Source organism: Macrotis lagotis, chromosome 2, assembly GCF_037893015.1.
Source record: "Macrotis lagotis isolate mMagLag1 chromosome 2, bilby.v1.9.chrom.fasta, whole genome shotgun sequence".
NCBI classification, from domain to species: Eukaryota; Metazoa; Chordata; class Mammalia; order Peramelemorphia; family Peramelidae; genus Macrotis; species Macrotis lagotis.
Genome location: NC_133659.1, coordinates 161,702,756 through 161,774,844, shown reverse-complemented (window position 1 = coordinate 161,774,844; position 72,089 = coordinate 161,702,756). Strand labels below are relative to the sequence as shown.

General features: G+C 37.2%; 1 protein-coding gene across 1 annotated transcript; it reads right to left on the bottom strand.

Moving 5' to 3' along the window:
• Window positions 1-41,486: 41,486 nt before the first annotated feature.
• Window positions 41,487-63,471, bottom strand: LOC141511255 (SLAM family member 9-like). Its single transcript, XM_074220492.1, has 4 exons — window positions 63,384-63,471; window positions 45,347-45,685; window positions 43,242-43,571; window positions 41,487-42,667 (listed from the first exon to the last, which is right to left on the bottom strand). The coding sequence occupies exons 1-4, from the start codon at window positions 63,436-63,438 to the stop codon at window positions 42,399-42,401; spliced, it is 993 nt and encodes a 330-aa protein (XP_074076593.1). The 5' UTR covers window positions 63,439-63,471; the 3' UTR covers window positions 41,487-42,398.
• Window positions 63,472-72,089: the final 8,618 nt, after the last annotated feature.

The following is a 72,089-nucleotide window of genomic DNA, read 5'->3' as shown; positions in this document are numbered from 1 at the left end:
TGGCTAAATAATAGCTAAGCTCACAATCTTTCCACGAGTATCTAGCCAATTGGTGCAAAGTATTTTCAAGCCCTAAGAGCAGATAACTCATTTTACCCTATCAGAGAGCTAATTTTGTATCTTTCCATATATGTAGTCAATCTGCACAGTACTGTATAATTTGTGTTACCACCTGATCTTGGGGAAGTGGAAAATTTGCAATTCTTGCTGAAGTGGCTTTGGGAAAAAGGAAGACTCATTGAAACCATGAGGGAGGCTTCACTCAGTTATAGTTCTATTCAGTTTGATGTGGGATGAGTACTCAACTCAATTAAGCCAAGTAGCTTTCTTCAGAAACATTTAGAGAAATAAAGAAATAGTGCGAGAGAGAGAGAGAGAGAGAGAGAGAGAGAGAGAGAAGAGAGAGAAAGGCACAGCTCTAATCTTTAGGGGATTTCCATACAAGGACAAAATGAGTACACAGAGACTCAAACTTTTCAGTCTGGTTTATGTCAGTCTTTCACCTTGAATCACAGATATAGAGCTAAAAGGTATCTTAGAGGTGATGTAGTCCAACTCCCTCATTTAATGAATGAAGGAAACTGAGGTTTAGAGATTTTCATTCACTTGCTCAGCATCACACAGGAAAGAAGTGGCAGGTTAGTTTTCAAAGCTAAGTTTACTTATTACAAGATTAATTATCCTTCCACTGGGACACTATGATCCTAATGTTATATAGTTGAAGAATTATTGGCAACTTTGGAAGGAAAGGTTTCAGTCAAGTAATGAGATCAGAAGCAGATTGAAAATGCATTGGTAAGTGAGGAAAATAGAAGCAATCCTTTCCTCAAAGTTTGGCTGTGAAAGGGAGAAGAAATATAAGATGACAGTTTCAGAGGTGGCAGAATAAGGTATACATTTCTTATTTTGTTTGGGAATTTTTTAAAAGAACTTGGGACACATCCTTATATATGTAGGTGGTGGGGAAGAAGCTAGTAAATTAGATGAAATTAAGGGTGAATGAGAGAGAGAGAATCAATGAGTACAATCTTCCAAAAGAAATGAGAGGGAATGGGCTCTGAAGCACATAAGGAGAGGCAGGCTTTGAAAAGAGAAGAATCAATTTTTCATCAGAGACCAGAGTAAAGAGAGACTAGAGGATGATTAAATAGGGTTCTGAAATGTAACATAAAGTAGAGAGAGATTTGGGATAACAAGTCCTTTTCTCAGTGAAGTTAGAGGTCAAATATCTACTGAGAAAGAGAGAAAAGGAAATGGTTAAAAAAAGATTTTAAGAACAAAGGAAAATTTTTGAATAGCTATTGCAGAGAGTGTCATGCTAGAGATTCAATAAAAGAAAAACAATAAAATTGCCATGAACATTGAGAACCAAATTGAGATTAGACAATAAAAATTCATAGTAAAACTATTCAGTTCATTTATTTGATTTTTTAGTGCTTTATAGTGATGTATTTTTTACATCACTTGTTACTTGTTGATAGCTGCCACAAACCATTAGGAATAAAAGTAATGCTTTTAACAAAGAAACACAATTAGATGAAATTAACCAACACATTGACCATATAGAATAGTATATGCCTCTTACCATAAGTTTCATTCTTTAAAAAGGTTCATTGAGTTTGGCTAATAAAAGACAGTTAAGATTATTGACTTAAGCCCATACAGCCATCATCCATGAAAGGGAGCCCCAAAAACTGAGTTCAAAGAGAGTCTTTTTTTCTTAGGGGTATATATATATACATATATATATATACATATACATACATACATATATATATATTATATAGTATCATAGTTAGAGGGCAGGGTCTTTAGTAGGTGGGATAAGAAGGAGTTGTGTTTTGAGTAATTTGTTCACCAAGACTGAAAGGATTGTTATCAATAATTTCATTAACTTCAGAAAAAGCCCCTCCTTTCTCCAGACTTTGGTTTTATTGATTATACTAAATGATCTTCAGGAAGCATGGGGGTAAGTCTCATCTCTATAGCAAACTTCATCTTATTCAATTGATAAATTACCAGAAAATTTTCTTTAGATGACCAATGACTTTTCCACCTTCCTTTCCTAGAGATACATAAATATGTTAATAGATGTATTTTATTAGGGCCACCATTCATTGTTCAAAATTTCCCTCCTGTTGGTCAAAGTGGCACTGTGCCACCTGATGACCTAAAAAAAAGGTATAAGAAGAGAAGAGTAGATCAAAATTTATTCTTCCTCAGAGGGCAAAAAATTCCCTCAAATATTTCTCATTAGACCAACATTCTAGGTCTGTCAACTGGAGGGAAATGTCTGCAGATAGAATTATTCTATTTGCCAAGGCAAACCCTAATTGAGTCCCTGTTTAGATAATAGCAGAGATAATAGTGAATATTCCAGTAGCAGAAAAAAAAGGAAAGATTTGATCAAACTGCCAGTTTTTGAAGGGAGGGCATTAATATATCAACCCATTGATGATATAAAATCTGTTCTTTCAACTGAGTGGCATGAGCCTGAAATGTGTCAATATTGTCCTGCATTTGTTGGTACTTATTGATAGAAAAACAGCATTCCTCTTTGAGAAAGATGAAGGCCCCTCCTTCAGCAGCAAGTAGTTTATCCAATGCCCATCAGTTTTGCTAGACCAATCCAGCCAGAGAGTTAATTTCATCCCTATTGATTTCTCACTGCTGTTGCTTTTTAGTCATTTATGCCAATCAACTGCTAGTTTAGGGTTTTATAAACCTTATCCAAGATAACAAGACCTGCTAGTTCCATTCCTGTGGCAGCCAAAATGTACACAGTCCTAACCACTGAGAAGGGAGGGTCTGATAAAGGGACATGTTACACAGGAAAAGCATTCTTAGAGATGAATGTAGGGTGGGAGAAAATTTGAAAGAACCCAGAATTTAGGTCTGGATTCTTGTTGAGAAAAGACACTCCCTACTCAGATCCCTAGAGGAGGGGCTTTTTCTGAAGATCCCTTTTTGAAAAAGAATCATCCCCATAGAAAGATTTAGGGAGAAATTTTTGAATATTTTATTAGAAATGGGATCATAGTCTTGTTCTGTCCAGTGGGGACCCCCCCCCAATATACTTCCCAATAAATGACTTGGTTCCCTGTCTTTTTGGGTCAGAATCTTAGGCAGGTACCCATGGAGAAGGTAGTGTTAATAAGGAAATATTCACTGACATGGGAGGTACAACCAGTCCCAGCAGGTCAGTCAGTTTCTGGGCAAGGTATCTTTTTGAAATATCCTTCAAATATTAGAAATTTGATATTACATGGTATTTTCAGGTAATATTAATTCCAATTGATCCCATATGTTGGGAAGCCCTGCACCTTCCCCTTTTGTTCATCAAAAGTTGCAACCTTTTTCCAATTAATTCTCTAATTAAATTCCCAGTTAATATTCAAATATTAAATAACAATAGACCCATTAAAGTTTCATATAAATAATTATTTCTCTACAAATACTGTTGTGGTCATAGGTGTCTTCATGCTTCCTTTCACTGATGCAGTCAACTCTTTTTTTCTTTTTAGGTTTTTGCAAGGCAAATGGGGTTAAGTGGCTTGCTCAAGGCCACACGGCTAGGTAATTATTAAGTGTTTGAGTGTTTGAGACCGGATTTGAATGCAGGTACTCCTGACTCCAGGGCCAGTGCTTTATCTACTGTGCCACCTAGCCACCCCTGCAGTCAACTCTTTATAATCATCATTTAATTTGTTAATTACTTCATTACTTCATGACCTTTATAAGCATTAGATGATATTGTGCTATCCATCAATCCTTCTGGATAACCACTTTCATAATGATTATGACTTCTTGAGTCAAAATGGTCTTCCTGGTTTATAAGTCTCTTATCTACTAAAACCATATTTGTGAATGAAATGTTAATGGATTTAAGTTCCATTGTTTTCTCTTTAGTATCTACTACAGAATGTTGTTGCATATATGATTTGGTTAAGCAATTTTACAATTTTATAATTGAAATTATTCCCTGATTTGTGCTAAGAAGTGTTATGTATGACTTTTCAGTTTTCCAGTGGAATCTATATGTTTGACTAACACATCAACTCCAACCACTTAGGATTTGGATATTTCTGCAGCCAGTTCCAACCAATGTGGTCAAAAATGTGTGCTTACAACCAGATCTTCATGGTGCCAGCAACCAGCATGATGTTCAAACAGCACTAATAGGTACTATATTTATATACTTTTTTCAAACAAAGAAAGTCAGGGTATTGGAGAGAAAGGCTGGAACTGGCTGGTCCCAAGAAGGAATAGGGAAGAGAACCCCATTCCCAAGGAAAGTGGGAGTTGCAGGAAACAGGGAATGGAAGATGCAGGAAAGAGAATTCCTGATGGCAGAGCTGTTGTCTTTTGATACACAAATCAGAAGACATTTTTAGTGATAAGAAATCCTAAGAGTTCCAGGCTTGAGCATGAACAGTGAGCTAAATCTCCAAAAAACATAAAACAGGATGTGCCCAAGAGCCCCATAACCAACCATCAGGGGAGTCTCTGAAAATAAGTGTCTCTTGAAGGTCTATAAACCATCAAAAGGTCCAGGGTCTGTTTCAAGGCTGCTATTAGCTTAACTGACTTCAGAATTGCTGATTTTCTGCACATTCAGCTGTGTTTACTCTTGGTCACCACAAAGGTTTGTTGATATGTCAAGCTATCCTGTATCTTAGTTAATACAGTCAGTCATTATACAGCTCTTTTTGGTTATCTTCCTGGATAACTGAGGAGCTCAAGCAAGTCCTGGTAGGTACTATATTCATTTACAAATTGACTTGTACAACCTAAAAACTTCCTTATATTCATTTAAAGCAGTAATCATGAGGAGATTAGATTAGTCCCATCTCATTTCTTCTCTAAGTACTTTGTGTCACAGAATTATGAGGAGATGAGATTAGGGAAGTATGTCCTTGGCATCTTTGCAGGCTAATGACCCCTACACAAAGTTGTAAACAAGGTTTTAAAATTCAGTTATTCAGCACAAATATTTCAGTCTGTACATATGAGTCTAGAACTTGTCTCATAAAGTGACATATTTAACATGATTGTAAATGTAGCAGATTACTTGCTCTCTTGAGAAGGAAGGAGGGAAGGGGAGAAGGAAAATAACTTAGAACTCAAAATCATACAGAAAGAAATTTGGAAAATATGTAATTTCAAAAAATACTATTAAGAAAAAAAGAACAAGTCATTAAAGTAAACTGATTATTTTATATTATTATATCATTATATATTATATTATATATCATATAATAATATATATTATTATATATTAATATATAATTACATTACTTGAGTCATTAAAGCCTTTGTCATTTAGGCTATGAATAAAAATCAAATAATACTAAGAATTTTGTTGTTCTTGTTTAGCTGCATGAGTTATGTCTGATTCTTCCTGATCCCTTTTTGGGAAGTTTTCTTGATAGAGGTACTGGAGTGGTTTGTCATTTCCTTCCCCTTACAAATGAGGCAAACAGAATTAAGTGATTCTCCTAGGTCACATAGTCAGATATGAACTCACATACCCACTAAACTGGACAGGTCAGGCCAACTAAAACTTAATAGATGAACTGAAGGGTAGGGGGCATTGGGGGAGGCTCGGAGAAGTAAGTTAGGAATGAGATTTCTAGGGAAAAGGGGAAGAGTTTCAGGGAGAAGAAGGAAGAGGAAAAGCCCATAGAGAAGATAGAGGGATGTCCCTGCCACCTTATGGATGTGTGGGTGGGATGTGAAACAGGGTTAGGCTTAGGTGAGACAGTACTCATCATTTAGTACAGAATCTCACTGACTGAATAGGTTTGTATGAAATTTTTGTCTATAAATGCAAGGAGCTCCAGTGCAGGAGGTGTAAGTGATTAAGCTAAGTCCTGATCAGGCATGCAGGTGGGTGAGACCAGTTGGAACCAAATGGTCATCACAGGAAGACATGTGCTGCTATCAGGACCCCCAATAGTAAAATCAGAATGACAAGGTAGTTGACCAAATCCATGGGTTCATGTTAATCTCTATACTCACTGTCTCTAAAACAAGAAATGGAGATCATTCAGTATCAATCTGTCACTGAGATGTGGGATAGAGACCTGGAAAGGTAATATCTTAATGAAGTAAGGGGGAGTGGGGAGGAGAAAGGAATAGGAAAAGGACTTGCAGAAAATGGACTCCTTTTAGAAGTTTTGGATTATTTGAATAAACAAGAATTAGGAAAGAAGGAGGGGAGGAGTAGGGAAAGAAGGATAATCAAGAGAGAAAAGATTCTAGATGGTGTGAACAAAGAGCAGAGATACAGAAATAACCAGATAGGGGCAGCTAGGTGTCGCAGTGGATAAAGCACCGGCCTTGGAGTCAGGAGTACCTGGGTTCAAATCTGGTCTCAGACACTTAATAATGACCTAGCTGTGTGGCCTTGGGCAAGTCACTTAACCCCATTTGCCTTGCAAAAACCTAAAAACAAAACAAAATAGAAATAACCAGATAAACTGCCAATAAAGATGGCAATAGGCAGTATCTGGAGTTTCAATAGGCACTATCTGGAGTTTTTCTCTTCTGGAGTGCCAGTATTTCCTAAACTCCTTCAATTTCTCTCAATTACCTCCCCCCAAAGCCTTCCTTCTTTCCTAGTGTACACCAGTCCCCTTCCCCTAGTCACCTCCTTACTGCCTACATCATACCTCCTCACCTAGATGACCTTCAAGTCCCTTTCAGCTCCAGATTTAGGATTTTAGATTTAGGAACAGGATAGAACGTAGAATACTGGAAGGGTAGGCAACTTGTTAAGGGTCATACAGACAATACAGCCAACTAAGTCAATAGAAATTCAGGAAGATGAGTTCAAATCCAATTTTAGACACTTTCTAGATGTTTGTCCTAGGCAAACTTAACATCTATCTACCTATTTTCTCATTGTAAAATGGTGATCATGGGAGCCCCTATCTCACAGGGTTGTTGGGAGGGTCAATTGAGATACTATTTGTATTTATCATGGTTCCTGGCATATAGCAGGTGTTCAATAAATGCTTGTTTCAGGGTTAAATTGACAGAACAGCACAAGTTAGACTGCTTTAATATTATAGTAATGGAAAGCACATTGATTTCAAAGACCAGATCATAGGGTCATTCATTTATACCAGTGAGAATGATAGAAGCGGTCTAGTCCAATGCCCTCATTTTGCAGATGAGGAACTAGAGACCTAAAGATTTTATAACTCATAAGCTTTGGGGTCACCGTACTCAAGTACTGTGTTTCTAAGTGAAATACTTTTTTTAGTCGCTCCCATTTTATTTCCTAAGATTGTGCCTATCCAGAAGAAGATGGAACCTCTTCACATCCTGTTCAGGCTGAATTCCTTACCTGTAAATATCTGTGCCATTAATAGTCAAGAGGAGAGGAACAAATGATACTTTAGTTACCAAGAATGGAAACAAAGAAATTTAGGTTTGGAGGAGGCCTGGGGGCCTCAAGAGAAGGCTAATTACCAACTCATCCCAGTTTTCTCCTTCCCTAAACTTTGCTATTTCTGTCAAAGATACCAACATCCTGCCTAGTAATCAGTACTGCAACTTCTGAGCTATTTTTAGTTCTTCCTCTTTCAATCTGCTCCATCTTGTAATAGTTTTATTCACCTTAGATGTCCTGATTTTAATATACATATGGGTGTATATTTTAAAACATACATATATTTTAAACACTTATACCCATACACATTTACTGATGTTATATTGAATAATATAAACAGATATAGCTCTCTCTCTCTCTCTCTCTCTCTCTCTCTCTCTCTCTCTCTCTCTCATTTCCCTGATTATAACATGGAAAATCAAAGTCAGGCTTTATGTAATGGAAAAAAATTCTAACCATTTAGGGCTAATCACCTGTAGAAGGGGCCATCTTAGGAGGAGGAGTGGGCTCCTTCTCGTTGTAGACCTTTAAGCAGAGGCTATAATACTGGTCAGGTGTATCATGGCAGGATTTCTTTTTCAGATTTGGGTTGGATTCTACTTCTAAGATTACTTCCATAATTCAACCTTCAGGTTCTTTCTTCTCCTTCATCCTCACTAGGCGCCACCCCCCCCCCCCTTTAGTAAATCAGCTTCCAAGCCTGCAGAACCAAGACACGGGGGCTAAACCTGCGTAAGAGGTTCATGGAGCTGGGTTCTCATGAGAAGAGTAAGGTGTCTCTCAACTTCCCCATCCTCAACCCACCATGGCCTCCATTCTTTTTTTTTTTCCCCAGCGCTGTCCTTGCAATATCTAAGTTTTTCCTCTCCCTCCCATCCCTACCTATCCCACATATATTACTAACTCCAGATCAGAAGCCCAGAGCATGGGCAGCAACAGGCAGGTGAAATCATTAAACTATGAGGTGACTCAGAACACCTAGCAGCATCCAAGAAGAGAAAACCCATCTCTGACCCATTAAATCAGACATTTCCTCTAGAACTTCTTTGGCTCTGTGGATGAATCTGGGGATGGACTGGGAGGGACTCTCTCAGGTGAATATATTAAGGGAGCAAGATGGAAAATACTACAACTTCCTGATCTTACTCATGTGTCACCACCATCTGTATCTAATTACAGGACCCAGCTATACTATAATCAATGACATTTATCTACAGGATCAGTTAGTAATTAAAACCTCTAATCCTCTATTACCTCCATCAGTGCTTGGCTGTGTCCCTCTGTGGCCTTTTCCATATGAAGTGAAAATTTCTGTTAGGAGTCACCAGCAGTCTCACTTTGGGTTCTTGGATTCTCAGGCTTAGAGCTCCTTACCAGAACTGGAAAGGATCCTTAGAGGCCGTAATGACTAAGTCCCCCATTTGGTAGAAGAAACTGAAATGCATGGAGATTAAATGAGTTGCTCAAAGACAAACATAGTATTAATCAGGGGCAATTTAATCTAAGTTCTCTGATTAACTAAACTCTTTCTGAGTTCAAATTCTGCCTCAGACATTTCCTAGTTATATGATCCTGAGCAAGTCATTTAATGCTGTTTGCCTCAGTTTTCTCATCTCTAAAGTGAGCTGTTAAAGGAAAGGGCAAACCACTCCAGTGTCTCAACCAAGAAAAACCCAAGTCATGAAGAGTTAGACGCAATTTTTCTTAGAGACCCAGAAATATAATTCATTTGATTATGTATATATTGTTATAAATGACCCAGAGTTATAAAAACTTAGTCTGGAGTGACTAAATAGCTTTTATTAACTTTCCTGCAAGAAAGGGAAATCTCCTCTATTGGGGGAAAAGCCTCAAATTGTGACAATGTCATCTCATATACAGTTTGAGAGGCTTTCTCTTCCCCTCCTAGTCAGCCATTGGACTGAATATCAGGGGTACAATCTAATTGATAAGCCCACCCCATACCACTCTTTAATACGTTTTCTCTGCCCTGGTCATACAACACTTATTATACTGATGAGCCTCAATCATCACAGGAGAAGTATATAGTAATATGTATGGACCTCATTAAGCAAGTGCACTTGCAGAGGTCAGAGGCCCTAGGCCAACCTAGGACTAGTTGGAGCAGGTCTCAGTCTAAACCCAGGTCTGGCATCTTTAGGTCAGGTTGGAAGACTTCTTCCAGTTTGATGACTGGTGGAATCAATTCCTTTACCTCCCCCCTTTGTCTTACTCTCACATTCGTTCACATAGGTTTTATGTCTTACAGCCTAATCAATAGCCATAGTTAGACTACTCAGTCTTTGTAATGTATATTTTTTTAACTGTCTTCTTTTACATCCCGTGGAAACCAAATACCCTATAATTCCTCACATATATGTATGTATATAAAATATAATAATTACTATAAGTTTTTAATAGCTATTTTCTGGTCAATGGATGAAGTGTTTTAGCTATTGTGAGGAATGGAGGTATCCTCCTTATATTGAAAGGAAGACTTGTCCTGTTTTCCTTAATTCAGAGAAGTATGTGTCCTCTTTAAATTTTGAAAGGAAGACTTGTCCTGCTCTTTTTAATCCCTCTATGATTTGAAAGGAAAAATGTTGTCTTGCCTTCCTTAAATCAAGAAAGAATTGGATCCACCTTTAGACTTCAAAAACAAGTATTCACTCTGTCCTCCTGGTACTTAAATTCAAAATATTGCCTCCCTCAAGGAAAATAACATTGCAGAAGGATGGTTCTCTACAATCATTCTGAAATGGTCTCCATTTCCTAATGGTAGTGGATAAATCCCAGAGAAATAAAACTTCACGTCTATTCTATTTTCTATTATTATTGATGTTATTTTAGTGCTATGTTTTAAGAATCTTAATTTTAGGTTAACTACATATATATATGTAATATGTATAAATATTCATACATAAGTATAAAGGGCTGCTAATTAGCATAATGGATAGACCACAGGCCTTGAAGTCAGGAGGATGGGAGTTTAAATTCAGCCTCATTCACTTGACATTAACTAGCTTTGTGACCCTGGGTAAGATACTTAACCCTGATTGCCTTGCATTCAGGACCATTTCCAGTTGTCTTGTTCCTTATCTGGCCAATGGATTTGTATCTCCACTAGAGGAGAAAGTGAGACTGATTACTTAGTACAGCACCCCTCACTAAAATCCAATTCATGTGCTTGTCATAGCAAGACCTCACCTGATGTCATGATCTTCTTGGTCTTCATGAATGAAGGACAAGGGCCAAGATGACAGAGAGAAGACAGACACACTGCTAAAGGTCTCTGGATCTTTCCTCATTTAGAATATGAAACTAACCTCTTAACAGAAATCTGATCTACAACACCTTGAAAGAAAAGCCAGAACACCCACCTCAGGATCTGTCTTCTGTGATCCTGGGTGAGTCTGGGTGTGGAGGGCAGACTCTGCCAGGATCACAGATCAGTAAAAGCCTGGAGCCTGGATCAGCCTCAGTGGGGCAGGAGCCTTGAGGGCCTGAGAACTGGACTGGCTTGATCAGTGGCAGGGCTAGAACCTGGTCAGCCATGGGGGCACTGGCCAACCAGGGAGCAGAAGCATTGGTTGTGGCTTGACCATCTGGAGCTTGCCTGCAGGGCTGGAGGGAGAGTAGTAGATATCAATCCCTGGGCTCCTCTGGTCTGGAAGAACTCAGAGTCTGTACCATTTGAGTTGAAGCCTCTTCCTAGGACAAATACAATCACAGCCCATCTTCTCCCCAGGCTAAGGCAGAGCAGCAGAACCACCTCCATTGTGAATAGAGAGAGTGATTACCTTACTGCAGGGTAGAGCCCCCACCCCCCCTTAATGAAAGATAAAAGTATTTAACAGCTTCAATAACTCCTCTGCAGGCCAAGGGAGAGGGCCTCAATCAAGGTCACAGACACTCCAAAGAAAGCAACCAGCACCCCCTATTGACTGGTTGGAGATATTACACTCAGTGAGCAAAACCTCTAGTACCACCTACTGGCCATATGGAGATATTACACCCAGTGAGTAAAGCCTTTAGGGTTTCCAACACCAAACCTCTGTGAACCAGCCCCTCCCCAACACAAGGTCTTAAGTTTAATGAAAAATGCCAGTGCAAAGGAGGGTCCATAGAAAAATTCTTGAAAGGAAAAGATACTAACTCAGAGAGACCTAGAACCTCTGAGGAGAATATGACAGCACAGAAAGACTTCCTGGAAGAAATAGGGAAGGAGTTTAAAAATCAACTGGAAAATTTGGGAGAGGAAAATTAACACATTGCAATAAGAAAACAATTCTTTCAAAACCTCAATTGGTCAAATGGAAAATTACAAAAAATAGAATTGACCAATTGGAAAAGGAGTTGCAAAAGGTAAATGAAGAAAATTCTTCTCTAAAAAAAAAAAGAATGGAGTTTGTGGAAACTAATGACTTCATGAAACAGCAAGAGTCTGTTAAGCAAAACCAAAAATAGAAAAAAATAGAAGAAAATGTAAAATACCTCATCAGCAAAACCACTGATCTTGAGAATAGATTGAGGAGGGACAGCCTGAGAATTATAGGCCTTCCTGAAAACATTGAAGAGAGGAAAAAAGCCTGGACTTAATATTCCAGGATTTACTGATGGAAAATTGCCCTGATATCATGGAACCAGAGGGCAAAATAGTTATTGAAAGAATACATTGATCCCCTCTGGAAAGATATCCTAAAATGAAAACACCAAGGAATGTTGTGGCCAAAATCCAGAACTATCAGATAAAAGAGAAAACCCTACAAGCAGCCAGAAAGAAACAATTTAAATACCAAGGAACCACAGTAAGGATTGCACATGACCTGGCTGCATCAACATTAAGGGATCGAAGGGCCTGGAATGAGATATTCCAAAGAGCAAGGGAACTTGTAATGCAGCTAAGAATCCACTATCCAACAAAACTGAGCCTTCTCTTCCAGGGGAAAAGATGGCCATTTAACGAAATGGGAGACTTCCAACATTCTTCCAACATCAGGAGACTTTCCTGATGAAAAGACCAGAGCTAAGTAGAAAATCTGGACATCAAACAGGAGGTTCAAGAGACATATGAAAAGGTTAAAAAGAGGGGGTAAAGAGGCAAAAAAACCCCTACTATCCAATAAGATGAAACTGGCTATATCCCGGCATGGGAAAAAGATTCTTATAACTCTTGAGAATTGTAACTCTATCAGAGAGAATATACTTAGCCAGAAATGATGGACACTCATGACTTATCCATGAGACTACTATCCAATGGGAAGAAACTGGCTATATCCTTTTTTTGGGAGAAAGACTCTAATAACTCTCAAGAATTGTAACTCTATTAGAGAGAATATACTTAGCCAGAAGTAATGGATATTCATGATTTTCTGTGACTCATTATCCTTTCCTAAGGTCATGAACCCTAACCTCCATAGAAACTCCAAACAATGCACAATCTCACCTTGGTGAACCTCCAAACAAAACACATCCTCCATGGAGGCCTCAGTCCCTATAGAAACTATACCACTTTGCTTCCTACAGCCAATACCCTATAAAAAACTTGCTCTCTCCACTACCCACTGCTGGAGTCTATTTGGATCCAGTCAGCTGTACCTTCCTTCAGTAAACAGCTTTGCATTTACTTCCATTTATCATACCATCTTCTTTTTTTACAGAGGGTTCACCTTTTGACCTCCTCACCCTAGAGCTTTTACTTATACCAAGACTTAGCCTTTTCAAAGGCTTATTGGTCTTTTCCCCACTCCCACCTGGCACCTTTCTCAATTAACTGAGGTACAAGTCACAGACAAGAGGGGAATAAATGTTCTCCAATCCTTTTAAACTCCCATGAGCTTATGTATCTCTTTTACCTTGGTGGGGAGGGATCAGACTTGTATTTTCTCTATGACTGCCATTGATATGATCCTTATCTTACCTGACCACACAACCCTGATGAATTTTACAGAGTTTTGACCATATTCACTACCCATTCCCTCCCCCAAAGATATTCTATCAAGGTTTACATGTGTCCTACAAGAGAGAAATAATCTTTTGGTTAACATTGCATCATCAATGTAATAGGCCCATGGGATAGATGTCTTCAGAAAGCTGAAATAAATTCATATCTGAGATCACCAAGCTGTGACAGTTGACTCTGTAAATAGTCCTGAGGCAGGACCAAAAGGTCCATAGTTGAACCTCTCAGGGAAAAACAAACTCAACCTGGGCTTACTAAAAAAGGATATACTAAAAAAAGCATTAGTGGCCAACCAATGACTAAATACATACATATGTGTATCTGGGTGGCTTGGCAGGTAATCCAAGATGTCTGTAATGTTTGGTACAACAGTATGAATAGAGGGTACTGATTTCTAAAGTACTTACAATGTCCTAGGTGGTGGGATATAAAGACATAAAATGAAATCATTCCTACTCTCTGTAGGCTTACATTCTATCAGACAATACCAATTAGGAGACTTTTGCCTAGGACAAGGGGAGAGGTAATGTTGGATTAATCTGAGAAAGGGAATGTATGAATGGAGAGGTATATTGGAAGTAGAACTAACAGATTGTAGTCCCTCCCTAGATATACGTGTGAGGAAAAGGGAAGAGCTCAGGATGATCCCAAGATCACAGTCAAATTCATTTTATTCAACAAATATGGGGAAGTTTAAAGGAGGAATGTGCTTAGGAGGAAATATGATGAGCTTTATTTTGGGGATAAGTTTGAGCTGCCAATCAGAAATCCAATTGCTGTCCATTAGGCAGTTGTTTGGGGTGGCTAGAGTTCAAGGTAAATATTCCTCTGGATGGTTTGATGTAGCAGTTGTCTCTCTAGGGATGAGGAGTCAATTCAAGGGAGTCAAGTTTGCCTATGGAACATTTAGAGAGACAATAAGACAGTGCTTTAGAGAGAGAGAGAGAAAGGTACAGTTCATATCTTTAGGGAATATCTACACAAGGACAGAAGAATATAAGGAGACCAAAACTTTTCGGTTAGGTTTATGCCAGTCCTTCACCTTGAATCACAGACATAGAGCTAAAACTTATCTTAGAGTTAGTCTAACCCACTTGTTTAACAGATTAAAAAAAACCTGAGACCCAGAAAAATTCACTAACTTGCCCAGTATGGAGTGACTGGCAAGTTAGCTTTCAAATCTAGTTTTGCTGATTACAAATCCAGTTAGCCTTCCACTGGATCACGATAATTCTACTATTGTATAGTAACAAGTTTTGGGATCAGAAGTCAGATTGAATGAGTTCTAAAAATGAGGAAGTGAAAGCAATGAGTATAGGCCATACTTTATCAAAGTTTGATTGTGAAAGGGAAAAGAGATATAGAATGATAGCTTCAAGGGGTGGCAGAATCTAGTAAAGATTTCTTATTTTGCTATGGTTTTTTATTCTTAAAGAACTTGGGACATATCACTATATATATAGATGGTAGCAAAGAAACAAATGAAATAGATAAAATTAAGGGTGATTGTCATTGAAGACAATCTTCCAAAAGAAATGAATGGAATGAGCTCTGAAGTACATGGGGAGAGAATAGCTTTAGCAAAGAGAAAAGCCAACTTCTCTTCAGAGACTGGAGGAAAAAGAAAACAGGGGATGATGAAGTAGGGATCTGAGGGACAAGAAGACTATTTTCTCAGTGAAGTAAGAGGTCAAATTTCTCCTGAGAAAGAGAAGGGGGCGGCTAGGTGGAGCAGTGGATAGAGCACTGGCCTTGAAGTCAGGAGTACCTGGGTTCAAATATGGCCTCAGACACTTAACCCCATTTGCCTTGCAAAAACCTAAAAAAAAAGAAAGAGAGGAAAGGTGATGTTAAGGAGGCTTAAAGACAAAGGAATAGCTACCACATAAAGTGTCATGCTAGAGAGTCAATAAAAGAAAAACAACAAGATTGCCATCAGGAGGGAGAGCCAAGTTGAGATTAGAAAACAAAGATCTGTAGTGATAACAGTCAGTTCATGTACTTGTTTTTTTTCAATGCTGTATATGAATGTACTTTTTGCCTCACTGATATTTGTCCATAGCCACACTAACCATCAGAAAAAGAACTGATATTTTAACAAAGAAGTACAATTAGATGAAATTAACCCACACACTGAATATGCCTCCTACCATATGTCTCATCTACATCTGTAGTCCAGGGCCTTTTCATTTCCATGATTTCCTTTCCATGATTGTGGTCATTTTCCCCTTTGTTCTTTGGTCCTCCTTACTTCTCTGTTAATCAGTTCATACAAATCTCCCTATGTTTTGCTGAATCCTTCATAGTTATTGTTTCCTTCAGCATAATTATATTCCATTACATTCAAATGCACGCATTTCTTCAGGCCTTTCACTATTGATGGGAGGCCATTTTATTTTTATATTTTTGCTGGGAAAAAATGTTACAATAATCATTTTGGCACATATGGGGCCTTTCACCCTCTTGGCATATACACCTACTAGTGTCATCCCTAAATCTATGAATATGAATTGTTTAGACATTTTCCTAAAAGAATTAAAAATTACTTTCTGGAATGGCTGGATAAATTCATACTTCAGATAGCAAGGTGTTCAGTCACTCCCTGATTTCCAGAATTTCTTCAGAAGCATTCAGTTGCAAGAGAATAGGAATAGAATTGGGATAACAGAGATGGGATTAATCAAGACTGGCTGAAAAAGAAAGAATAGGTTTAAAGTTCCTTGAGCATGATTTAACTAGTGTACAATTGAGTCAGAACTGAGAAAGGAAAATGTGTTAATGTAAGAGTTAATTGATTGAGAAAACAAGAAGGACTAGAGAGACTAGAGGACAGGGAGTGGAGAAACAATAGAATTAGGACAAATGAATCAGAGGGAGAGATTGATGTTTTACAGATAAGAGAAAGGGATTTTGGAATTCTGGAATAACAGAAAACTCTTCAGTAAATATCTAGCAGAACCTAGTAATCTCTTTATGTTTTCTTCTGATTTCCTCCATGGAGGCCAAAGGTTCTGTTACAGTTACTATAATGAATCCCAGGAGGGAGATTCATAGAATATTTAGATATAATGGATATGAATATTTAGAACAACAAAATCCTATATCTTTTAGCAATTACTTGAATAAATACTATAACACAATATATGGAAGACATCCCACTGGAATTTTACTAAATACTTTCCTAGAACTCCAGAAGAATGGAATGAGTATGAGTTTTCCATTTTTAAATTATATCCAGGAAAGTCAGTATAGAAACTGAGTTCTGCAGCTAGAGCCCTTACAATCCCCTGAAACTCTCAATACTCAGGGGCTAGCCCCTACACATACTCATTCTCCAATGAGGGTCCCAGTCTAATCTTCCTGATCATGAGGATACTTAAACCTCAAAATTAATAATACTTTCTTCTCTTCTTTTCTAGAAGGTATAGTTCTTCCTTAATTTCAACTCAAAAAATGCTTTTTAGGACAATTAAAGAAAGGAAGGCTGGCATCAAAATACATTATGATCGTAAAAAATGATGATGGATATAAAGTCATAGTGGTATATGGTCTTTCAAATACAACCTGAAAAGCATTTCGTGTTCTTTGAATATGTGTATACAAATATTCAACTTTCATAATAGTTTTGCAAATTGTAAACAAACAGAAAAGAGTGAATGGTTTTTTTAATGATGAACACTGCCTTTATAAATTATTTGAAATAGAATATAATAAATCTCCAGAAAAGTCAACTACTAACCATGTACAATAGATATCTTTTGTTTTAGTTGCTAATATAGGGTTACATAACTCAAAACAAAGGAATTTGGCAATTCTGGTTCAAGGACATGGAAAAGCTCTAGGTGATCTGATAGACCAACTATTTCCCTTGCAGAGGTTTGGTAACACTCCAAATATGCTTTTTAAATATTTTTGAGTACATTTCTGGAGGGTTTTCCTTCCTAATATTAACATCTGCTTTGCCACTACAATCTAAGGACCATGGAATTTTTCCATGTGACTTGCAGCTGAAATCTTCCATATGTGTTGTCTTCACCATTGGAATGTGAGCTCCTTGAGCACTCAGAATGGCATATTTTTGTATTGGTAACCCCAGCGATTAGCATCATGCATAGCTTTGCATAAAGTAAATGTTTGTTAAATGCTTCAGTCAATCAGTCAGATAATGAAGTCATAATCATTGCTTCCAGTAACTCCATAAAGTTGGAAATCCTGTAACTTTCAGAGCTTGATAAATGGGAAAATGGGGGTCAGAGTGTTTGATTGAAAATATAGTCCATTAGAGGGCAGGGATCATTTGATTTTTGACTTTGTAATCCCAGGGTCTTATATAGTGCCTGGTATATGAGAGGTGCTTAATAAATGCTTGATTGCTAATTGACTGACTGATTGTTTTGAGGGAATATCAACCAGTAGGACTGTGCTAGGTGGAGCATTGGATGGAGCACTAGAGCTGAAGTCAAGAAGACTCATCTTCCAGAGTTCAAATCTAGCCTCAGACACTTACTGATTATGTGACCCTGGACAAGTCACTTAACCCTGTTTGCTCATCTGCAAAATAAGCTGGAGAAGGAAATGGCATTTCACTCCAGTGTCTTTACCAAGAAAGTCTCATAGAAGAAAGGTGTTTAAGTGACTTGCCAGTGTCACATAGACAGGAAGTATCTGAGGTCAAATTTGAACTTAGGTTTTCCTGATTCTAGGGCTGGTACTCCATTCATTGTGCTACCTAGATGCCCTTGGACCCTTCCGACCATTTATTCCTTTTCAAAAACTATGCTTTGGTCATACTAGTCATCTTTGTGACACTGTACCTGCTGCTCCCTTCCCCATACCTGGAATTTTTTCTTCCTCCTCTTTGCTTTCTAGGAATTTCTGGTTGAAGATTCTACCCCATGTCACCTTCTATACAAAACCTTTTCTGGTTATTCAAGCTACTTGCAACATCTTAATATTCATATTAAGATGACTAATACCACCTCATCTACTCCTTAAGTATTTTGATTCTTTTGATACTTTTGATTCTTTGGTTCACAGAATTATGAGAAGGTGGGATTAGGGAGTATGCTCTTGCCAATTTAAGCAAGCTAATTTCCACTACACAGTTTTAAACAAACAAAGATGGTGCAATTTACCCTAAGATGAGAATTTAAGAGTTGTTTAATTCTGTATTTCATCATTCAGGCTATTGATAAAAATCAATTATCAACAAACATTTTGTGGTTGTTTATTTGTTTCCATCCAATTGTTTCTAAACCTCTTTTGGGGATGTTTTCTTGGTTACTAGAGTGGTTTATCATTTCCTTCACCTTACAAACATGGAAATTGAGGCAAACAGTTAAATTATCTGCACATAATCACATAGTTAGATTTGAAATCAGGAAGACTCATCTTTCTAATTCCAGATCCCATGCTCTATCCACTGCATCAGAAAGCTGCTCAACAAGTATTTATGAAACATCAACTCTCTGCTTGGTCCTGTTCTCAGCTTTGGAGATGCAAGAAACAAAATTAATACATTCATTGTCCTCCAAGATCTTCCATTCAGCTAAGAATTACACCGTATTCTTGAGCAAGACACCCTTTCAGGAAAAAAAATATTTTGGTTGTTGAAAAGGACAGAAAGAAAAAAAAACATTTATGCACATCCAGACACACACACACACACACACACACACACACACACACACACACACACACACAACCTGATAAAATCCTTGTGTGAAAAAACATTGTTTCTCAAAATGTGAAGACATAGCCTAGAAGGAGCAATGAAGTGTAGTGTAGAGTGTAGGTGCTGCTCTAGGGAAAGTCCCTTCTTATGGTCCAGGGTCCCAGTCTATATCATTTTGATACTGTACTCATTGAACATAGGTTGTGTTCTAAGTTCTAAGCACTATGTGCTAAGCCTTCTCTTGCTGCAGAAGGCATGACCAAAAAGTCCAAATGGATTAGGAAATGAATGGAGAGGGAATGGAGAGCACCTTTCACAGTACAGAAAAGCCAAAAAAGATTACAGCATTTTCCCTGCTTCAACTTCTTTATACTGCCATTCCACTGAGAAGGGATCCTGATTAGGTAATATCAAACTAATGGTCATTCATTTCCTTATATTCCATAATACTCATTGCATGAACTGAGACTGGAAGGAAAATAAGCCTTCAGATAGTACAGGCAAGGCAGGTATGCTTTCTAGCCATGAGTTTGAATTGGGTAAAGACACAGAAAAGGAAAAGGGAATGAAGACTTTCAGGAATAATTGATAGTTAAGTTGCTCTGGGATAAGTAATACATACAAATAAAGAACATAGGCAAACTGGAAAGAGAGCTTATATTCTCCTAGAGGCAACAAAAGTTCTCCATGGAGATTTTTGAATAAGGGAGGGGAATGGTCAAGGCTGTGCCTTGGAAAAATTACTTGTCGACTCTGTGGAGGACAGATTGGAGAAAGAAAAGACAAAAGAAGTAGGGAGATGACTTTGAAGGCTACTGCAATAGTTCAGGTGACTGGTGATGAGAGCCTAGTCAAGGATGGCCATGTGAGTAGAAGGAATGGTGAGATAGAAGAGATAGAAGCAATAAGGCTTGGTGACCAACTGCCTATGGAGAGCAGTAGGAAAGAGAATATCAAACTGAACCCAAGGTTCTGGACCTAGGAAACTGGGCTAATGGTGGGGTCCTCAACAGGAGGGAAATATGGAGCAGGAAGAATGGAGAGAAAGGCAATGACTTTTATTTTATAATGTGTCTGTGATGCCTCTGATATATATGCAGGGACTTTTCTGCATTTTTCATTTCATCAGGTAAATAAGGGACCACCTTTTCTGTCACAGGCAATTGCACATCAGAAAAGGTGTCTTCTCTAAAAGGACCCCAAGAGATGATATTCTGTTCCATCCAGAAGCCCAAATAGGAAATGAAATCAGGGTGATTAAATGATATTTGGAATCTAAGAGTCTGCTCCACCTCAGTATCTCTCCAGGGGAAAGCAGTCCAAGTTGGATCATTCCCTAGAAGGAATATGGGGGAGACTGTCTGCCCCTTATGATGTCTCTGAAGTTGATGAATCTGACCCCAGAATGATGTAGAGAACCATAGGCATGGGAAATATTGAATCAATTGGAAACAAATTTTTGTAAATATTTTGTTTGTACTGTTAAAAAAAATCTTCCTTCTTCCTTTATCCTTCTATTAAAATACTCCATCCTGACCTTCAGACTCACCTTGCTCTCTTTTGGTAAGGTGAAGAAGTTAGGTTGTGTAGGCGCAACCCATACCAGAATTGGAGACCCTTTGACTCCTCCCCAAAAAGCAAACTCTCCATTGCTGGACTTGGGTCACTCCTAGATCACCACCTCTTCCCATGGACCCTAAGATGGAATTTAAGGAGATTTTGGGAGGGATTCTTTCTCTCTTTTTTTCCAGACTTCTGCTGAGCCTGGCAGTTGGTCTGCCAAGATTAATTAGCAATTCATGTGGCCTTTTCATTAATCTCTTCATAACTTTCCTATTACTGTCTTTTGTTTATCAAATCTCTATTTTCTCTTTACACCTGCATTTCTGGGTTAAGAGAGATTCATCACAGGTGGATAATCGAACCTACCACAGCAAGAAGTTAGGGGATGCTATGAAACTCACATGATATCAGTCTCAAGAGAGCTACATCCTCAGAAATTCAATTTAATTGTTTTAGGTAAAACAATTTGAACCCCACCTTGCCACCACATACTTGTCTTTCCCTACAACTTTGCCTTTTAGAAAGGGAAGGAGAAGTAGGGCTGTTCTTTCCTTCCATAAGGGGAAAGTAGAGGACAGAAAACTGAGGCTGGAAAGACTGTCCCAAGGTCACACATCCACGAGTCAGCCTCGATGTATAGTTAGGATTGGCTGAAGTACATATCTACCTTCAGGAAAAAAACAAACAGATGAAAGTCAGGAAATTTCCCTGCACTGAAAGGTAATTACTGAATGTACTCCTGAAAAATGTCTTCTTCTTCATGTCTCCATTCTGATGAGAGATGGAGAAGAGGTGTGATGTAGGGGGTAAGGAGGTAAATGAGAGAAAGAGGACTGGAACAAACTGGGAGAGAAGGAAGGCTTTCTGGGGGGGATTTGGGGTGAAAGGTGGGGGAATTGAAGGAGCTTAGTAAATACTGGCACTTTAGAAGAGTGCCTATTTGTATTTTATTCACAGGTTATCTATTGCTGTATTTTATTCATAGATTATCTGGTTATTACTATATCTCTACACTCTGTTCAAATCATCTAGAAACCTTTTCTCTCTTGATTACTCCTCTTTCCATACTTTCCCACTGCCACTCTCCTGGTCTTTTCCAATTCATCTCTCTGCTTCTATTCTCTCTTCTTTCTCCAATCCATCCTCCACATAGCTGACAAGTAATCTTCCTGAGGCACAACTCAGACCATTCCCCTCCTCATTAAAAAATTTCCATGAGGGGGTTTTGTTGCCTCTAGGATGAGAATACAAACTCTTAACCTCCAAAATCTTCTTCCTTTTTAACCTTCTCATGTTCTTTCTTTCCCTTTATACATTTCTCATTCCAGTCATATTTGACTATCAGCTATTCCCCACAGTTTGCATTTCCTTTCTTTTTTCTGTGTTGTCATTCAGATGCAAGCAAAGTGTGCTATTTAACCTATCTGAATCCTCTGTTGCTGTTCAGTTGTTTGTCCTGTCTGACCCTTTATGACTCCATTTGGGATTTTCTTGGTAGATACCCTTGAATGGTTTGCCATTTCCTCCTCCAGCTTATTTTACAGATGAGGAAACTGAGGTGAACAGTATTAAGTGACTTGATAGAGGTCACACAATTAGGAAATGTTTGAGATTGGATATGAACTCAGGAAGATCTTCCTGATTTCAGGCCCAACTCTCTGTGCTCTATGGAACCACCTAGCTGCCCCATCTGAATGCTTATTTTCCTTATAGTCTCAGCTCATGTGGTGGGTGTTATGTTGTATTAGAAAATGGAATGGATACTGGGTCTATACCCTGAAGAGATGATGAAAAAGGGTAAAAACATCACTTTACAAAAATATTCATAGCAGGGGCGGCTAGGTGGCGCAGTGGATAAAGCACCGGCCCTGGAGTCAGGAGTACCTGGGTTCAAATCCAGTCTCAGACACTTAATAATTACCTGGCTGTGTGGCTTTGGGCAAGCCACTTAACCCCATTTGCCTTGCAAAAATATAAAAAAAATATTCATAGCCCTGTTTGTGGTGGCAAAGAATTAGAAATCAAGTAAATGTCCATCAATTGGTGAATGGCTTAATGAACTGTAGTATATGTATATCATGGAACACTATTGTTCTATTAGAAACCAGGAGGGATGGGAATTCAGGGAAGCCTGGAGGGATTTGTATGAACTGATGCTGAGTGATATGAGCAGAACCAGAAAAATATTGTACACCTTAATAGAAACATGGGGGTGATGATTAATCTTGATGGACTTGCTCATTCCATCAGTGCAACAATCAGGGTCAGTTTTGGGCTATCTGCAATGGAGAATACTATCTGTATCCAGAGAATGAAGTGTGGAGTTTGAACAAAGACCAAAGACTATTACCTTCAATTTAGGAAAAAAACCCATTATCTCATTATGTAATTTTGCTATCTCTTATACTTTATTTTTCTTCCTTAAGGATATGATTTCTCTCTCATCACATTCAATTTAGATCAATGTATACCATGGAAACAATGTATAAACTGGCAAATTGCCTTCTGGGGGGGGGGAGGGAAGCAAGGTAAGGGGAAAAATTGCAAAACTAAAAATAAATAAAATCTTTGGAAAAAAAAGAAAATGGAGTGGAATTCAAATCAAAGCATTAGTCTGGGGAATTAGTGGAATAGTGGTTGTGGTAAAATGAGATCTTTGTGTTGGGCCTAGTTATTGCCAGTTCTGTGACTGGACAAATTACCTTCCCTTTCTAGAATTCCCTTTTCTTCTTTTCTAAAATGAGGCAAGTGAACTAGATGTCCTTGAAAATCCCTTCCAGCTCCAAGTTTATGATCCCAGGCGTAAGGGATCATAAAGGGAAAGCAGAGGATAGAAAACTGAGGCTGAAAGGACTGTCCCAAGGTCACACATCCATGAGTCAGTCTTAATGTATAGTTAGGATTGGCTGAAGTACATATCTATCACCTTCTGGTAGTAGGACAGGGTAGAAGAGTATTTCTTGGGTGGGGAACACTGGGAGATTAGGTGACTTGTTCAGGGTCATATAGACATTGTAACCAATTAGGTGATGGGAGAGTCAAGAAGACCTGAGTTCAAATCTACCTTATTAGGTGTATGATCCTGGACCAGTCACTTAACCTTTCTCTGCCTCTGAACTGAAAAATGGGGAATAGTAATAGTACCCATCTCATAGGTTTGTTGGGAGGATCAATTGATAATGCTGCTGCTGCTGCTATTTGTCTTTTGTTCTTGAAGAAGACCATGATATCAGGGAGGTGATGCCATGACAAGCACATGAATTGGTTTTGAGTGGGGGGTGCTGTGCTATGTCACCTGTTAAGTTCCTGTTAGACTAGCTGCTCAGGATGTGTTAGATTCCTGCTGCCTAGCCTATCCTTACCCAGGCAAACATTGAAGGGGTAGGAGACAAGGGAGACAAGGATGACAAGTTCTCCTTAAAGTCCTCCTAGTTCTCCAAGTTCTCTGTTTATTAAACCAAATGCAAGTGCTTAAATATCTTCCCCAGTCCCTGGTCTACTTCCACTTCTGTAGCACTCTCCAATCAACTAGTAAAATAGTGTCCTGGTGCTCAAGGATACCAGGTGAGGAAAGTATACAGTATTCCCACACACAACAGTCCCTTACAGTCACCAGGCTTACTTTTTTCTCCAGAGTCATCTGGGTTCAGTGGTCAGATATAGATCAGGATCCTAGATGTGAGTCTATCAGGGTTAAGTGATTTGTCCAGAGTCATAAAGTAGTATCAAGTATTCATTGGCAAAGATAAAGTTTCTGATCCTATCATTGTCCTGTCTATCACTTAATAAACTCCAGGGGCTCCCTATTGCTTCTGGGTACAAATACAGGATACTTTATTTAGAATTAAAAAAACTGCATACCATATTTGTCTTCTTACATTTTATTCGCCAGTATCCATTCTGCAATTCTATGACATTGATCATTGAATCCAATAACTGTACCACAAACAAGATACCGTGTGGGACAAATGTAAATTTCAGAGATTTCTCAAGGTATGAAGAGAAAAAACTTTATTAGATTCTTGACCGCATTCAGCCTTAAAGATGGAGAATGAGGTAAAGGGACAAAAGACCCTAAGTCTCATATACACTAACTTGATCCCCACCCCCCACTGACCCATCCTCATCAGTGAGGAATATGGTCTTCACAATCTAAATGTGTAAGCTAATCTAAAGAAAAAAGCATATAAAACAGACAGGATTATCCCAAGGAATGTATGGATGTCCAGACTTCAACAGATAAAAAAGGGGCAGTTGACTCCTTACATTTTGGTCATGATATCCTGGAAGTTGCTTGTCAGGGGATGAGGGGCAGAAGAGATATAACACACAGTTCAACTATCTCTAATCTATAATATTCCACTGAAGAAATCTCAGGCCTTATCCAACTCAACACTAATCTCTTAACTCAAGGAATTTCCTTTGGTGGTCTCCGCTCCTTCCTCTGTTCTGACAACTGACCTCCTTGGCTTCTTTTAAGTCCCAACTAAAATCCTTCTTTCGACAGAAAGCCTTCCTTGAGCCCTCTTCATCTCAGTGCCTTTTCTCTTTTTATCCTGCTTATCCTATATTTAGCTTGTTTTGTATATATTTATTTTCATATTGTCTCCCCCAGTAAATTATTTAATAGTAGTGCTTAATAAATGCTTCTTTTAGAGGTAGGGTTAAATTGATATGACAGACCTGGTTAAACTGCCATAATACCTTAGTAATGGAAATGGAATTGACTAAAAAGATCAGATTATGGGGGTCATTCATTTTTATCAAGGAGAGATAATAGAAGCTATCTAGTTCAATCTCCTCATTCTATAGATGAGGAATCGGAGGCCTGGAGACTTTGTCTAAAAGGTCATTCAACTATAAAGCATTGGAGGCAGGATTTGAACTCAATCTCTGTTGACTTGAATCCTTTGTTCAGTCTCTCCCATTTCAGCTCCCAAGTTTTTGTGCCTGTCTGTTAGAAGATGGAACCTCTTCACATCCCGTCCAGGCTGAACCCCTTACCTGCAGAGATGCAACCTGTGTCATTGGCAATCATGACTGAGAAAGGGAGAGAAACAAATGACACTTTGGTAACTAAGGACAGAAAAAGGAAATGTAGATTTGGAGAAGGCTTGGATGGCCTTTTTCCTTCTCAAACTCAGTATGCTCAAGAGAAGGTTAATTACTAAATCATTCCTAGTCTTTTCTTTCCCTAAACTGCTATTTCTGTCAAAGAAACTGCCTAGTAACCCAGTACTGCACCCTTAGAGTTATCTTTAACTCCTCCTCTTTCAATCTATACTGCTCCCATCTAAGTTTTTCTCTCACCTTTGATAATCTGATGTTAATGTAAATATGTGTACAAACAGATATGTGCATATAATATACACACATTTTAAACACATAATCATGCAATAATACAGACACATAATCATAAATACACAATACATATATATCCACACATCTCCAATGTGCTATTAGTGCAGTTTTGAAGCTATCCAATAGATACATAGATGTCTAAATGTATATACATGTATATACACACAAACATTTACATATGTATTAGTAGTATATTGGATAATATACATATATTCATATTTATCTTTATAAATATAGCTCTAGGATTCCACACATTAAAATATGAAAAGAAGACTTATTTTTATTGACCTTACAGATCTGAAGCCAGAGTGATGGCTGAATGAAATGAATTATGAATGAAAAGATGAATGAAAAAACCAAATTCAGATTTTATGCATTAAAAAAAAGTCCTAAGCATTAGGGGCTAGCCAGCTGTAGAATGGGTTGTCTCAGTGATTAGGAATGAGCTGCTTCTTCCATAGGCCTTTAAACAGAAGCTACTTGATGACTGGATTTCTTTTTGAGATCTGGGTTGAATTCAGTGACTTTTTTTTTTTTGCAAGGCAATGGGGTTAAGTGGCTTGCCCAAGGTCAGGTCCTCCTGACTCCAGGGTCAGTACTCTATTCACTGCGTCACCTAGCCGCCCCTAATTCAGTGACTTCTAAGCTTACTCCCTTTTCTCAAGTCTTAAATTTCTTTTCTCTTTTTCATCCTTATCAAATCCCTTTCCCTGCATTTGCAGATATCAACTACAGATGATCCTATTTAGTCAATGATTTTCCAAACTAAATAATGAGTTCTATTTCACCTAGGCCCAGCACAAGCTCCATATCCTGCTATCTGACCTAACTATGGACTTTCCCTCTTCCTCCCTCCCTCTGGAACTCTTCCCTCTTCTCCCCAGAGACCTTTTATTGACTCTTTAGTATGACACTCTCCACAGAATTTATTCCAAATTTTTTCTTTGCTCAAAACCTTTTACCATCTTCTTTCCTTTCTTTCTCGGCAGAGATTTGACCTCTTATTTCACTGAGAAAATAGAGACCTCTTGGCCCAAGTTCCCTCTCTGCATTATATCTTAGATCCTACTTCATCATCCTCTATTCTCTCTTTGCTCCAGTCTCTGATGAAAAGTTGGCTCTTTTCTTTCCAAAACAGCCTCTCCCCATGTGCTTCAGGGTCGATACCATCTCATTTTTTGGGAAGATTATCCTCAATGGTTTCTTCTCTTATTCACTCTCTATCTCTTCTAATTCATTAGCTTCTTCCTCACCACCCACATTTATAATAATGTCTTGCAAGTATTTTTTAATTTTTAAACATTAAAAAATTTTTTTGTAAGTTTTTAAAACACACACACACACACACACACACAAACAACAATCTATATCTGATTCAGTCACTCCCTGAAGCTGTCATCCTATATATCTTTTTTCATTTCACAGCCAAATTTTGAGAAAGTATTAACTATATTCCTTGCTTCCACTTCCTCCCTTCTTGAACTCTTTTCAAGCTGGCTTCTGAACCCCAATTTAACTAAAACTTTTCCTTCCAAAATTGCCAATTATTCTTCAACTGCATAAAAACAGGATCACAGTGGTCCAGTGGAAGGATGGTTGTATTTGTAATCAGCAAAACTAGGTTTGAAAGCTAATCTGACACTTATTCCCTGTTTGAGGCTGGGCGAGTCAGTGAGTCTCTCTGGACCTCAGTTTTTCATCTGTAAAATGAGTGGATTAGACTACATTACCTCTAAAATACTGAGCAGCTCTATATCTATGATTCAAGTTGAAGGACTGACATAAACCAAGTTCAAAAGTTTTAGTCTCTTTATATCCTTTATATGTTAATAACCCTTAAGGATTTTTCCTGTGCCTTTCTCTCTCTCTCAAACCCTTTTTATTTCTCTAAATGCTCCCTAGGTAAGTTCCTTGGCTCCCTTGAGTTGAATTTTCAGATAACTATCTGGAGAAATACCTTCTCTGAACTCTATCCACCAAATAGCTGCCTGCTGGACAGCACCTGGATTTCTCATTGGCAGCACAAATTCAACATGTTCAAAATAAAGCTCATCATATTTCCTTTGAAGCACAATTAGTTCAAAGTAAAAGGCTTTTAATGAAAAAGATGGGTAGAAAGTGAATTTAAATGAATTTTGTGCCAGGCAATGAACAAAGTGTTTGAAATTCAAATAACAATATTAATAGTAATGATAGATACCATTTAATAGGGTTTTAAGACTGACAAAATTCCTTTTTTTAAATGGCAATGGGTTAAGTGACTTGCCCAAGGTCACACAGCTGAGCAATTATTAAGTGTCTGAGGTCATATTTGAACTCAGGTCCTCCTGACTTCAGGGCTGGTGCGCTATCCACTGTACCACCTAGCTGCCCAAGATAGACAAAACTCTTTACAAATATTATCTCATTTTCATAATGATTCAAGGTAAATTCAAGAAGCTCATGATGAAAAATGTTTATTTCCAGACAAAGGACTGATAGTATCTGAATACAGACTAAGGCATACTATTTTTCTACTTTGTTTTCTTCTTCCTTTCTTTTCTTTTTTTGTTTTCAGATTTCTTCCATAAAATGATTAATATGGAAATATATTTTATAAGATTACAAATATATAACCTACATCAGGTTACTTATTTCAGGAAGAAGGGAAGGAGAGAAGGATAGAATTTGGAATCAAAATTCAAAAAAATGTGAAACATTTGTTAAATGTAATTGGGGGAGGGATATTATTAAAAAATCTGAAATATCTCATTTTCTCCAACTCTAGGAGGTGGAGCCTATTATTAAACTCATTTAACAGATAAGGAAACTAAGGCAACCTGAAGCTAATGGACTTACCCAGGGTTACATAGCTATTAATATGAAGCTAAGGCAGAATTTGAACTGAGGTCTTTGGGTTTCTATGGTCTATCTTGGTATTCACATTGCCCTCAGGGAGCTCCCATGTGAATGGTAGATACCAATACATGGGATGGAATGTATTCTGTGGTCTGGTGTGGAGATGGTCAGAAATGGCTTCGAGTCTTGTTTCTGTTAAAGAGAAAGGAAAAGTTCTGATAGGAGAGGGAAGAATGAGTCTGACGGGTAGAACACCATGAAAAAGGTTAGTAAAGAGAGAAGTAATGATATTTCCCCCTAGGAATCTGAGGCAAAATTTGCCACCAATATACATCATCAGTAGGAAGCATGGATACATATAGGCACCACTTCTGGAGAAGCAAGTCACAGGCCTGGAAAAATCAAATTAGGCTTCCAATAGTACAAGGAGAAAAATGTCTTCTGTAGATGTTGTTGGTTTACTCCCATCTATGCTGCTCTCTGCTGCTCTATTGTGGCGTGCAGACTCTTATCAGCATTACTCCTTCATTGTCTTGTGTGGTCCACCAGTCATCTTCACCTGTGTCTTGCTGCTGGACTCCCCTGTCTCTGGAGCAGAGAGTGAGGCTCATGATTGCATAGCTCTGCCTCACCAAAATCCCATTTACTTGAAAGTCAAGACATCATCCTGCTGATGTCGTTGGTTTTCTTTGAGAAGGAAGGACCAAAACTACCACCAATGACATCATTAAGAAACCACATGTAGGCAAGACTCTATTGTACAAAAAGTTCTATAGAAATGACTTCATATTCTGCCAAATCATTAATAAAAGATTGTGTACCTCTTAGAAAATCACACTCTTTGCTTTAAAATGTCTCAAGGATGCTGCTAAATAGGCTTTTATGTCTACATTTTTACTAGAAGTTGTGCTTTGGGATCTGAGGCTTCCATCTATTTTTAGTTCCAGGTGTCTCAGCTGAGTTGCTTCCTTTCTCACAGGAGGAGGACTGGATTCAGCCACTATTGTTCTTTTAGTTAAATCCCATAGCACAGCTCTTTCAAAAGGCAAGAGAATGCTCAATCACCTAATCATGATACAGAGGAAAAAAAAACCCTTGAGGATTTTCCCCAATAAGGTGGAAAACATTTGTTTTTCACAGCCTTAGTTAGAATGGTTATTTCTTGTCTAGAAGGAGATTTCTTGACTGGTACCAAACACCAATTAAAACAAAATTATCCTTTATACCCACTTGCTTTGGATTTAATTCTGCTCTTTTATTTTGATTTCTTGATTACCAGGAACAAGGTCTTGGTCAGAAGATTCTCTTATTTAGTATTAGATTTTGCTGTTTAATTTTTTTTTTAGGTTTTTTTGCAAGACAAATGGGGTTAAGTGGCTTGCCCAAGGCCACATGGCTAGGTAATTATTAAGTGTCTGAGACTGGATTTGAACCCAGGTACTCCTGACTCCAAGGCCGGTGCTTTATCCACTATGCCACCTAGCCGCCCCTGCTGCTTAATTTTTGATTGCTCAAATGTATCTTATTATTTTCCAGAGGATACCCTTCCAGAAGATTGTCGAGAACTCTCAATGTTAGGGGACACTCAGATTTTTTGAGTCCCATAATTAAATAAATGAGCTAGAGAAGGAAAAGACAAAGGAATAAAACTAAGACCAAGAGGCAAGATCATGTTCTCCCTGCCTGTTCCTGACAGGCCTCATACTTTTCTTTACTATCTATCTGTCTGTCTGTCTAGATTTGGATAGCATGGAACTCTCTTATCCATGTGTTCTCAGTTCATGTTTACAGATCTGTCTGATAAGGTGTAAATCCCTCCTCTAGTCTTCTCTCCTCCTTCTGGCTAGGTACTAGTGGTCTGTTTCTTTTGTGAATTCCTGGAGAAGTAACAAAAACAGGTTGGTCACATCCTTTTCTTGAAGCTAGGCCACTGATGAGAACATGAAGGGCTTAGGGCTCATCTTTTCCCTTCCTTCTCCAAAAAGTAAACAGTGCAATTCTCTGCTCCAAACCCAAACTCTTGTCTTCAGGTTACCTCGAATTCTGCATACTGCAACCAGGTCGACCACCAATGCTAAATGATAAAGATGACTGATGAAATCCACAGATTCATGTTATACTGTACTCACTGTCTCTAAAAAACAAGGCAGGATCATTCAGTATTGATCCGTCACTAAGAACCCAGATATAGGCCTGGAGAGGTGAATATGTGAGGGAAGCAAGGAGAAGTGGGAAGAAGAAAGGAATGGGAAAGAGATGAGCAGATATTTGACTCCTTATTGAATTTTTTGGATGTTAGTTCAAACAAGGACTAGGAAAATGGAAGAGAGGAAGTATGGAAAGAAGGGTAATCAAGAGAGAGAAAGACCTAAATTGTTTGAACAGAGGACAGAGAAACCCAGAAAGCTATGAATAAAATATGACAGAAGTCAGTATCTGGATTGTGTCTTTTCTGGAGTGCCAGGATTTACTAAGTAAGTTCCTTCAGTTTCCCTCAGAAAGCTTTCCTTCTCAACCAGTGTACACCAGTCTTCTTCCTCTAGTACACCTCATTACCCTCTTCCTTACATTTCCTCTCTCCTCTATCACTATGGGCTCATCCCATAGGAGATGGAAACAGTTCCTTCTTTACTAGTTCAGGAGAAGGTTCAATTTTCAGGGATTGTTCTCTGCAGGAAATTCTCTGACTTTCAGGTTATTCTCCGGGACAGTAGGCGTGTACTTTAGCCAGTCTTAGTCATTCTTTGGAGCTGGCTTATGGCTGTGTGACCTTGGGACAGTCCTAGCCTCAGTTTTCTGTGCCTACATGTGTATTTTAGCAGGATAGGGTCAAAAGGGGGCAAGTGGTTCATTTATCTGAGAAAATTAAGCTGAGCATGTATAATCCATTACTTCTGCTTATATGACCACTTTTGGGCAGGCTCTTATCACTTCTCACCTGGACTTAATTCATTCCTTCTTTATCCAATTCTCTCTTTTTTCTCCAATCCATCCTCCAGAGTTGGTAAGTATTCCCAAGGCATAGTCCTGACAATTACCATCCTCAAAGATTTCTAGGGAATTTTGTTACCTCTAGGATGAGAATACAAACCCCTGAGCTTCCGTAATGTGCTCCCTTTCTAGCCTTCTCATGTTCTCTCTTGTCTTTAGGTATTCCTTATTCTAGACAAACATGACTATCAGCTGTTCCTGAATGTCTTAAATTCATTTCCCATTTCCATATCTTCACCCACTTCTAACCCCACAATCAGAAAGAAAACCTGCTTTGCCTGTACCTCTTTGAAGGCCTACTTTCCTACCTGTCTCAGTTTATGCAGAGAGTACTATGGTGATTTAGAAAATGGAGTGGAATTGGAGCATCAGTTTGCTACCACTCAATCAGGAGGCCATTATCAGTGGGATGGCAGTTTGGTAAAGTGATCATTGTGCATGAAGCAGGTTCTAATTCTAATTGCTCCTCTTTTGCTCTGACTGTGAACAAGTCATTTTTCCTTTTTATTTCTAAAGTGAGATAAGTGAACTAGATGACCCCTAAAATCCCTTCCAATTTCAGCAGCATCTCAGGCAGAAGCCCAGGAACAGGGTAGAGGATTTCCTGGGATGAGATAGAGAGGGGAGAACACTGGGAAGTTAGGTGACTTCTTCAGGGTCACATAGACAATATAGCCAATGCAGAGTGAAGATAATAATGTTTGTCCTTCATTCTCAAAGAAGACCATGATATCAAGGGGGTGATGCCATGACAAGCACATGAATTGGATTTGTATGAGGGGGGGTTCTGTGCTAAGTCAACAGCCTCACTTTCTCCTCCAGAGTCATCTGTTCCAGTGGTCAGATATAAATTAAGATGACTGGAGATGGCCATGGATGTGAGGCAATTAGGGTTAAGTGACTTGCCCAAGGTCACACAGCTAGTAAGTGTCAAGTTTCTGAGGTTGGTTTGAACTCAGTTCCTCCGGACTCCAGGGTTGGTACTCTATCCCTTTGTTACTTTAGATACTTCCTGGGTGTGTGATTTGGGCAAGTCATTTAATCTCTTTATGCTTCTGCTTCTTCAACTTCAAAGTGGGGGCATAATACCCCATATGTCATAGGGTCGTTAGAAGAATCAATTGAATTAAAGGGAATAGTCCTTGAACTTTGTTAGAAAAAACCCCAGATATCTTATTGTCTGCTCTTGTTACCTCTTAGACTTCTTGTCTCTTCCTTAAGGATATGATTTCTCTCTCATCACACTCAATTTGGATCAATGTACAACATGGAAACAAAGTAAAGACTGACAGATTTCTTTCCTTGGTGGGGTGGGGGGAAAATTGTAAAACTCAAATAATATCTTTAATAAAAAAATAATTAAAAAAGAAGAATCAATTGAGATATATTTTAAAGAACATAGAAGTAAAACTAGCATATCTTAGAAAGGTCATCCATTCACACCTAGAAGAGATATCAGAGGCTGTCTAATCCAATGCCCTCATTTTATATCTAAGGAACTGGAGACTCAAAGAGCTTGCTGCAAAGGTCATACAGCTCAAACACCGAAATAGGATTTGGACTTAGGTCCTTGACTCTTAGTGGAGAACATCCAGTTCAGGCTGAATACTCTACTTCCAGTGATGCAAGTACCTGTGACTTTGGCAGACATGACCAACAGGGAAAGTGAGCAAATAACACCTTGTTTACCATAAACAGTAAAAGGAAATGTAGATATGGAGAAGGCCTGGATGGACCATTTCCTTCTCAAACTCAGTATGCTCAAGAGAAGGTTAATTAGTAGCCCATCTCAGCCTTCTCCTTCTCCAAACCTTGCTATTTATGCCAAAAGCACTACCTTAGAGTTAACTTAACTTAAGAGTTAATAACTCTTCTTATTTCAACCTGCCCACTCATCTAAATAGTTTATCTCTCATCTTTGATTATCTGATATTAACATATATATGTGTTTATACATATATATTTATGTATATCAAATATAAATATAAACATATATGCATATATAATATAAATATATATTATGCATATAATATAAATATACATATATTTATGTATATATAACCCACAAATATTTTAAACACACTCATGTACATATAAACATATGTATACATCTATCCAACATGCTATTAGTACAGTTTTGTGGACACTCTATACACATACATATATTCAGATAAACACATTTACTTATATATTAATGGTATATTAGATAATTACCACACAGAAATATCTAACATATATAAAATATATATTATATATAGAATATATATCTCTATCTATCTATCTATTTAGTTTGATATATAGAATTCTCCAGATTATAATGTATAGGAAGAGCTTGTATTGTTGGCCCTAGAAGTCTGAACCAAGAGTGATGATAGATAGGTAGAAGACCAAATTAATTTATGAAAAGAAAGAAAAATATCCTAATATTAGGACTACCCAGTTGTAGAATGGGTCATCTCAGGAAGCAGGAGTAGGTCTTAGGCCCCAGACAAGGGGGATCAAAATAGAGCACAGGACATGTGTTGTGAAATGTACACTAAGAAGGCACCTCAGCTGGAACTAAATAATTTCTGTTAAGCATGTGAGTTTAGGGTACCCTATTTCTGCAACTATTCCCTGCTCTTAGGTTCTCAGACCTCTGGAGCTACGAGGAAAGTGAGGTTATCCAGCAGCTTCTCCACCCTGTATCCACCATGCCCTATCTCCCCCTTCTTTTTTCTGTGCCATCCTTGCTATTATTTCTAATTCTGTGGGCCCCATCCCTGCCTCGAGCACAATCTCTGCAAACTTCAACTGAGAATCAACAAGTATCTACCAATAAGTTGGATGTGATTACTTAATTGTGTGCTCATTGTTAGCACACTGCAGACAATGAAGATGGAGACAGAGGAATATTCTAATAGCTATTACTTGTTGTAACCAATGTTCTCTGGGGGAACAACCTCAGTAAATGGCTGAAGTTTTTTCTTCGATGGCCTTTTATCTTGGTCTCACCAACCTACTCCTCCCAGGTAAGCACAAGGAGGTGGGGGTCACTCTATGTGTTCTCACAATGGGCTCTCCCTTTTTCTCCCTCCCCTTCAGACTCTTTTCCTTTCTTCCCAGAGACCTTGTTTCTAATTTCCCTTCCTCCCTTCACACCCTCCCCCCAACATGGAACTCTTCCTTGGATCTAAACTGTCCAGATTAGTGAGTGGATAACCCACTCTGTCTAGCCACTCTGTCCAGTAATCAAACAGCACCTTCCTTGGCATCTTACCACCTTGCAGCCACTTTTGGACCAGTAATGTCCTCCACATGCACAACAGCAAGTCTAGAGATACTAATAAGTGCATAGTAACCTAATTTTATTTGTTCTTTTTAAAGACCAAACTGGGAGGCTAACCCAGTAGTCTAATTTCTTTTGTTCCTCATTAAGACACTCTCTGGAAGTTAACACATTAGCTTAATTCCATTTGTCTTTATTGAAATCAAACCCTGAAAGTTAACACATGTCAGTTTAATTCTGTTTGTTTTTATAAAGGCACTGTAAGGTTAACTCTGTAAGGTTATCACTAGTCACCTTTGATTTCCCTGGAGAGGAAAACATTACTTCTGATCAAGATACAAGAAAATGACTCCTCTCTGTTCCACACAGAGGATAATCAAGTGCTCTAGTTTATTTGCTCCCAGAAGACTGGGAAAGGGAATTACTAGCAAACATCTCCAAGGACAAGCAAAATTACTAAGGAAGCTTAGTCAAGGACAGAAGCCAATACTTTCCCTACACTGTTTTCTGGACTGGAAGGTGTTAGATCCAAGGCTGGATTTCACTCTTGCCTAGGTGAGCCTGGTTTGAGTATCCTTTCTTGAGGAAAACAAATCCTAACTTCCATAGAAACTCCAAACAACTCTCAATCCCTGTGGGAAATCATAGCACTCTGCTTTCTGTGTCCCATACCCTATAGAAGGCATACTCTTCCCCACTACCCACTGTTGGAGTCTGTTTTGACTTAGACAATCATTCCTTCCTTTGCCTTCATTACTATTCCTCTTAAACCAGGGATTTCCTGATTTCACCTTTTGACCTTTCAGAGGGGAGGGGCCATGGACTCCAGGATTTCCATTTAAAGAGGGTTCAGCACAGGTTTTCTTCCCATTTTTCATCATTTTTGGACTTTGTCTCAGGATAAACAAGTCTTCCTCTTGGGGTGGGCAGAGCAACACATAGGAGGTCCACTCCAAACCTCCATTTTTATTGCTGCTTCCTACTTGTTGGGGGGGGTCTTGATCCTTGGACAAGGAAGCAAGCACCCCTTGTCTGAGGGCCCCTGTCCCTTGCTCTGTCATCCAGTTGGGACATATACACATGGGATCCCCTGAAGCCAAGTATGAATTATTTGATAGTATTTAGATCAGGAGTGATGTGAAATGGTCTAGCAGATCAAGCTGAAAGTCTGTTTTAGGGAAAGCAGGATGAGTTAAGCAGAAGAATCTGACCTCCTTCACACCCCTCCCCCCCTTAATTAACAGATGACTGGATATTAGAATCTTTGATCTGCTGCTTTCTCAGGGGAAAGATGTGAGAAAGTACGCTAAGGGGTCAGGAACTGTAAGTGAGGCTATCCTCATTTAGGGGTTAGTCTGGAATGAGGGGACCTTAGAGAAAGAAAGGCATTTTCAGTTATGCAGGCACATATGGGAGACATTTTCTCAGGGTTGCTTTTCTATATTACATGGCCCTTCTCAGGCACACCTGAATGGGAAAGGAGGGGGCTGGAAGAAATATCTTTGAAGCTATCCTCAGACTTCTGAGTGTGTCCAGTGAGACATGCTGATGGACTGAATGGTATAGGAAATAGATAAAGACCTGGAGAGACAGAGAGACAGAGAAAGAGATAGAAAAGGCGGGAGGGAGAGGCTAAAGATTACAATATCTCAATATCTTGGCTGAATACTGACAGTGAGTGTGTGATATGGTTGTTCTCTAGACAAACACAGCTTTCTAAACTTTCCTAGATTGGGTGTGATTGATTATGTGATTAATCCACTTACAAACGGTTATTGAAGTTATCCAGAACAAAATTGAAACTGTCCCTGCCCTTAAGAAGTTTACATTGTACCCTATGAGACAAAAATGTATACATACAATATTTCCCATCTACTAGAGTTTTCCTTATCCAAACAACCTTATTTTTGTGTAGTGGATCTTTTGTATACACATATAAAGCATAAAACAATACACATTTTTTGTCTCAGCCAAGATATTGCAGTCTTTAGCCTCTCCTTCCTGCCTTCTCTCTGAAGACTTTTTTTTTTTCTGGGACTAGGAAATTCAGATTCCATTTTTTGAATGAGGCCTGTGTTTATGGCTAATATTTTGGTGTGTTTTGTGTATATGTATATTTAATCATCAATAGGACATTTTCACATCTCTCTCCTGGCCTGGAGAGGTGGGAAAATGTTTCTATATTCTGAGATCTGGTATTGGCCAGGACAGCAATCTCAGCTTGGTAAATGTGTTTCAAGAGGTTATTTCTGTGTTTGTGTTAGTGTCTAAACTCCTGTGTGTCTCTGTGTGTAATTCAGATCTGAAATAGGTAAGGTTAAATGTTACTCCTTTTAGTTTGAGTTTTGAATTTAATTGCTTAAAAAGGTCTAATTTAAGTAATTAATGTAGTTGGGATCTGAGCCTATCCCCTTATATCATTTGAGAGTTTGTAGGTTGTAAAGTTTGTGAAATGATTTCAGTGTGAGCTAAGCTTTTGTTAATCTAGTATTGATTGGCAGCTGTATTGCTTGAAAAGAGGAAGGGTAAAGGCCTCTACCTTGTGTTTAAAGAAAAAAGAAACTATCTGAGAGTAATTTAGTCACCTAAGTTTTATAACAAGTCTTGAGAATTTGTGCGTGTAAAGAAGTAAAATATAATTGGGATAAATTGTATTTTATGGAATTTGGAAATATTGAATCATATAATACTGATTTCTTTTGGGAAAGCGATATTTGTACTGGTTTGTTTTGAAGTTAAACTGGTATAATTGTTATATAGTTACTTATGTTAATGTTCTTTGTCTCATCTATCATCACACCTTTATGGTAAAGGAAATATCACAAATCATGACCCCCTTCTGAAATTAAATCTGTGGATTAATTCATAATATAATGATGGAAATATTTTGTGAAATTTAATAGCTCATGTTAATTGACTTGGATGCTTAGTTGTTTAATATTGTTTAATTGACATTTGTTTATACTATTTTTAAACTTTTATTTACAACTTATGTAGCATTAATTATGTAATTGAATTAAGGAATTTTGCTTCCAACAAAAAACCAAAAAGGGGGATATGTAAGGGACTGTTGTGTGTGGGAGTACTGTAAACTTTCATCACCTGGTGTCCTTGAGCACCGGAGCACTATTTTACTGGTCGATTGTAGAGTGGCATGAGAGTGGGAGTGGATCAGGGATTGGGGAGGATATTTAAGCACTTGTATTTGGTTCAATAAATGGAGTACTTGGAGAACTAGGAGATCTTGGAAAACTAGAACTTGTCTCCCTTGTCTCCTACCCCTTCATTGTTCACCTGGGTAAGGATAAGTTCCGGAAAGGGACTCAACAGAGGATGACATCCAGATTGTCACTTGGATGATTAGAATGAAGATGACACCCTTGACAGTAATAGAAAAAAGATGGATTTTTGGGGAAAGATAATGAGTTCTATTTTGGACATATTGAGCTTGAGATTGTTATGATATATTCCATTTGAAATGTCCAGTAAGGAGCTATTGGTGTGGTACCAAAGGTCAAGAGGGAGTATAGATACATCTAGGAGGCAATGTCATAGAGAGAATCAAAACACTGGAATTGATTAGAGCAGTTAGTGAGAGAGAGTGAAGAAAGAAGAGGGTCCTGGACAATCTTGGGGACATCTATAAGAGGATATGTAGATGATACTATCACAAAGGAGATTGGAGAAAGTTTTGACGGATTGGAAGAGAACCAATAGACAGGATTGTAATAAAAATCCAGAAAAAATTTTTACATTTTCCTTGTATACCTGGCAAATAGCAAAGTTTCATTTGTTGACTAAACTTGAAAAAAAGAATTCAGGACTGGGCATTCAGGTTGAGTATAGCAGACAGGTGAAAGTGGAAGAGGAATAATAAAAAACTATCCTGTTGGTCATCTAAGAAATCATTAATGACATTGGGGAGAATAGTTTCAGTTCAGTGACATGACTGATTACACAGGATTGAGGAATGAGTAAGGGTAGAGAAAGTGGAGACAAATTGAATAGAAAACTTTCCCTAGATTTTTGTCTTAGAAAAAGAGACAAGATAGAGGATGATATCTAGGAGTGATAGCTTATAGTGTGAATTTACAGATGAGGGAGAATTTGAATATTTGTAGGCATTAGGAAAGAAAGACTACATGGGGAGAGACTAGGAAGATGAGTTGGGCAAGGGTAGTATCAACAGCACACATAGACTGATATTGAGAAATAGTTGCCATCTTCTGTCACCAGCTTCATGAATATAAATTATATCTCTTTTAGTGAATTAGAGATTCAGAAAGGGTACAATAGGCAATTGATTAGCTTTCTCCTTTGGGGCATGAGAAGTAGACACTTGAAATATGCATTAAGAATACTTACTGCTTAATTTAATTACTTGAATTAATATCTTGATATTCTGACTATATACTCATTAATTTGAACCTTTTAGATTACTGGTTCATCTCTATACTATCATCAATTCTTGAATCCTTTTTTCCTTCATCCTATCTATGATCACACTTGGCCAACCCATGCATATGATTATTGTTCAACAAATCTTTATTGACTAATTATTTTTCTTTCTCTGAAGAATCGCAGTAAAGCAACATTGGACAGAGGGAAAAAATGTTGAATTTGGTATCAAGGGGCCTGAGTTCAGATCCTAGCTTGGATACTTACTACCTATGTGACCTTAGTCAAATCTTTCTAGACCTGTTTGTCAAAATGAGGGGAATAGACTAAATGAGTTATGAATTAGTTCTCTATCTATGATCCAGAAAGGATTTTCTTTGCTCAGTCTCATTTAGTACTTCCTTTCTCCCTTATACAATCACTAGGTTGGTGCAGGTTTTTATCATATGCCTATACCATTGCCACAGTCTTCTGGTTGGTCTTTCTGCCTCAGGTCTTTAAATGCCAAATAAGGAAACTGATGTGTAATTTTGGTGATCATACAAAACCACTGCAGTTTACTGAGTAGGGGTTTGACTACTGAGTAGTCAAATGACATAGTCAGACTTGCACTTTAGGAAAATAACTTTGGCAACTCTGTGGAGAATAGACTGGAGTAATGGGAAAGTATGTGATATAAGGATGAATAAGATAAAATCTCAGACTTCCCAAAGCTTTCACAGGATACAAGACACATACTGAAAAGACTATAATGCAATATAGTTTGTGACGCATGTGTAGGCTTTATAGTTACTTGGTTGGGTACTTATCTGGCTCCCACTAAACTAATGAGTTGGATTCCTCAGAATAAAGCTGGCTAAAACTTTTCCTCAGGCTAATTTTACCCTTGATGGATTGTGGTGCTATCATCTTTTTTTTTTTTTTTTTTTTTTTTTTAAGCAAGGCAATGGGGTTGAGTGTCTTGTCCAAGGTAACATAGCTAAGTATTAAGTGACTGGAGCAGATTTGAACTCAGGTCCTCTTGAATCCAGGGCCAGTGCTCTATCCACTGTGCCTCCGAGCTGTCATGAACCCTTACCAGTGTGCATCTCACTATGAATATTAGTTGTTATGAATTAGCTAGATTCAGTTAATTTTTTAAAATTTTTTTAGGTTTTTCTTTTGTAAGACAAATGTGGTTAAGTGACTTGCCCAAAGTCACACAGCTAGGTAATTATTAAATGTCTGAGGTCAGATTTGAACTCAGGTACTCCTGGCTTCAAGGCTACTGAGCCACCTAGCTGCCCCTAGATTCAATTAATTTTTAGAAAAGTATTTTATTAAAGTGGTATGATAAGACCAGTTGGTACAAATGTCCCCTCAACATGCAATGAAATGATTACTCACAGTTCTTGCAAATACTTATATGCCATAGTCCTCAAGATAGTTCCTTTAGGTATGTGATGTGTGTGAGTATGTGTGTGTGTGTGTGTGTGTGTGTGTGTGTGTGTGTGTGTGTATGTGTTTATTTTTCCTTCTTCTGTGCTCTTTAAAGATCCTTGAATCTGTAAAGAGTATGTCCTTGGATCCTAATTCAGACTTTGCCATTAGTCTAGGGACCCTGCTAAGATACTTATGGGAAGATGGAAAGGAATGAGAAGATGAGAAGTCTAAAATCCTCCAGCTTCAAAGGATCCTTCTCTGATAAAGGCAGAAGGTATGCCTAGTCTGAAGCTAAGGGTATTTCTCCCACCTCCATATCCCTCAGACACTTCAATCCTTGATTCCAGCTAGCTCTGCCATCTTATATAGGTCCCAGAGGATGTGACCAAGTGTCACCACCAATTCAAACTGACTTTTGATCACAACTAGGGAGGCATTCAGACTTTGTTTGTACCTAGTGAATAATTGGAATATATCCTAATTTGATAAATATAACAAGACTTAACACCTTCATACTTATTTTAATTGAGATAGGATGGTTTAATTGATTTGTTCCCCTCCCCCCCCCCCCATTAATCTTGCCATAGGTGAATAAAGCCAGTAGGAGGTAGCTAGGTAGCACAGTGGGGGATAGAGCACTGGGCAAAGTCAGGAAGATTAACAAGCAACTTAACCCTGTTTGTCATAGTTCTTCTCTAAAAAAGGACTGGAGAAGGAAATGGTAGACTACTCCAATATCTTTGCCAAGAAAATCCCAAATAGGGTCACAAAGAGTTGGATGTAGCCATGACTGAACAATAACAGCAACAACAAAATCCAGTACCAATTATAGTTTGGGAGAAATTACATCCACATGGCTAATCAATAAACTTTTAAATGCTTACTATGTGCAAAGCAGTGTGAAAAGTATTGGTAATTTAGAAAGATTAGGTAATATGGGATTCCTGCCATCATGAAATTAATAATTTAATAATGGAAGGCTGCTCAGAAGACTTCATGGACGATATCTGCCACTGTCTAAGAAACATACAGGTATAGTCAGTCCTATGAATCTATCCAGACACAGAGCACTGTAAGGTAGTTGACTGTTGGGAAGATCTAAGAGATAAAAATAGGGAGATGACTGGAATTTTGCAATCATTATCTTATCATAGATCATAATTTGCTTACTTGAGCAAAAAATACCCCATTCAGTGACACAAGGGCAGAAGAGAAATTATGTATAAAATAGGAAGTTTGTGTCTATCTAAACCATGACCTAGAAGGGGGAAAAAGTCAGTTTTGACTTTACTCTTCTTACCAGCCTCTTTTGGTGGGCATTGACTGTGAGGACTCAGCAGCCTAGAGGATAATTCATCAATTATTCTAATGCTATTAACTCTGTTCATCTGTCTTTTCTGGGGGAGAAAGTCCTCTCAGCTTTTATTGGTAAAAATACCCTGGCATGAGTAGAGAGATGAGAAAGGGCAGCTCTATCCCTTGGTCAAGAATGCAAATTATGGCTGAAGGGTCCTGGTGGGTTTCAATGTATTGGATTCTTTTCCAACAGTGGCAGAGGAACCTGAGGGATGTGGTGGGGGCTTTGTTGTTGTTTATTGGCCAATGATATGTCTTTTACTACTCGATGTGACTGGGGCTTGTTGACCTTGTACTTCTTAATTTGACCCTCTTTAGTTTTGCCCTTGTCCAGGGTGAATCTGATGCCCAGTGTCCACAAGAGGATCCCAAGGAGAAGAAGCCCCTTCCACAGGAGCATCCACTTCAAGGGGCAGGAATATATGTTCACAGGCTCTATAGGATCAGAAACAGAGAACTGGTCACTTCAAATATAAGATAGTTTAGTCTGGTAGGAATTAATTTGGGGTACCTACTCCCAAGAGAATGGGTAGTTTCTCAGGATGCCAGACCACTCAGTAGAACTTTTAGGTATGGATAAGGTCACTGATGTCACTTGAGGGTCAAGGCTAAGATTATGGGAAAACTATATTATCTTTAGTGGGGAAATGTGAGGTCTATGGATGGGTCCATTCCAAAGTAGGTCAGAAATATTCCCCCTGACATCGTTATCCCCTTCTGCTCCCTAAATCTTAGCCCTCACCCTCCACTCCTAGGAAAGCACAGGAAATTTAGATTGCTCCCATTTCGCTGGAAAACCTTCCAAAAACCTTTCTAGAGGAGAGAATAAGGATGTTGATTGAGCAAGAAGCATTTCCTCCTCTAATTCCAATGATAAGGTATGACTGAGAAACTGCTAAACTCCTATTTCCACAATTTTTATGTGGATAAATTACCTAACTTTCCCACTTAACCCTAAAACTCTCTCTCCCTCCACCTCCTTCCCACTTCTGAAATCCATCACACATACCCTGTGGGGTTTTGAATGAAGTATAGATGTCTCTCAGAGCACAGATGTCTTTCAGATCTATGGTGATATTTCTCTGATCCACAGGATTGCTGGCCAAGCAGGTGAGTGAGGAGTTAGATTGATCCATTAGTAAAGAAAGACTGAGTGTTCTGGAGTTGGGAGATATCTCTGATGTTTCTGATTGCTTCAGTCCAGTCAGGAGATTCCCACTCCTCCAGGTCACTGTTACTGCTTTCCCAGGCCCTGATACTTGACAATCCAGAGTGATGTTGCACCAGAGTGATGTAAGGCACTTTGACTGGATTTGGATCTGAGGGACAGGGATGGGTTCTTGGGTCAAAGGAAAAGAAGAGAAACTACAGTAAGGGACATAGAATATCAGAGGTCTTCCCTAATGCTATCAGCCATCTTTCATATGATGCCATACATCTTAAAAAGAACTCCTTTATAGTACTCAGAGATATAAAACAGTTGCCAGAACCTATTAGGACAATTTGACCCCAGAGAAAAGCATCACCAACTCAGTGTTCCAATAAAATTATAATTCATATTGAGAAAAATGAAAGTAAATGAGGGACATTTAATTAAATATATGGGAGATTTAGTTATTAAATTTGCTTTTATTTTTCTGAGGAGAACATTTACAATTTTTTTTTTAGATTTTTTTTTCAAGGCAATGGGGTTAAGTGGCTTGCCCAAGGCCACACGGCTAGGTAATTATTAAGTGTCTGAGACCGGATTTGAACCCAGGTACTCCTGACTCCAAGGCTGGTGCTCTATTCACTGTGCCACCTAGCCGCCCCTAAATTTTTACTTCCTTTTAAATTTGATGCTCTGAATCTAATCCCTGAGTACTCTGTCTTAGGTAGAGATCTGCTAAGCACTCTCCCATTTTTCCAGAGAAGGTAAGGGCCAGGGAAGAGAAAAGGTTCATTCTACTTGCCAAGAAAGTCCAAAATGTCTGTCTCTTAGGTCCTGTTTTTCTCTCTTGGTTCTAAAGACTAGGTTAAGATATGTAGTTAGAAGCTGAGTTTTTTTTTTTGGTTGTTAATGTTTTTGGATTTAAGGATTAGAATTAGGGTAAATGTAGAGGGGAGGGATGCTTATAGATGACTGAGTTAACTTGTAAATTGGAAGTAGCCTCTGATTTGAAGGAACTTTGGAACTGTGTTCCAGAATGAATATTTCTCTATTCTCTCTGAACTCCCCTCCACAGACATTGGCTTGGACAATGGACTTTGGAAGGAAAGAGGTACAGAGAATATAATTTGTTTCTGTGGATGAAGAGGGAACTAAGTTTGTTGGCTGCAATAAGCTCTCCCGTTGAGGAGGGAAGGAACTAGCAAAGAAGCAGTAGGAGAGGCAGCAAAATGAAAAGAAAGAGAAGAGTCTTTTGGGGAAGATTTATGGGAATAAAGTCAAGAACCAGGCAACCAAGTGGCATAATGAATACAGCATCATACAGCTAGGAAATTTTTAAGACAAATTTGAACCCATCTTTCTAACTCCGAAATCCAGGATTCTATCCACTATGTCATCTAGCTACTTAAAACAAAACAAAACAACACAGCAACCCCCCTCCCATATTTGTTTTTACCACCTGTATGACATTGGACAAGCAATTTAATTTTTTTAGTCTTCAGATGACACATTTGTAAAATGAGGTTGGGTTGGACTAGATAGCCTCTAAGGAACTTCTCAATAGAACTATCTGAACATAGTATGGGCTACCTTGGAGTGAGTCAGGACATGGTCATGAGTTCAATGGTAAGGAAAGTCTTCTGTCAAGAGCTAGATTGACTATTTCCCTGGGACACTTTAGAATGAATTCTCTTGGGTAGCTAGGTGGTGCAGTGGATAGAGCACTGACCCTGTAGTCAGGAGGACCTGAATTCAAATCTGACCTTAGACACACCTAGCTGTTTGACCTTGGGCAAAGTCATTTTACCCCATTGCCTTGCAAAAAATCCAAAACCCAAGTAGGAAAAATTTTCTGAGGTTAGAGGCTGGAATAGATGATCATTGACATCCTTTCCAACTGGGCACTGAGTACCTTTTTGGGATGCTATGATTCTAGGCTCCCTAATCGTTGGAGCCATATTTACCATAGATAGAGAGGGCAAAAGACTGAATGATGAACAATCCAGAAATGAATATGACCCGAGCTTCATATAATCCACTGTCCTTGATAGTTGTATTTCTAATAATGAGGGAGGAATCCTCCAGGGTGTCTAGTCTCTTTTTGTATCTGTCCAAGGGGCTATGCCAGAGAAATGAGTGGCTCCTAGGCTCAAGGGAAAGTAACTGAAGCTTCTCAGAATTAAACCTCCATTCAATCTCTTGTATTTCTGTCCCTAAGGGGACATTCAATGGGAGCAGGATGTCCCCTCCAACAATCCCATCCACTGTGTGGTAAGAGTTTCTGGCTTCTTCCTTCTGAATGCCTGTGTAGGAAGAGAAAAAGAGTCATTCAGAAGGAATCTATTATTCAACAACCATTTATTAGCACTCTTTTGTATAAAGCAGGTGTTTAGAACTGGGGAATCTACAAAGATGAACAAAATATGATTTCTGGCTTTCAAGAACTTATCACCTAGAAGACACTTATTTAAAGTAATAATAGAGCTTTATATAGAGCTTTAAAGTTTACAAGTTTACAAAGGACTTTACCCATATTATCTAATTTTAATATCAAAGCAACCCTGGAAGGTAGGTGCAATTATTAATTATTTTGCAGCTGAGAAAATTGAGTCACAGAGAGGTGATGTGACTTGTTGAGCATCACACAACTCACAAGTTTCTGAAACAAAATTTTAACTCAAGCAAGATTTCCTGACTTCAGTACTTTGTGCACTGAATCATGTAGCTACCTAGAGAACATAAAATACACGAATAAAATTTATTTAAATAGCAGTACCACAAGATCACAAATGTAGATTTGAAAGGAGACTTTGAGAAAGCTTGGTCTAACCATCTTATTTTGTAAGGTGAAGAAATAGACTTGAAGAAGAGAACTGACTTGCCTCAAGTCACAGAATAGTTATGAGTCAAGAAATGAACCCAGGTCCTAGAACTCTCCTTCCTCTACATACCAGTCACCTTTCAGAGCTTGAGAGGTCAATAATTGAATAGCCTTATTGATAAGGCATTCTTGTATAAGTATTCCATTGATGGAGACCACAGGGCCTCCCCTTCTCATCCTGGGAGATTCTTGTCTATTTGTTCAGTTGTCTTTCAGTCATATACAACTTTTTATGGTCCTATTTGGGGTTTTCTTGACAAAGATACTAGAGTGGTTTGTCATTTTCTTTTCTAGCTTACTTCACACTAGATCAATTCATATAGATTCTTCCATGATTCTCTGTGTTCATCACATTCATCTGTCCTTTAGAATAATACTATTCCAATACTATTCCAATAATACTATTCCAATAAATACATAGTTTGTTCAGTCATTTCAGCCATGACTGAGTCTTTGATACTGGAATCATTTGTCATTTCCTTTTAATTTTATATCACTTAGCTGCCTTAATTATTATTATTATTATTAATATAACATTAATACTAAATATTATTATTGTTTTGATTTGTATTTCTCTTATTATTAGTGATTTGAAGCATTCTTTCTTATGGTTGTTAGAATTCTAATTTTATAGATGAAGAAACCAAGGCCAACAGGCTTTGGTGACTTAGAGCCATACTGTTAGTAAGTGTCTGAGGCTAGATTTGAACTCAAGAAGATGAGTCTTCCTTATTTCAAGCTTGACATTCTATCTAAAGTACCAACTAACTGCCCCCTTAATAATAGGAACACAACAACAACAACAACTGTAGCAAAACCCACCACCACCATAATATGTTTAGCCGTTCTTCAATATATAGTCATTTACTTTTGCTTCAACTTTTGTTTTTCTTGAGATGGGTATTACAAAAAGTGCAGCTATAAATATTTTAACTTTCATAGGAACTTTTCTTATTATCTCCATGGGGTTTGTAATGGAGTTTTTGGGTCAAAATGCATGTGGTAATTTTAATAACTTTATTTTCATAATTCCAAATGGATTTCCAAAATGGTTGTATTTACAGCTCCATCAACTATACATTAGTGTGTCTATTTTTTTTTTTTTAGGTTTTTGCAAGGCAGATGGGGTTAAGTGGCTTGCCCAAGGCCACACAGCTAGGTAATTATTAAGTGTCTGAGGTCAGATTTGAACTCAGGTCCTCCTGACTCCAAGGCTGGTGCTTTATTCACTACGCCACCTAGCCACCCCATGTTTATCTTTCTAAGTCCCTCTAACATTGACTAGTTCCATTTTTTTGAAACCTCAGGGTTATTATAGGTAGCTAGGTGGCCCAGTGTCTTCATCCTTGGACTTGGAGTCAGGAATCCTGTCTTAAAACCTGTCCTGTGACCTTAGTTAAGACATTTAATATCTTTCTACCTTAGTTTCCCCATCTGTAAAAAGGGAACAATAACACTTTTCTCCAAGAGTTGTTGTAGGTATAAAATGAGTTAATATTTGTAAAATATTTTGCAAACTTTAAGAAGGGAAGAAAACATGTATTTTTAAATGCTTACTATGTGTCAGCACTGTGCTAAGCACTTTGGTACACATCTGAACTCAGGTCTTTCTCAATCCAAGCCCAGTACTTTTTCATTGTATCACTTAGCTGCCTTAATTATTATTATTATTAATATAACATTAATACTAAATATTATTATTGTTTTGATTTGTATTTCTCTTATTATTAGTGATTTGAAGCATTCTTTCTTATAGTTGTTAGAACTTTGCAATTTTTTTCTGGGAATGGTTTATTTATATCTTTTGACCACTAATCTATTGGGGAATTATATATATATATATACACACACACACACACACACACACACACATATATATATGTATATATACGAAATCACACATATAACATATATGTATGTGTTTATAGGGTATGTATCTACATACATACATATTTACAGACATATGTAGGCAGTTAAGTGGTGCAGATGATAGAACACTGGTCTGGAGTCAGGAAGATCTGAGTTCAAATCTTAGATACTTACTAGCTATGTGATCCCAGACAAGTCACTTAACCTCTATTTGCCACAGTTCCTCAACTGTAAAATGGGGACACCCTGGTGAAAGAAATGCCATACTACTGCAGAATCTTTGCTAAGAAAACCTCATGCATGAGGTCATAAAGAGATGTAGAATCTGACTGAACAATAATAACCAACAACAGATATATATATATATATATATATATATATATATATATATATATATATATCACAATCTGTTAATTTTTATTGTGATCTGTTAATTCTTTTTATATCTGGGATACCAAAACTATATCAGAGAAATTTGATAGAAAGATTTTTTTCCCTTCCCTCTCAACTGCTTCCTTTCTTAGGCTAAATACATTAATTGTATTTGTGCAGTTTAGCAAATTTTTCTAAGAAAATGTTGTTGCTTAGCTCTGAAATTTCTTTATGATTCATTCTATTATATATATTTTTAAACTGCTTATTATCTCTTCCCTGAATTATTGATTATTCTGCCTCCACATTCATTCCTTTCTAATTCATTGGGAGGCATTGTGAAGCAGTGGAAAGAACAACTGGATTTGGGCAAGGCTAGCTTTACCATCTCTGTGACAATGGAATAATACATTAAGTTCTATGAGCTTCAGTTTCCTTGTCTGTAACATGTTGAAGTTATAGAAGATATTTCCTTTTAGGGTCTCAATCTACAGTTTTGCGATCTCACATAAATACTATCCTCAGATTAATATTTCTAAAATATTGCTTGCTACTGAAACTCAGATCTGATACCAAGGAGGAGGCAGCATTCTCCTCTTCCACCAAGACCCCAAACCCAGGGAGCACCTGGAAGGTACCTTGACAGAATTAGCATACTGGGAGACCTTCCTGATTTCAGTCTTATTACCAATACTGCTCCCTTTTTAACTTTTCTTATCTCACTCTACCCCTGCCTAAGGTGCTGCAAAATCATTCATTTATCTCCATTTGTCTACACCTTGTCTTTCCCATAGGGCCTTGCACTAGTGTAGGAGGTAGTATGTGTTGTGATGTACTGGAAAGTAAGGGTCCTATATCTGACAGAGGTTTGATTGGAAACATATATATATATATATATATATATATATATATATATATATATATATATATATATATATATATATATACATATATGTATATATGTATATATATATATACATACACACATATATGTATATATGTATATATATATACACATATGTATATATGTATATAGTGAATTAATATAATTTTCCAGTAGATAACTGTTCAAAGGATGTGTGAATAATTTTTAAAAGAAGAAATGCAAGCTATTAATAACCATATATAGAAGAATGTTCCAAACCAAAGTTTCCAAAGAGAAATTGACTTTTTTTTTTTTTTAGTTTTTTGCAAGGCAGATGGGGTTAAGTGGCTTGCCCAAGGCCACACAGTTAGGTAATTATTAAGTGTCTGAGACCGGATTTGAACCCAGGTACTCCTGATTCCAGGGCCAGTGCTTTATCCACTGTGCCACCTAGCTGCCCCAAGAAATTGATTTTCAAAAGAAACTGAAATTAAAACAACTCTTTGATTTCACAGATACCCATCAGGAAGTGTTTTCTAAATCTCCATTTTAAAGATAAACTGGTTTAGATAGGTTAAAGATTTGCCACAGTTATATAACTATTAAGTCAGAGTTGGGAATTTTGCCAGTATTACTTCATTTCTTGATATAGGATAAACCTCTCTTGCTTCACAACCTCATCTTTTTTTTTCTTTTCATTTTTACAGTCTGAATTTAAGAAATAAAGCATATTTATAACATAATAGAAAAAAAAGCTAATTGTACATGAAACTTCAAATGTATTATGTACAATTTGCATTTCCTTTTAAATATATAATAAAATTATCATGTAACTTTCTTTTTTCCTCCCCTTTTCCCTCCTGACACCAAAGATGGCTAACATTATACACAAATATGTATTTATGTTTGTATATATGTAAAATCATTCTATACATCTATTTATCAGTTCTTTCCCTGGATGCAGACAGCTTCTTCCTTCATAGATCCTTTGTAGTTTATTTGGTTATTTATAATATTCAAAATGACTTAGTTGCTCAAAGTTCTGAAAACAATATTTTTGTTACTGCATACAACATTCTTGGTTCTGCTCATTTAGCTCTTCATTATTTTGTATAAATCCATACATATTTTTCTAAGACCATTGAACTCACCATTTCTCATAGCACAATAGTATTCTTTCCTAATCATATAATGCAACCTGTTTGGTCATTCCCCAATTGATGGGCAGCTGCACAACTTAAAGTTCTTTGCCACCACAAAGAGAGCTGCAATAAATACCTTAGAACATAAAGATCCCCCCCCCCCCCACCATCATCTTTGGAAACAGACCTAGTAGTGGTATTTCTTGGTCAAAGGGTATAGACAGTTTAATAACTTTTGAGCATAATTCAATATTGCTCTCCAAAATGGTTGGATCATTGCAGCCCTTACCAACAGTGAATTCATGTCCTAGTTTTTCCATATCCCTTCCAATATTTTTGACTTTCTCCTTCATTCATTTTAGCCAATCTGATAGATACAAAATGATATTTCAAGGTTGTTTTAATTTGAATTTCTCTAATTAATGATTTAGAATATTTTTAATATGACTTCAAATTATTTTGATTTCTTTATCAGAAAATTGCCCATTCATACTTTTCGACCATTCCTCAATTTGGGAATGACTCATATATTCTTTTATATTTGACAAAGTTCTTTAAATATTTGAGATATAAAATTTTTTTTCTGAAAAACTGTCTGTAAGCTCCCTCTCCCCCAACCCCCCATTTTTTATTTCTGATTTTGACAAATTAGTTTTATTTATACAAACACGTTTAAATCTATTGTAATTCAAATATTCATTTTACATTACTCATTAACTGTCTCTTGTTTATTTGTAAATCTTTTGCCTCTCTATAAGTAAGTCTGATAAGTAATATGTTCCATATTCTTCAAATGTATTATCTCCCTTTATATCTAGGTTATATATCCATTTTAAATTTATTTTAGTAAATGATATATGGTTTTGGTCTATGCATAATTTCTACGATACTGCTGACTAGCTTTTCCATATTTTTTTAGTTTTGCTTTGTTTTTGCAAGGCAGTTAAGTAACTTGCCTAAGGTCACACAGCTAAGCAAGTATTAAGTGACTGAGGCTGAATTTGAACTCAGGTCCTCCTGATTCCAGGATTGGTGCTCTATACACAGCACCATCTAGCTGCCCACCCCATAAATTTTTTAAACCAAATAATGATTTCTTATTCCAAAAATTTTAAGTCTTTACACTTGTCAAACTGGTTACTATAGACATTTGCTGCCATATATCTGCTCTGTTCCACTGAAATTACCTTCCTATTTCTTAGCCATTATCAAAAAGTTTTGATAATTATTGCTTCATAATATATTAAAATCTGGTAGTGTTAAATATCCTTCCTTTAATTTTTTATTAGCTCCTTTGATTTTTTTGCATGTGCATATTTATATATTTTGTTTATTTTATATTATTGCAATAATCTGGCTGTGAGAGTAATCATAAACCTTCCTCCCCCCCAAAAAGATCAGAAACCTCAAGAATAATAAGAAAGAGGAAAAATAAAAGTGTACTTCAGTCTGTATTCAGATTCCATTGGCTCTGTCTCTGGGATGAGTTACCTTCCCCATCATTGCACCAGAGAAATTGCTTCAATATTTTTCCTACACCTATCACTAGCTGTATTTCCCTCCACTCTATTCTTCCCCTCTCTCATCTATTCCATTCTCTTTCCTTTCATCCTGTCCCTGTTCAGAAGTGTATTGTATCTGAGTATCCTCTCCCACAATCTTCCCTCTCTTCTATCGCCTACTTCCCCTTCTCTCCCCCTCCCCCCTTATCACATCCCTTTCCTCTCATTTTTCTCTAGGATAAGATAGATTTCTATACTCTTTTTTAAGTGTGTATGTTATTTCCTCTCTGAGCCATTTCTGATGAGAATGAAGTCTCACTCGTTCCTCCTCATCTTCCCCACTTCCACTCTATTGTAAAAGCTTTTTCTTGATTCTTCTGTGAAATATCTTAGCCCCTTCTTCCTTTCCTTTCTCTTCCTCCCAGCACTTTCCTTTATCACTGAATAAGAAAATGAAGTTTTCTTATAAGTAAGTTCTCTCGAGCCTGTATGAAGATGTGCCTTCCTCATGAATTTACCTCTCCCCCCCGCCGACATTCCATAGGTGATTTGGCTGCATTTCAAAGACTCCAGGAGCCAGCCACTCCTTGGAATACACAGGTAGTACTGGGGAGAACTGGCTATTCTCACAGTATTGACCTTATTCAAAGTAAAATTTTCCGGCCCCCTATGGCATTTCCTTGAAGTCTTCAAACTGCTAGACTTGTAGGCTTTTCCCATATTACTGTTAAAGGAATTCCCTCCCAACTAAATTAGCATCTAGCCTTCTCTGTTCTCCACTGATAAATACTCTGAGGCTCCAAGCATTGGCGGGAATCTCACCCATGGAGAGTTGATTCTGCCTGGGACTTTTCTTTCTTTCTCTCTCTCTCTCTCCTTCCTTCTTTCTTCCTTTCTTTCCCAAACTGGGACTTAACAGAAAGACTGGACAAGAACGTGGGATCCCCCCAGCCACGGACTGTTCAGAGTTGGTACTCCCCCGAATTGGTGATGTTATCTTTATCTTTTTCTTCTACTTTGATTATAGTATTACTAACCCATTGTCTTTAATGTATTAGTTACTGTATTGGATGTTATTGTAATCAATCTACTCCTTGTGTTGTGTAATTAAAATACTTCCATTTTTTACGAGTGTCAGTGAGAGTGTCATTTGCAGGAACGAATCCGAACCTCATTTAAAATCACAATAATAAATTGGTGTAGTCGGCAGGATTCGTTGTGCAAATGCTATTTAAGAAAAGTATAGAGACCCCTGTCCCAGTCGAATTACCAGGATGGGAGAAACCCACCTTTTCTTCTTTAGCAAAGGTTTGGGCTCAAAACACAGGCTCCTGTGAAAATTGGGAAAGCTGCTTTAGGGATGGAAAGCCTGGCCAACTTACTAAGTGCTTAAGTAAAATTACCGTAGAAAAGGGAAAGGAGATGAATGGTATTTGCAGAAGGGGATGGGCTCTTTTAACCGAGGATGGAAGGTATGTCAGGCTTTGGACAAGAAGGAGGAAGAGAAAGTTCAAAGTGAGAAAGAATTGATTGATTTACAGGGGTATATATATCTGGAAAAAAAAGAAGAAAAGAGGGAGATTGATAAAAAGAAAGTTCATACTATGGTGGGGGATGCAGATACATATGATTTGGTTTTAGTTGGAGCAGCCCACTTATAATACCTTATTCCAGAGGGTACCCCCTTGGAACGATATTGCTTCTTAGTGAAGCAGGCAAGCCTCTGCCAGAAGTTTTGGACAAAATCTCCCAACTGAAGAACTTAGGCAACTACACATATACTGATGGCAATAAATCTCGATATAGGAGTGATGAACATGCTGCTGGTCAGTCTAATTCTTAGTCTCTCACAAGGTTAATTAATTACTAAAGTTTAGTTCTTTGTTCTGTTTTGTTTTGTTTTGAAACTGGGGCAAGACCTCTTTGATGGATGGCAATCCTAGTATATTTAAAAAAAAAGAAATTTAGGTAAAACAAGTTAAAATAATGATGAAGGTAGGCCAATTACCCAAATAAGGAGTACTCAGTGATGATTGTTCTCTTTCTCCCAAAGTACATATTAGTACATTTTAAGGGGGATAACTCTCAATTTACCTGTTGAAAAATTATTCTTGCAAAAGTACAAGGACCATCACAATCTGTAAAATTTTAAGTATACTAGGGAATTAGGGACATTGAAAAAATCTTGCCCAAGAATTTGTAAATAGAACTATGCCTATTTAGATGCAAAAGTAAGGTTTTAAATAAATCATTGGATCTGGTCGTGAACAGTATGTGTTAAAATAAAAGAAGAAGAAGAGGAAGGGGTGAATGAAGTCTGAAATATGCTTAGATAGTATGTTGAGAGAAAATGCAGGTTGTGTAGTCTGAATACTGGATTTAAGGACCTGTGAAGAGAATAATGAAAGGGGTGTAAAGAAAAATGAGGAGGCACAGAGAAGGTTGAGTTCTTTTTAATTTATGAAAGTTAAAGCATATAGAATGAAGGTATGAGTAAGTTTGACTTTGTATGAATAAGATGTTGGTTTTGGAAGTTTAAAAAATTGATTTAAAATCAATGTAAAGTAGGAAAGAACATAGAGAGCTATGAATCAATTAATAAGTTATGGAATTTCTTCTGGGATTGGGCAACCCAGATTTGTACTAAATTGAGATGTGTTCTTAAGGATGATTGGAGCAATTAAAAAAATTTTTTTATATATATTAGACTGCTACCTGTGGGAGAGAACTATACTCCTTTTGAATGATTGCTAGCTGCATATTGGGCATTAGTAGAAACGGAACAGTTTCCCTTTAAATCATGAAGTTTTGTTAAGGCCCCAAATAACTATTATGAGCTGGATAAATGGAGACTCTGATCTCTCATATGATAGGACATGCACAGAAGTCCAGTATAATTAAATGGAAATGGTACATACAGAACAGAACTAAACCATGAGAATCTGGTGTCTTTCCCCTGCCTGAGAAAGTATCTGAATTAACCTCAGTGCAGTCTCCACTGACCACTCTCCCTTAAGGCAGTTTCACCAGTCAAATGGAATCAAGGATTTAATGCCTTGAGTACTGAACAAAAGAAACACACTTGGTGAACTGATAGCTTTGCTAAATATTTAGGACAAATTAGGCATTGGAAGGCTGTAACAAATAATATTTTAGAAAGAACAGGAAAGCAGTCAGTGGGCAAAACTGATGGCTGTATGTCAAGTATTGAAACATGAGAAGGGGAAGCAATGTCATATTTTCTTTTTCCTCAGACACCTGGGTAGTGGCAAATCGTCTGACCACTTAGATGACCATGTGACATGCAAAAAAAATTGGAATTTTTATGGGAAACAAGTTTGGGCTTATGAAATGTGGAAAGATAAATGTATTTGGGTCCAGTATACTAATGTCTCAGTCTTTCATGTAGATACCCATGCCAGTGTGTGGACACTCTGGAACGTGAGTATAATGCCCAAGCTGATGAACTCTTAAAAGCAGAAGAAAAATCCCTGCAAATGATGCCCCTGGAGAATAGCGACGATTTGATGCTGGGAAAATGGATTCACATTATTGCAGGTCATCTTGGAGCTCTTGCCTCTTACAGGTGGACATTGGCTAGAGGAATTAATATTCCCTTAGATATTTTTAAACAGATAACTCCAGAGTGCCCCCAATGCCAGCTCTTCAGTCAGTGCTCTGTACCTCGGACTGTAACTGGAGAATTGGCTGGAAGCACTTTGCCTGCCCAAATTTGGCAGATAGATTATATAGGCCCATTGCCTCTAAATCAAGGGTGCCAATATACCTGTACTTGTGTAGACACCTATTCAGAAATATTAATTGCTTGCCCATATAGACGAGCAACTCAAAAGAATACTTGTAAGACTATTGATATTATTTCCTTATATTATGGCACCCCCATGCAAATCCAAAGTGATAATGGAATTCATTTTAAAGGAAAAGAAATTGATATTTACTGTGGGTATAATAATATCAAATGGATATATCACATTCCTTATTATCCACAGGCAGCTGGACCTATTGAAAGAATGAATGACTTATTGAAAGAAAAGTTGAGGAAAAAATTAGGAGGCAATAATTTGAACAAATGGAAGGAAAATCTATTTGAAGCTTTGAAGCAATTGAATAGTAGACCATTGGCTGATGGAGAAGGTACTCCATTGTCCAGAATGATGACTCCTAACTTACAAATAAGTAAGGCATCTAACATTCCTACCATACAATGGTGGAAATTTTGTAACAATGCTAAGGAACCTTGGAGGGCCTCACTTGGGTCCGCAGGTTATGATTTATACGTAGTGCATGATGTGGAAACAAAAACTCAAGGCCAGTTATTATGTAATACTGGTATTGGGGTCAAACTACCTACTGGATATTATGGTCAGCTATTCTCTAGATCCAGCTTGGCCAATAAGGCACAGGTACATGTACTGGGAGGAGTAATAGATAATGATTATAGAGGAGAAATTACAGTTTGTTTACATAATCCCTATGTGTCTGAAACCTACTTCTGTAAGACCAGGGAGAAGATATGTCAGATGGTTGTATTACCATACCTCATTGGACACTGGATAAAAAGAAATCAATCCCCTGATAAAATTACCAGAGGGGATCAAGGATATGGTAGCTAAGATGAAATACACTGGGTACCTGAGAAGATAATCCCAGGAACTAAAGTATGGATAAAAAGACATCCTACAGAAGCTCCTAGGCCAGCTGAGTTAATAGCTCAAGGGAATAACAACACAGTTATTGTTTGTTATTCAGGAGGTAACTCTTGGTACTACATTCCATTAACCCAGATGTTTATTCACAATTAAGTATCTCATAGGCTTCTGGCTTTATACTGAAGCACAGCCTTGGATTCCAGGAGCTCAACTAGCAAATTCAGGAATCCAGATCTGGTTGCCATGGAAATACACCACTAAATCTAGACAACAAGGAGATTTCATCTGTCCTGCATACAGCAAATGTAATATTGCTAATTGGACTATTGCTAATTGGTCTACTACTGATGCTAAATTTTATAGAGCCCCATTACCTATGTCTGCCCTCCTAACAGGACCTTGTCCTATAACTATTCTTATCTCTTCATTGGTTAATATCTCATGTTGTATTACTCCTCTCCACTTTGCGCTCCCAACATTACGGGATAAAGTAATGAGACAAAGATTAACTGAAAATTGTACTACATGGAATATAAATAACTCCACCCTTAGTATAACTATTCCCCTTAATAATCAATATTTGTTTTGTGTCAATGCTTCTGTAATAACCAATCGCGATACTTCAGTACATTATTCATTATTATTGCCCAAAACACCACCCACCGATCATCCTCTATCTGTTGTTTGTGTCCCAAAATCATGTATTAATGCCTCTATTGCTCAGCACAAAATTGTACTTCATTATAATGTGTCCTTTCCACCTTTATTGCCTTGTACTAGATTTAAAAGAGCCTGGTATGACACCCTACTTGGCAGGGCAGGAACAGGTTTGGGTATAGTAAATTCTATAGATCTTGAGACCTTGGCCAGCAGACTGAACAGTGCTGGACGGGATGTATCTCAAGCTTTGACAATTAATGCTAATTGGTTGCCCACGACGATCCTGCCACACCAAAATACTTTAAAATACCAAGGCCAATTCTTACAAGTTTTTTAATGATAGCATTCTAGCTAATATACGGATTGATGCTAATATAAGTGCCCTGTTTAGTTGGACCAAATGTTCTTTGCAAAACATGTACACTTTAATACAAAAAGAGAATGCTCAAAGGTTATTAAAAGAAGGAGATACTAACATTTGGGATGTAACATTATCCTATATGGCAAATTATTGGAAACAGATCAAACCTGAATGAGCTCAGTGTACCTCCCTTTGTAGTGGGACTGTAGTATATTATCAGGTTCATATATGGAAAATGATGTGTCAATTTCATGTGATTCCTTTTGTGTTACATGATTATTTTGCTTTACCACGTATATATAGTAACTATATAGATCAAGACAATGTAACTTATACTTTACAGGACTGTACTTTCACTAACAAAGGCATCCTGTGTGAGATGATGAATAGGCGGTTGGAGCCCTGCCTTCTCTCACACTCCTCTAACCTCTGTGACTTAAATGTCTATCTTCTTTCTAACTTTTCAATGTTATATGAAGTATCTTCTCAACACATTTGTTTAACCTCTAATAATAGTACTGATTTAGCTTCTGTCTCTCAGAAACCTCCCTTTTCTGAATGTTTTACTAACATCTCTTTTTTACACTGGCAGGGTGATGATTTTTACTTTTCCCCTGATACAGATGTTGTTAAGAATTTGACTTGGGTACCCAAATTGTTATCTCTTCCCCATACTTCTTTATCTTTACAACCTTTAATTGCTATTCTTAATCAATCTTATGTCCTAAAGAAGCTGTTAGAGTCTGATCAGCGCGCCTTGAATGAACATCCAATACAGACTCACACAGTTGCAGGACATTTAGTCGAGGCCTCTCATTTAGTAACTTCTGATACTAATCACCATTGGTATGATTTCCTGTTTAAACCAGCAACTGCTACTAGATATTTTAACAGTTTAGCTATTTCTATATTGTTGTTAATGATTTTTTTGTTATTATTATGCCTTTGTAATTTTTATATGTATGTTAAAATGAAACAAATTTACAATAGGTTTACTCCTATAGTCCCATCCTCATACATTTCTCATGACCTTAAGGCCAAATGAATAAGAAAATGAAGTTTTCTTATAAGTAAGTTCTCTCGAGCTTGTATGAGGATGTGCCTTCCTCACGAATTTATCTCCCCCCGCCCCTGGACATTCCATAGGTGATTTGGCTGCATTTCAAAGACTCCAGGAGCCAGCCACTCCTTGGAATACACAGGTAGTACTGGGGAGAACTGGCTATTCTCACAGTATTGACCTTATTCAAAGTAAAATTTTCCGGCCCCCTATGGCATTTCCTTGAAGTCTTCAAACTGCTAGACTTGTAGGCTTTTCCCATATTACTGTTAAAGGAATTCCCTCCCAACTAAATTAGCATCTAGCCTTCTCTGTTCTCCACTGATAAATACTCTGAGGCTCCAAGCATTGGCGGGAATCTCACCCATGGAGAGTTGATTCTGCCTGGGACTTTTCTTTCTCTCTCTCTCTCTCTCTCTCTCTCTCTCTCTCTCTCTCTCTCTCTCCTTCTTTCTTCCTTTCTTTCCCAAACTGGGACTTAACAGAAAGGCTGGACAAGAACTTGGGATCCCCCCAGCCACGGACTATTCAGAGTTGGTGCTCCTCCGAATTGGTGATGTTATCTTTATCTTTTCCTTCTACTTTGATTATAGTATTACTAACCCATTGTCTTTAATGTATTAGTTACTGTATTGGATGTTATTGTAATCAATCTACTCCTTGTGTTGTGTAATTAAAATACTTCCATTTTTTACGAGTGTCAGTGAGAGTGTCATTTGCAGGAACGAATCCGAACCTCATTTAAAATCATAATACAATCACACATCGACTCCATCTTCTTACTATATTATACCATTATATTCAACTCCTTCCTATACCTTGTGTATATGCTCTTTTTAACTACTCTTGTAAATGAGAAGGTTAATGAGTTATCAGTATCCTTTGATATTCCCCCCCCGCCCCCCGATTTTTGCAGGGCAAATGGGGTAAGTGGCTTGCCCAAGGCCACACAGCTAGGTAATTATTAAGTGTCTGAGGTCAGATTTGAACACAGGTACTCCTGACTCCAGGGCTGGTGCTCTATCCACTGTGCCACCTAGCTGCCCATCCTTTGATATTCTTGGCCTTGTTTCCTTCCAGATGAATTTTGTTTTTATTTTTTAAATTTTACATAATTTAACTGTGATGTCATTGCATATGTAAAGTAGTTTAGAAAGAAATGCCAATTTTATTATATTGGACCTTCAAACCTATAAACAATTAATATTTTTAGTTATTTAAATAACTTTATTTGTATAAAACATTTTAAAATAATTTTGCTCATATTGTTTCTGGTTTTGTTCTTGGATTACTGCCAGGTATTTTATATCATTTAGGCTGGAATTATTTCAAATTGGGCATTTCTTACTATCTCTTTTTGGAGGGTTTTGTTGGTGATATATAAACATAGTGATGATTTATGTGAATTTACTCGGTATCCAGCTACTTTGCTCAGTTTATTGTTTCAACTAATTTTTTGGTTTAATCTTTGGGATTTTCCAAGTATATCATCATATATCTGCAAAAGAGATATTTTTATCACCTCATTTCCTATTGTGATTCTATTTCTTTTTCTTCTCATAGTTATTGCTAGGATTTCCAATACAATACTGAGTAATATTGGTGATTGTGGGCACCTTTGTTTTACATTTGATCTTACCAAGAAGATTCTAGCGTATCCCCATTACAAATAATTGTTGATGATGGTTATATGTAAATGCTTTTCGTCAATTTTAAAGAAAAATTCATTTATATCTAAACTTTCAAGTGTTTTTTTTTAAGTAGAATGCCTGTTGAACTTTATCAAAAGCTTTTCCTGCATCTATTGATAGAGTAATATGATTTTTCTTAATTATTTGTTGATATAAACAATTATGTTGATAGTTTGCCTTATGTTAAACAATCCTTTAATTCCTGGTATAAATATCATTTTATCATAATGTGTAATCTCAGTAACATATTGTTGTTATCTCCTAGTTAGTATTTTATTTAGGATTTTGGTGTCCATATTCATTAATTATATTGGTCTATAATTCTCCCTCTCTGTTTTTACTCTTCCTAATTTAGATATCTATATCATATTTATTTCATAAAAGGAGTTTGGTAAGACCCTTTAATATAATAGATCTATTATTCCAAATAATTTACTTAATATTGGAATAAGTTGGTCTTGGAATGAGTTGATAGATTTCATTTGTAAATTTGTCTGGTCTTGGTACTTGGTACTTTTTTCTTAGGAAGCTCATTTATGTCCTGCTCAATATCTTATTCTAAAATACATCTATTTAGATATTTTATTTCCTCTTCTGTTAATCTAGGCAATTTATATTTTTGTAAATGTTCTTCCATTTCCCTTAAATTGTTAAATTTATTGGAATATAATTTCTTGTATTTACTTTGATTTCACCTTTATTAGTAGTATTTACCCTTTTCATTTTTAATTCTAGTGATATTGTTTCCTTTTCTCTTTTTAAAAATAATATTAACCAATAATTTATCTATTTTATTTTTTTCATAGGACCAACTCCTAATTTTATTTATTAAGTCAATGATTTTCTTACATTCAGTTTTATTAACTTCACCTTTAATTTTTTAGGATTTCCAAGTTAGTGTTTAATTGAGAATTTTTAATTTTTTTTCCTAGTTTTTAAAATTGTATACCTGATTCATTGGACTGCTTTTTATCTATTTTATTGATGTAAGCATTTAGAGATAAATTTTCCTCTGCTTACTGCTTTTGTTGTATCCCAAAAATGTTTTGATATCTTGTCTCACTGGCATTTTCTTTAATGAAATATTATTTCAATGATTTGTTCTCTCACTTGCTTATTAAGAATTAGGTTGATTAATCTCTAATTAGCTTGTAATATGTTTCCATGGTCACTTATTAAATTTAATTTTTATTGTGTTATGATATGAAAAGGATGCATTTGATATTTCTGCTTTTAACTAAAATATTTTTATGCTTTAATATAGGATCAGTCTTTGTACAGGTAACATGAAGTCTTTTTTTCCCTTTTCAGCTATTTTTACCTCTAGCACAGAGTTCAGCCCAGAAAGGACCAATCTGCTGTATTGACTATTATAAATGATTTATCTATGCCTAGTTCAAGTATTGAGACACCTAGGTGGATAGAGAACTGGGTCTAGAGACAGGAAGACCTGAGTTCATTTCCCTCCTCAGATCTTTACTAGTTGTGTGTGTACCTCTGGGCTAGCCATTTAACCTCTATTTGTTTTAATGTATTGGAGAAAGAAATGCACTCTAGTATCTTTGCCAAGAAAATTCCTAGGACAGTATTGAGAAGCTATGGTCCATGAAGTCACCTAGAGCTGGACACAGTACTGCATAGTCAATATGTTACAGTTATTTTCTTCCTACTATATCCCCCCCAAACTTGGAAGAATCAGATCTTTTGGAATGGCAGCCCTAAAAGCTGGCTCTGGCTGCTGGGGCATATCAGAGATGCCATATGCTTGCCTACCTCGCCTGTCCCATCCTGCTTACTGCAAGTCCCACGGCTTCAGCAGTGGAGTCAGAAGAGGTAGACTGCTAGCCCTGAGAATTCAGAGCTCTCTTAAATAATTCCTTTTGTCTCCCAAATCTCAGGATAGGTTGTACAATAAAGAGATGCTTCATTGAAGAAGGGGGGGAGAGATAGAAGAAAGGAAGAGGAAGAAAGAAAAAGAAAGAAAAAAAATTAAAGGGAGAAGGGGGGAGAAAGAGAAAGACAGAAGTAAAAAAGAAGGGGGAAGAGAGAAGGAAAAGTGAGGGATGCTGTTTTATCTGACTAGAGAAGCAGACAGGTAACTGAAGTTGGTATAGTATGATGAAAAGAGCACAGAATTTGGAGTCAGATGATCTGAGTTTGAGTCCCAATACCTTCAGGACCACCTGTATGACCCTGGTAAATTATTTATTTTCTTCTCAATTTGATTTCCTTAAGGTGACTGGAGCAGATGAACTTTTAAAGATCTAACTCTAAATCCTCTGATCTTATAGATGATCTTTTTTGTCTCATATATATTCAGCCTCACCCTTTTCTTTCTTTTGTTATTGTTGTTCAATAATTTTTTTCAGTTGAATCTGACTTTTTCTGGCCCCATTATGGATTTTCTTAGCAAAGATGCTGGAGTGGTTTGCCATTTCCTTCTCTAGCTTATTTTACAGATGAATATACTGACTCAATCTGGGTGACTTGCTCAGGGTCATATAGTTACTAAGTTACTGAGGCCAGATTTGAACTTAGGAAGATGAGTCTTCCTGACTTCAGACCTGGCACTCTATCCACAGTGCCACATACTCTTGTCTTTTCAAGTCTAAAAAAGTCTTCTTTTGATCTTTCTATCCTGGCAATTTCCTATCCCATCTCTGTCATCTCCTTATTTGCCAAATATCAATGAAACGTTGCCTTTACATAATGTCTATCTTTTACTAATTCCCAACCCCTTCCTCTGTTCTGCAACAACTTGTAGTCCAGTTTTTTTTCCTACTACTTGTTTTTTAGAAGTTAGGTTCAGAATGATTGTCAAATTCAACTGTTGCTTTTTGAATTCTTTTATCTCTGCCCATTGTACTAAATCAAAAAAAGACACAAGAAGATGAAGGGAAGAAAAGCAGATTTGTCTTATTCACTCACCTTTTTGGGATTGAAAAAACAGGAAAAGAAGTTGGAGAGTTCTCATCCTGAGCATTGGGCACTTCTTCCTGCTCTATATAATCTGGACTATAGAAGCTTCTGATTGAGTCTACAGGCTAAGGGAGAACATCAATGATCAAGACAGGAAATGCAAGAGTTTTGTTGGTCACTTCAGGGTGGGAGGAAATATTTCCTATCTCTAGACCTACAGAAAATGTGAGATGTGTTTCTATGACCACTTCCTCCAGCTTTATAGAATCTCAATTAGAAAGAACCCAAGAAGCTACTAGTCCTACTCACACCTGAAAAAAAATTAGGAGATTTTTGTGATATATCCAATAGGGGACCATCTAGAATGAATGCTATTCAAACACATTTAGAGAATGGGAACTCAAATACCTAAGAAATCATTCTATTCTATATTTGATACTTTTTGGAAAATTTTTGATTATGACTCAATGCTTTCTGACTTTCATGATCAGAGAGAAATCTTCCTCCTATGTGTGAACCTTCTCACCAGGGGAGGCCACCTTATGTCAAAGGACAAAATACTTGATTCTCTGTAAAATAGACACCAAATACTTGTAATATTGGTTTGTTTTAAGGAAATTTCATTATGAACAGATTGTTACATTGATATTTATAAGGAATGGACTTTCATTTGTTGGAATTTTTCAGTATAAAATAAAAGTGAACCTTAACTCTAAATAATCGCATTTTTTTCTTTCCTCCCTGATCCTCTCTCATCTCTATCTGCCTACCAAAGGGAACAATATCACCCACTGTGAGACCTTTAAGTACTATGGAGCAATTGTTTCCAGATAGATATAGAATCTCTTAATTTCTTTTTCTTTTTTTTTCCAAGGCAACTGGGTTAAGTGATTTGTCCAAGGTCACACAGCTAGGCAATTATTAAGTGTCTGAGGGTGGATTTGAATTCAGGTCCTACTGACTCCAGGTCCAGTGTTCTATCCACTGTGCCACTTAGATGCCCCAGAATCCCCTAATTTCTAAAGCTTCAGAATCATATCCTGGTTATTACAGGAGCAAAAACCTGAGATATCTGGGACTTCCCCAGACTCTAAGGGCATAGAGCAGATGACCACTTCCACCCAGTCTGATCTAATTATATCTGGAAAGTTGTAGCAGAGTACAACCATCAGCTAAAATGGTGAAAAAAAGTAGAAAAAAAAGACAAAGTTAAAAACAGAATTTAGGTTTCAAAATGACATAAGATGCTTTCCTGGATTTACCTTTAACTCACCTTGTTTATCATAGTTATTTCCATCTTTCTCTTTTGCTCCAGGTTTTTAAATCTGTCATGCTATGCCTCCCCTTACCTAATATCTCTTTCTCACCAGGAAAAGTCATTTTGAGCTTCAATCACTAATCATGTAGGTTTTCATCTACATTAATAATGGAGATAGCTTGATGACCCTATTAAGGGGTGATTTTGACCCTTTTAAAAACATCCCTAAGGAAGATGTGAAACTATTGTTACCTTATTGAGAGGGGAAAATTGTCTTAGACTAAATATCAGTTATTAAATATATCTCCAGGTAAATTGGTTGGAATAGAACCATTGCTAGTCCTTCCTGGAAGATAAATTTCAATAATAAGAGGAAAGAGAGGAAGATCCATTTTCTTTTTTCTTTTTCTTTTTCAATTATATGAAGAGATAATTTTCAACATTCATTTCAACATTCTAAATTCAAGGTTTTCTCACTCCCATCCTCCTCTTCCCCCAGTCTAGGATGGCAAGTAATCTACTACAGGTTATACATGTACAATTGTGTTAGATATATTTCTGTATTGCTCTTGCTGTGAAGGAAGAATCAGAACACAAAGCGAAAACCATGAGAAGGGAAAAGCAAACACAATTAGAAGGATGAAGATAGTATGATTTGATTTGCATTGAGAGTCTGTAGTTTTTTCTGGATGTGGTTCCATCTTTTAGAATTGCCTTGGATCACTGTATTGCTGAGAATAACTAAGTCCATCATGAATGGACTGGATAATATTACTGTTAAAGAGTACAGTGTTCCATAGTTCTATTCACTTCACTCAGCATCAGTTCATGTAAGTCTTTTCAGATTTTTCTGAAATCTTCCTGCTCATTGTTTCTTACATAGCAATAATATTCCATCCATTCATTTGTCACAACTTGTTCAGCTGTTTCCCAATTGACAGGCATTCAGGAGGGACTATTTCCAAGATAAATGGTTTAACTTGAATCATAGGGAGTATGTTCTTATATAGGAACAACCACCCTTTTGTTCTGATCTATATGTAAGTGGGGTGCTCTGGTCATATTTTGATAATTTTATTATTTGCAGAGACTGAATCAAATGTGAGACTTGTATATTGTAAGAAGTACTAAGAAAACAGACCATAGAAAATAATTAATCAGATTAAAGTCAGCTACATTTTTAGTCAGTTTCCAGTTTTCCAGATTCTAATTTTCCTGTGATCAAGAGAACAACTTGGAAGTGAAAGCTGAAGACTGCTGAACCCCAGAACTATTTTGGGATGTTGGACAAGTGGATTGGGTGGTTGACCTGCTTATGACTAAGCCTGAAGAAATGAGGATTTGGCTAGTCCCAATGATCTAGAAATAAGGAATCTCACAGAAGGGACTGTTTTAACTCAGGAATTGGATCTAAGAACAGAATTCAGAGCCATGCAACTTTTCTACCACTCCTTCAGTAGCCTTGATGCTTCTACCCCTTCATTCTTTCCTCTGCTTTGGTTGTTGAGGTCTTCCCCAGAACCTGCATTTGAGGAAATGATGGAGCTAGTCATGTTCACTTCTCTTTCTGTTCTGTTTTTGACCTTTCAGTCTTCGCAGTCTTACTGCTACCTTGATAAGTTCTCTCCCCACCTGCTTTTTTAGCTCCCTTTTTATGTGTAGTCTTCTGTATTGAAATTAAGTTTCTTGAAGGCTTGTTTTTCTTTCTGCTTGTACTTCTATTTCCAGCTCTTGGCTCACAGCTTGACTAGTTAGTGGCTTAATAAATGCTCTAGTTATTTATTTAGGTTTTTATCTATATGCCTCTTGGTGAGAAGATGCTTTAGTGTACTTGATACTTAGTGTTTAGAGGAATTGTGGCAAGGGACTAAAGCTAGAATATGATGGAGTGAAAGACCTGGATTTTCAATTGTACTTTTATAATGAGTTACTCAGCCAATGGGGGGTCCAATGACAAGAGGAGAAAATTGTATTAGCAACTCCTAGGTGGCCTGCCCAAGTATCTTTCTTCTCTAAGGGAGTCTGAGCCCTCAGAGAAGTTCCATAATGGCAGGTAGGTGGTGCAATAGATAAAATATTCTGGAATCAGGAAGACCAGAGTTCAAATTTGATCTCTGACAGTTAGTAGCTGTATGCATTGGACAAATCATTTCACCTTTGTTTAAATAAATTTCCTCACTTTAAAATGGGGATAATAATAACACCTACCCATCAGGATTATTGTGAGGATCACATGAGACAAGAATTTTAAATCCCTTAACCCAATGTCTGGTACATAGTAACCACTATTAGTATTATCTCAAGGGGATGATGGTGAAGCAAAGTATCATTGGAATGATAGAGTATTGTCTATTAAATAGGTCCAAGTATAGTTTCTTTCTAAGGGCAACCTGGATTTGAAGGTGGGATGGAATGTGGAGGACTTTTGGAACATGAGGAAAAAGTCACAAACACTGGAAAGGTAAGAGAATTTATTTTTATGGGATATTGGGACTCCTTTGCATTTTTTGCAGGATGAAATAGAGTCCAATGCCCACTATGTGCTTTGTTACTTTGAGTATTTACATGATCTAGAAACCCTTTTCTGCCATCATCTGTGGAGACTTAGACATAAACTATATAAACCATAGATTCATTGATTTTTGGGGGAATGGCCAAAATTGGACTCAACTCAGGTCCCAAAATTATAGCAATATAACATTTTGAAAGTTTACAAAATACTTTCTTCAACATATAGCTATAATGGTGGTAGTATTATGATATATCTCTCTCATCCCTAACACCTCTTTTTTTACAACAAGAAAACTGAGACTCAGGGACATTAAATAATTTTGCCTAGAGTCAGATTTCTAGGAAGTGGCAGGAATGATATCTGAATGCTGTTTGGCTGACTTCAGGTCCAGTGCCATTTCCATGCCACTAGGCTTCCCCTTTTAAAAAGCACCAGGGACCTTGCAATCACAGTTCCAATATTTCTTTCCCACTTTTCTTCTTCCTTGATTTCTATGCATTGTTTGGCAGTTTAAAAATATTCCATCATGTTTTAATTTTAGTTTACATTTTTTACTGTCCACCCCTTTGAATCAGTAATTTTCCCTCTCAGAAAAATACTTCCCCTCTCTTGACTTCTTTCTCTTTTTCTTTTCTAATTAGTCATTCACTAACTCACCCTCTTTCCTTTTACTCTTAACATGGAGATGCCCCCAAGGTTCCCTCCTTGACTATTCTCTCCCTGGGAATCTCATTCACATTTATGACTTGAAATCATATTCTTACACAGAACCCTCAGATCCTTATGGCCAGTCCTAACTACTTTTGGATGTCCCAGACCTGCATCTCCATCTGCTAGTAGAATATTGCCCCATAAGCGTCTCAGACTCAACTAGTGCATATGGTCAGACTGAGCTTACTGACTAAGAGTGGTGGTCTGCCAAGAGAAATGAACTTGCAGTCCAGAGACTCAAACTTGATCTGAACTTTGGCACAAAAGCCATGTGATCTAAATTATTTCCTCTCTAGGAGTCTCACTGTCTTCATTAGTAAAATGGGATTAATAATACTTTTAGAGGATTTTGTTTTTTTTTTTCAAACCTTAAAAGCTTAAAACCTTAAAAAAAGGATTTGAAATATTATTTCTTGGGGCAGCTAGGTGGCGCAGCAGATAGAGCACCGGCCCTGGAGTCAGGAGTACCTGAGTTCAAATCCGGCCTCAGACACTTAATAATTACCTAGCTGTGTGGCCTTGGGTAAGCCACTTAACCCCACTGACTTGCAAGAAAAAAAAAGAAATATTATTTCTTCATAAATTTTCCCCCTTTTCCCTGATTTTACTAGTTTTCTGTATGGTATTACCAGTCATTCACGTTTCCACGTTTGAGACTTTAAAATAAAATTTTCACTTCCATCATTTGGCATATCTAATAAGTTGTGGCAGTGCCTTCAGATCTTTAACTGTTGAAATGCTTTTCAAAATGTCTGTTCTCTATGATATATAGTTCTATGCCTTTTTGTTCTATGTATGTAAATGATTTTGCTTCTTAGCATTTTGTACCTGTAAATGCTATCTTTCCTCAGCTTGAGGAGTGTCAATGAATCAGTACCAATTCTTATCTATTTCATTTGAATCTATATAATTTATCCCTAACTGTTAATTAGAAAGGTCTTTAATCCCCTCATTAGATTTTTATATATTGGAAATTTCTACTCCTCCCCTATGAAGTCTCAAAATGTTGCATGTAAAATCTCAAAATAAAAACCCAGATCAAACAGAAGCACCTCTTTGTGTCCCTGAGAGAAGAAAACACTAGTCTCCTGCCAAATAATTGCCTTGTGATCTGTAGGTGTTAATTGTCATTTGTTCTTTTCCTCAGTCTCCTAAAATGGAGAAATAGTCGCTTCTTTTCTTTTTTTGAAGTTTAATTATTTTAGTAACAAAAATCTGTTTTCTCTCCATCTTACTCCTCCCCCACTATTGGAAAAACAAAATCAAATCATACTCTTGCAAGAGACATGTATAGTCAATAAAACAAATTCCCATAATTTCATGTCTTAAAAAGTTTCAATCTGCATCTTGAGTCCAACACTTTCTGTTACCAAATGATCAGTATATTTTATCATCAGTTCTCTGAAGTTGTGGTCAGTTATTACATTGATGAAAATTAGTCTTCAGAATTGCCTGTCTTTTTTTTTTATTATTATCTTTAGAGGCAGCTAAGTGATGGACTTGGAGTCAGGAAAATCTGAATTTAGATCCTGCCTCAGACACTTACTAGCTGAGTGATGCTGAACAAGTAATTTTACTTCTATTTGCCTCAGTTTTTTAAACTATATCTTGCGGTATTGTTGTGAGGATCAAATGAGACAATATTTGTAAAGTGGTTAGCACAAGATCTAACACATAATAAAGCTTTATATAAATGCTCATTCTCTTTGTCTTTTCCTGTTTCTGTTCTGCATATTTTGTTTTTATCAGTTCATACAAGTCTTCCCAGGTTTCTTTGAAACCATCTCTTTGATAGTTTCTTAAGCCCAAGTCTAGTCTGCTCTCTCTTTTCATAACTATATGAATACAATTTCCATCTAAGCTCAGATATCCCTATAGTACCTAGAATCACAGATAAGACCCTCCATATTCCCTTTCTTAGTTAACCTTGTGTTAATCAGGGAACATTCCAGTTCCATCATCTTAACCCCTGTGGGTTCTGCCCCTCTAAATTTTGACTAGAGTCATAATTTGATGGCTTTTGGAGTTTTTTGGGGAACAAGTTTCTGGAATTCTTGCCTTCATGCCACCATCTTGGCTCTGCCCCTGTGCTTGAAGATCTAAAAGCAAAGATCTCAAAGCTAGAAGTGGAGGTAGCAGAATAATATCTTTACACAAATCACTATCCTAGGATCTCCAAAGAGGAGAGAGGATCTCTAACACAACTTAGAGGTGGAATTTTTCCCATACAGAAAAAGAAATCTAGAAAGTCACCTTTGGGGTGCTATCCTATTGCCCTAAACTGGATATAGTCTGTAGCATTCTACTCTTATATCTGATTTACTATGGATAGTATTATTTAATTAATATCCTTTGGTCCTATAACTTAAGTACATAGATTTTCTTCCCCTTATCTAGAAACTTGGAGGCAAAGTTTTCACAGAATTCATCTTTTGGAGAGGTATTCATCTCCAAACTATGAATTGAAATGGGTAGGAAAAATTGATTATCTCTTTTTCATTTTTAAATTCCTTGAATTCAGGAATTTTTTTTCAATGATGTAGCCATAATTTACAAGTTCTGTCAATTCTACTTCTACAATGGCTATTGCATCTATCCATTATGGTCTCAGTTTTTTCAAATGTATAGAATGGAACTGAGAAGATGATCTCTAAGGGGCCCTTACAGAAAGGAATGGCCCAGTTGAGAATAACATTCTTCAAAGTGAGTGATCCTGAAGGGGCGGGGTAGACATGTTACCAGGAGAGCAAAGTATCACCAGAATACACTCACTCTAAAAAGTAATTGATGTAAGACAAACATTGAAGGTAGTTCTTACAAGTGTATTGAGAAAGAAGGGAGCTCTTGTAATGACAAGAACAAATATAAATCTCTAAAAGGATCATTGCACCTTTTAGAGTTCAGATCTTTCATATTTATAGATGAGAAAACCAGTTCTTGACAATTGTTATAATTTTGGTATGAATATTATTTCACTTTGAGATCTTCCAACACAAAAGTCTGATTTATTGTTGATTATCTAGATTTAAGAAAGTGATGAATAAAATGTCGATAAATATAGATTAAAATTAAAGATGTATCATATGTACATTTTTTTTACACCCTCAAACACCTGTTGTTAAATATTTACAAGTAGACTGCTTCATAGAAAATAGATAGAAATGCTAGTCCTTGAACCCAGGACTCCTGAGTAAAAAATCCAGTGTTCTCTCCCTTATATTAAGATGCCTTTAAGTATAGAAACACTGTCAATAGTTTCACATAATGTTTAGGACTGAATGATATTATAATTATTTAGTCTAATTCATTTCTGAAATGAATAAACTGAGACATAGCCTTTATAGAAAACTGAGAAAGGGATAATCAGAACTTATTAATACACTTCCAATGCTTTCTTGGTGTTCTGACTCCAGATGTAGGATCCTGTTTTGTTTTTTCCCCCAGCAGCAATACTCCTTGAACAGAGAAGATTGTTTCACTAAATTATTAAACTCAATATAGTTATTAAACATATTCAAATCCTCTGCTTTATTTTTTCATTTACTAAGCAATCTTTTATTTTGTAATTTGGTTTCCTGTGTGAATGTGTTAGTCTAGAAAGGAAATGTCCACTGTAGGAGACTCAACTTCCTTTCACAATGAAAACTCAAATGAGTCAATTAGGTTTTAATTTTGTGTATGCTTAGTGTCTAATCTGATATTCTTTAATTTAGAATTAAATATTTCTGATATTTCTGATCAAAAGTTGTTCTATCAACTTATAATTGAGTTCCATAAGTTTGGAATGTTCACTTCTGCCCCTCCACAAGGTCTGTGTCTCTAGTTATAAATCTGAAGGCAGGCTCTTTCTGTGTGAAAAGTCTAGTGCCCTCTAATTGCAATCTGCAAGTTTTACTGCAAAAGCTGTGTAAACTATCAATTAAGGGCTATCCTGAGAAGACAGGATATTTTGTTATCTAGATAAGAAACTGAATACATTCTTGTACTTATTTTGGAAAGGAAGATATTCCAATGTTTTATATGCCCATATCATATATACAGGATTTAGACATATAAAACAATATTATAAACAAACTAGAAGATCAAGGAATAGTATACTATGGAAAGGGAAGCAGTTTATAACCAAGGAAGAGATGGACAACATCATTACAAACAAACTAGATAATTTTGATTACATAAATTAAAAAACTTTTGCACAGACAAAACCACTATATCCAAGATCAAAAGAATCCTG

Bases quoted from the DNA above. Each gene is read 5' to 3' on its own strand.
- LOC141511255 (XM_074220492.1), bottom strand. From the start codon at position 63,438: ATGCTCAGGATGAGAACTCTCCAACTTCTTTTCCTGTTTTTTCAATCC. The intron at 45,686-63,383 runs GTGAGTGAATAA...CTTCCTACACAG, and splicing joins GTTTTTTCAATCCCAAAAAG to GCATTCAGAAGGAAGAAGCC. The intron at 43,572-45,346 runs GTAAATATGGCT...CTTTGACCCAAG, and splicing joins TTTTGCCCTCTCTATCTATG to AACCCATCCCTGTCCCTCAG.